This window comes from Sminthopsis crassicaudata, chromosome 3, assembly GCF_048593235.1.
Source record: "Sminthopsis crassicaudata isolate SCR6 chromosome 3, ASM4859323v1, whole genome shotgun sequence".
In the NCBI taxonomy this organism is placed as follows: Eukaryota; Metazoa; Chordata; class Mammalia; order Dasyuromorphia; family Dasyuridae; genus Sminthopsis; species Sminthopsis crassicaudata.
The window spans coordinates 63,748,979-63,800,463 of NC_133619.1; the positions used below are offsets into that span (position 1 = coordinate 63,748,979).

At 41.2% G+C, this 51,485-nt stretch overlaps 2 protein-coding genes and 1 non-coding gene across 4 annotated transcripts; 1 reads left to right on the top strand and 2 right to left on the bottom strand.

Moving 5' to 3' along the window:
- The first annotated feature begins 217 nt into the window (after positions 1-217).
- Positions 218-290, top strand: TRNAK-UUU (transfer RNA lysine (anticodon UUU)). The gene has a single exon. It is a non-coding gene; the product is annotated as a tRNA-Lys (tRNA).
- Positions 291-1,966: 1,676 nt separating this feature from the next.
- On the bottom strand, positions 1,967-17,207 carry SLC11A1 (solute carrier family 11 member 1). 2 transcript variants are annotated; one of them, XM_074298728.1, is made up of 16 exons: positions 17,050-17,205; positions 15,312-15,445; positions 13,166-13,288; positions 12,657-12,776; positions 11,669-11,775; positions 7,955-8,025; positions 7,463-7,530; positions 6,973-7,128; positions 6,548-6,706; positions 6,142-6,228; positions 5,742-5,861; positions 5,291-5,440; positions 5,034-5,107; positions 4,395-4,548; positions 3,765-3,926; positions 1,967-3,676 (listed from the first exon to the last, which is right to left on the bottom strand). In XM_074298728.1, the coding sequence occupies exons 1-15, from the start codon at positions 17,057-17,059 to the stop codon at positions 3,819-3,821; spliced, it is 1,641 nt and encodes a 546-aa protein (XP_074154829.1). In that variant the 5' UTR covers positions 17,060-17,205; the 3' UTR covers positions 1,967-3,676; positions 3,765-3,818. The 2 variants fall into 2 exon arrangements, with proteins under 2 accessions (XP_074154829.1, XP_074154828.1); XM_074298727.1 differs by lacking the exon at positions 5,034-5,107 and having other exon boundaries at positions 1,967-3,926; positions 17,050-17,207.
- Positions 17,208-37,426: 20,219 nt separating this feature from the next.
- CATIP (ciliogenesis associated TTC17 interacting protein) lies at positions 37,427-46,999 on the bottom strand. The gene is made up of 10 exons (XM_074298729.1): positions 46,902-46,999; positions 46,623-46,715; positions 45,255-45,455; positions 44,583-44,638; positions 43,826-43,912; positions 43,468-43,635; positions 42,931-43,055; positions 41,948-42,024; positions 38,588-38,676; positions 37,427-37,945 (listed from the first exon to the last, which is right to left on the bottom strand). Exons 1-10 carry the CDS (start codon positions 46,912-46,914, stop codon positions 37,634-37,636), a joined length of 1,221 nt encoding a protein of 406 aa, XP_074154830.1. The 5' UTR covers positions 46,915-46,999; the 3' UTR covers positions 37,427-37,633.
- Between the last annotated feature and the right edge of the window lie 4,486 nt (positions 47,000-51,485).

The window sequence follows — 51,485 nt, forward strand, 5'->3', positions numbered from 1 at the left end:
TCCTTCTAGCGAAGCAGTCTGGCATCTTCTCTGAAACATATAATCTCGGGGAGCAAGAGCCTTGCCAAGTATGCGTCAGAGTCTCTCCCTAGCTCCCTTTCTCTCCAGAACCTTAAGCGCTCTAAATGTGGAAGGGGGAGGGGAAAGGGCGGAGTTCTCTTAGAATCCCCAGGGGATCAAATGTAAAGAGAAACCGAGAGATCCCAGCACTCACAGAGCCCGGATAGCTCAGTCGGTAGAGCATCAGACTTTTAATCTGAGGGTCCAGGGTTCAAGTCCCTGTTCGGGCGCTTTCCTTTAAGTCTCCTTTACTTCAAATCCAATTCTATTAAATCTTTCCTCACTTTAAATCTAACCCTATTGAATAACAGGAGCTGTAGGAATCTTCCCTCTGCTGCTAAAAAAGTTACAGGTTGATTAAAGGAAGGAAATTGTGAGTAAGAAGTAATATAATAGATAAAACTTCCTCCTTACCTGAAAACTGTTTAGTGCTGATTTGGTGAGGGCTGTCTTTTTTTAATTTTCTGTTTTGATTATTTTATTTTTATTTAGATTTAAACAAATTTAAAAATTGATTCCATCTGGTCTCCAGTGACTGGAATGGATTTGGGGCTGGGGAGGGGGCCGGTGTGAAGGAAGGAAACTGAGGGAAGCTTCCAAGTCAAGCCAGCTGGTGGCCTTCCTTGCTTTGGGGAGGCCCTCCGTCATTCTGGCCCAGTGGCTAGACTGCTGGCCTTGGCATCTGGAAGAACAGAGCTGGAATCCTTCCATAGTTACTATCAGTGTAACCAACCCTACACAAGTCACCACCATTTTAAGCCTGTTTTCTCCTTTGCAAAATTGGGAGGAGGAGGGAAATAAAAATAGCATCTGCCTTACAGAATTTTGTGAGAATTGAATTTTTAAATGCATGTTTAAAAACCTTTACGGGCCTTCCAAATATGAGCTACCTCTTTTACTGCAGAGTAAAATTCTGGTAACCTTGGCAAAAAGATCAATCCCCAAGTGGACAGTTCCAGAGAACTCTTTCCTTCCACCACCTCCCCCACTCCCTCCCCTTCCCCCACGTAGCATCCTACAGATTAGATCTTTAGCTAGGAGCCCCCAAGTGGAGTGAATATCAGGCTTCTTGGCTCCCCCCTCTGACCCCCCAGCTAAATCTGCCGTCAAGTGCCTCAGTTTCCCTGTTTTAATTCATTTCCTTGTTGAAAAAATAAATTTTTGCTTGTCCTAATTTATTGCCTCTGCACCAGACCCACTCTGCTAGATCGTTGAGACTGTGAAGGCAAAATAAAATTGGTCTTTGCCTTGAAAAAGGAATTTGCATCGTTTTGGGAGGCAAATATATAAACTTGAGAAGAAAGGACAATTAACAATTCAGCATCAGGGAAGACTTCTTAAAGGAACTGGCAAGAGTTTTGCCTCAAAGTTAAGGACTCAGATCGAGGTGAGGAGGGAGGGCAATCTGGGCAAGGGGTGGGGTGACAGACTGTGCAGAGTGAAGCTGGAATGCTGAATTACAAGAAGAACCAGGCCGCCAGTTTGCCTGGAATTTAAATGTGTGAAGGGGAGAAATAGGAGATAAATTTGGGCAGCGTCGGAGGCGGATTTACAGGATTTACACAGCAAACGGAAAAGCTTGGATCCTGTGCTGCTGGCAGTAGGGAGCCACAGAAGCTTCGGGAGTTTAGGAGGAGGGATGCGGCCACGCCGAGGATGCATAGGGGGATGAGGTGACGATTGCAGTGATGTGGACCGAGGCGCTTACATTTTAATTAAGGTGGTCATCAGCCAAGCAAAACCAAAAAAATGAAAAATTAGAAAGAAACGGTAAATGTCTACTTGGAAAAACAACAGACATGGAAAATAAATCTAGGAGAAATAATCTGAGGATTATCGGACTTCCGGAAAAACATGATGAAAAAAAGGGCCTAATACTATTTTACAGGAAATCATCACAGAACTGTCAGATGGAACGAGCATTTATTTAGCGCCTACGAGGTGCTTTCTCTTTGCACATCGTACCGCATTTGGTTCTCACCATTTTAAGAGACATGCTGTTATCCCCATTTTATACTTGGGGCAACTGAGGCAGGCAGAGATTGAGTGACTTGCCAAGTAGTTAGGAAATGGGCCGAATTTGAACTCGGGTCCTTCCTGGCTCGCGCTTTCTCGGCACAGCTCGGAGAGAGGCGCTTGGGGTTTGGGGCCCTGATCTTTCCCTTAAGCGCGCTCGTGGCTTCTCCAGGGGAGGCCTGGGAGATAACTAGGTGTCCGACGGCTGGCGTAAAAGTTCTCCCGGACTGAAGGTGTGGTGGCGATTTATTGGGGGAAGGAACTCTCAGAGTGTAGGGGGGAAGGGGTGTCAATCATCCGGCCTTAGGGCTGGGTCCCCGCCCCGCCCCTCCCTACGCCACGCCCCGTCTCTCCTAACTGCGGGCCCCACCTGAGCGCTCGCCCTTTTAAGAAAGAGGAAATTCTTCTCAAAAACAAGCGCCCCAGCCCCGGAGCGGGTCCGGACAGCCGGACTAGGGAATTCTTGGGAGCGGGGCCGTCCGGGCGCCCCATCCCTTATGCACCCCAGTCTCCAGCGAGCCCCGGGCCCGGGAATGCAGCCACCCCAGCCCACGTTTCCCCTCCCCACCCCTGGCCCGTTTTCCCGACTTCTGCGAGTGGAGGCGGGAGGCAGAGAGGGAGGAGGGAGCTGGGGGAGCCTTGAAACCGCTCAGGGAGCGTCGGGAAAGAGCCACTCGGGCTCTGGGCGTAGCGAAGGGAGGGGGAGCCCTCCCAGTCCCTGGGGCTTCCCCGGACCTCCCACGTTCGGTAGAAGGAGCGGTGAGGCGCCCCCTCTCCCAGGCCTGCGCTCGGAGCGCCCCGAGACCTCGCTGACCTCGCGGTGGCTCCTGGGAGAACGCCCCAAGTTGGGGACTTTCCTGCCCCGGAGGGAGCCGCCGTGAGGGACTTGTGGGTCGCCTCTAATGAGCGAGGCGTGGGAGTTGCGGACGTCTGGCCTTCCCCGGGGAGATGACAAATGAGCCGGGCCCGGAAGGCACGGGCTCGCGAGCGGCGGGAGCAGGAACTGTTCCCGCCCGGAAAATGGGCACGGGGCGGAGGGGAGGGGCGCCCGGGGCCCGCCCCCTCCGAAGTGCGGGCAGAAGCCAAGCCCGGGGATGGGAGAGTTTGGGGGAGTCCTCCCTTCCTCGTCCAGACTTCACTCTCGCTGCCCATCCTCTCACTCGGTTCTGAAGTTCAAAGGCGAAGGTCCCAGGACCCTGGAGCCGTCCCGTCCCCTCTTAAGGCTCGACCCCCGGGCTAACCCGAGCTCGTGTGAGGGAGCAGCATCTGGGCGGAAGGGACTCCCCAGGCCCCTGGGTCTCAGCCGGCGGGACTCCCCCTCCCCAGGCCCCAGGCCCCAGGGTCTCAGCCGGCGGGACTCCCCCTCCCCCACCCCAGGCCCCAGGGTCTCAGCTGGCGGGACTCCCCCTCCCCAGGCCCCAGGCCCCAGAGTCTCAGCCGGCGGGACTCCCCCTCCCCAGGCCCCAGGCCCCAGGGTCTCAGCCAGCGGGACTCCCCCTCCCCCACCCCAGGCCCCAGGGTCTCAGCCGGCCGAACCCTCCCTCCCCCACCCCACGCCCCAGGGTCTCAGCCGGCGGGACTCCCCCTCCCCAGGCCCCAGGCCCCAGGGTCTCGGCTGGCGGAACCCTCCCTCCCCCACCCCAGGTCCCAGGGTCTCAGCCGGCGGAACCCTCCCTCCCCCACCCCAGGCCCCAGGGTCTCAGCCGGCGGAACCCTCCTCCCCCACCCCAGGCCCCAGGGTCTCAGCTGGCGGGACTCCCCTCCTCCTCTTGTGGGAGTCCGTAGAGAAAATGCCGGTGAGAAGGATGCAGTAGGACAGCAGCCCCATGGGCGATACAGCAGGTCCACGTCTAGGTTTGGGAAGAAGTGCGAGGAAATCAGAATTTCGAGGCGGGCCCCTCCCCCTCACTGCTCTGATACTTCTCGTGTCCTCCTCCCGGACTCTAGTCCCTTCCCTCGAGATTATTTTGTGTATGATTTATTTGTTCCGAGAGGGAAAGGGTTGCTTTGGCATTTCTTTGTAAAGCACTCCCCTGGCACAATATTATTATTATTATTATTTATTTTGTATAAATAATATAATCAATAATTTAAATTAACAATTATACACCATTTCTATTATTAATATTATAAGAATTAATTAAATAATATTTATACTTTGTTCAACACGGTAGTGGGTGTTTAATAAATGCTTGTTGACTGACTGGGACCACCGTGGGCCGCTTACCCGAATCAGGGAGCCCCCTCTAAATCCTTGCCCCGGGAGCTCATCCCTCCTTCCCCCCTCCCCGCCTCCCAGGCCGCCCCTTCCACGTCACCAGGTAGAAGAAGAGAGCCCAGTAGAGCGCGGCCAGCGCGGCCACCAGCCCGTAGTAGGCGGGATCGGGAAGCCCCTGCAGATAAGTGATCCCGAAGTAGGCGTTGATGCTGCACACCAGCCCCACGAGGAGGAACGTGATGATTTTGCATATCCTGGGAGAAACCCGAGAGATCCCCCGCATGCAGTTAGTGCTCCTCACCTCTCCTCCCCAGGCCCGGAGCCTCACCCTGACTAGGGCTTGGGCTGGCCGGAACATTCTTCTCCCGGCCCCAGTCACCCGAGGGCCTGTTTAATTAGGCGGAGAATGGCCTCTGGCTAGGTGATTTTGTCTGGTATTTCCTGTATCCGGGAGATGTGTGGGGTCTCTGAGCCCGGGGTGGGGCAGGAGCCGGGCCATCTGGTCAGAGCGAGCAGATGGAGCGTCAGGAAGCCATCTTACCCATTTAGGAGCTTTGTGACCCTGAGTGACCCCCCAGTTTTAGTTTCCTCTTCTGTAAAATGGGGATAATATTCTCACTTCCCTCTCTGAGATGTTGTAAAGACCAAGAGAAATGATATGAAAAGTGCTTGGTAAACCTCACTGTGCTGCTGAGATGGTAGTTATTATACTTATTACTGGAGTCCCGATAGCACTTACAAGCCGTTGGTGAACTCCCGCATGACGGCGGGCATACTGGTGAAGGTGAGGATGGGAAGCACGGCGAAGGGGAGCTGAGGGAGAGAGGGGGAAGGGTGAGCAGGGAGGGAGGGCAGGAGGTGAAGAGCGGGGCTGAGGACTCTGGGAATGAGCCTTTTTCTGCTTTTGCCTGTCCACTGAGGGAGGGAGTCAGGGGAGGGCAGAGGGGGGCAAGAAGGGGATGGCCCCCTCCCCTTCCATGAGCAAGCATCTCTTACCAGCAGGCTCTGTAGCACATTCAGCAAGTCATTCAAACCAGACAGGTCTTGAACATCCCTGAAGATGGCCACCAGGATGGTGGGGAGGATGGCACAGGAACGGGTGAAAAGAACTCGGGCAAAACGGGACCAGCGGAGCTTCAGGAAGCCCTGGGAGGTTTAGATTAGAATCTACGTGGTCTCTAAGGGTCTTCCCAGCTCTGACATTCTCTGGCCGACTATACGATGGAGCCTCAGCCCAGAGGTAGAGAAGTGGTAAGGGGACTCTAGGAGGGACCAGCCTGCCTCCAGGTGAGAATATTGCCCACTCTTCTTGATGAGGGATGCAGGTATCTACTCCTTCCAGACTCCCAGCAGTCGAGATCCAACCCCCCATCCTCCTACAAAACCTCTCCCCTCTGGCCACGCCCACCCCTAGTGGCCCCCATTTCCTCTTTGGGAGCTCACACACCTCCATCACAAACTGCCCCGCATAGGTGCCCGTCATGGTGGAGCTCTGGCCGGCTGCCAGGATGCCCACAGCCCAGATGTAGAGCACAGCGGGACCGAAGAAGCAGCCAAGAATCACGCCCTAAAGGAGAAGGGCTGCTGGGGAAGCCGGTCTGTCCAGACTCAGTGATCCCTTCCTCAGGGCCAGGAGGTAGGTGGGTAACTAGGGACCCTACTCTCAAGCAGAATATCACCCAGTTTTATGCACTGGTCCAGGGAGAAATCAAATAAATCTTCCCAGCCCCCCTCAAAGTCTAAGTAACTGAACTCTGGAATGGACCCATTCAAGTCAGGAGTTCCTGCCTAGCCCTGGGAGAACTCAGGCTGAGGGAATGGGAAGGGAGGGTCCTTCCTCAGCTTACCCCCTGGTAAATGTCTGCAGTCACTGGCTGGTCGTCCTTGAGAAATGAGGTATAAAAAGGGAGACTCCCGTTGGCGCACACGTCATGCTGTGGGCATGGAGACAAAGACATATAAAGAGTCTACCCCGTATCCTCAGAGGTAGGGACCGCCCGACCCAACTCCCGTATTCTAAACTGGAGAAAAGGCTTGTCTGGCTCAGCCCGGGTGCGTGCCCTCCTATGTGCTGTGCAGACTCAGCAGGCTCCAGGACAAATCCGGTATTATTTGTGGAATGAGACTTGGTGGAGAAACCGATACCCGAGCCCAACCAAAGAGCGAAAGGCTTTGAGTGCAGGGGGGTAGTGAAACCTAGTGAGCCCGCAAGCCCAGAACGTGGCTGTGGGATGGGTTCCCAGGATTGCTCACCACAGTCTGGTTGGTTTGTTGGTAGAAGGCCTGGCCGAAGACGGCCATGACAAACAGATTGATGAGGAAGGAGATGAACAGAGCGATGGAAGCCTCTATCAGGAAGTACATGTTGGCTTCTTGGACTTCCTGCCTTTGGGAACGCCGAATCCCTCTGGACTGGGAATAGGACAGGGAAGGCTTTCAGTGAGGAAGGAAGGGAGGGAGGACTCTGCTCCTCAGAGAACCCCTGAGCTGCATCCTCCTAGCTCCTTAACTCTGTCTCCATCTAGGAGTCCAAAGGTATCAGTCGGTTCTTAGGTACTGAAGGCACAGGAAGCGAGAGATGAAGGCATAGGACAAGGCGAAGGATGGGGCCCAGTTCCTCCCAGAGTCCCACCCTCACCTTCCACCCTTTCCTTCCCTCCTTCCCTCATGGCTCTCACCTTGACCAGAGCAGAGTGTAAGTAAATGTTGTGGGGCATGATGATGGCTCCCACAATGCCCACTGCTTGCAGGAGCTCAGACTGACCGCAGCCTGAGCAGGAGGGCAGAAAGAGTCCCTTGAGCAGTGCCCCTTGGTCTGGCTTCGCTACCACGTACTGGGGGGGATAAGGAAGAAGGGCCACATCACCAGGAGTCCTCCCCTCAGCTCTGGGGTGGTACCTGCCCCTCCCCACCAGCTTGTAGACTGAGATTTAGAAGTGGAAGGGCCCTCATCTGGCTCAACTCTGTCCTTTTATAGAGGAAGAAAGGAAGCTTAAAGGGAAAACTGATTTATATTTGAGTCATAAAGTTTTTTAGTTCCAGACCCAGAATTTGAACATGGATAGCCTTTCTAGTACCCTCTCGTGCCCTTCCACGTATGGGGAGGTGGAGAATCACAGTCTCGGAGTTCAGGGGCATTGAGGAGGCTGGCATCTGCCTGTATCTTACCTCGAAGCCAAAGGTCAGAGCCATGATGGTGATGAGGAAGCCAAAGAAGGCTTCCAACTTCCTCAGACCTTGGGGAAAGAAGGGGAGAAGAGAAAGAGACATTGAAGACGTCACCCTGTGCTGGGGCATCTCCATTCCCAGACAACAGTCTCTTCCATTTAGAAGTCTCTAGGCCATTAAACTCTACAACTTTCTGGTCTTGTGTCCCCTACCCTTCCTATGGAGAAGTTTCAGGTAGGGTTTTTTCATAGAAATTGTAGTTTAAGTCATAAACTCATAGCATCATGAATATTATTAGAGGGGATCTAGAACATCTCACACAGAGAGCATCTAGAACATTAAAAAAAAGCCTCAGCAATGGCAAATAAATCCAAGATCTGTGTAACCTGGGAAAATTGTGTGGCTTTCCCCCCTCCCCTATTACTACTTGGACAGGGAAGCTTTTGTCTGGCTCTGATAGTCTTAGCTGTCCTCCAGTATCCAAGAACTCACCGTAATTATCCAGGAAGAGGAAGAACAGGGTATCAACGATGGTGATGAGCACACCACCCCAGAGGGGAATCCTGCAACCAGATGGGTGTCAGTTGCAGGACTGAGTCCTGACCAGATATGGGACCCAGTCTCCCTTAGAACTGGAGAATGTGGGCCCCTGGGCTTCTTAAGGGTACATGATGGAGAACAAGAGAAATGCCACAAAGAAATACAGTCAGACACATTTGACAGAGGTAAAAGGTAAAAGGCTGGAACAGAATTTATTATGCTTTAGCTGAAGTTTTTTTAAAAAATGGGGTGGGAAAAGGGGAGCAGCTTGGTAGTGCAGTGAATAGAGCACTAGCTCTGAAGTCAGGAGGACTTGAGTTCAAGTCTGGTCTCAGACACTTAATACTTCCTAGCTGTGTGACCCTGGGCAAGTCATTTAACCCCAAATGCCTCAGGGGGGAAAAAAAAGCAAGGGTAGCAATTCTGATCTCAAATAAAGCAAAAGTAAAAATAGATCTTATTAAAAGAGATAAGGCAGGAAAATACATCTGGATAAAGGGTATTATGAACAATGAAGTAGTAACAATACTAAATGTATACGCAACAAGTGGTAGAGCAGGCAGATTCCTAAAGAAGATTTTAAGCCAGTTACAGGAAGAAATAGCAAAATTATATCAGGGGGAACCTCAATCTTTCCCTCTCAAAATCAGAAAATCTAACCACAAAATAAACAAGAAAGAAACTGGGGAGGTTAACAGAATCCTCAAAAACTTAGATATGTTAGATTTCTGGAGAAAATTGAAAAGGTACGGAAAGGACTACACCCTTTTCTCAGAAGTATATGGCACCTGTATGTGTATTGGGGGTTAAAAATCTCAAATCAAGACAGAAAGGCAGAAATAGTAACTGCTTCCTTTTCGGATCACAATACAATGAAAATTACACTCAATAAAGGGGCAGGGAAAGATAAACTAAAAACCAATTGGAAATTAAATAATCTAATTCTAAAAAAAAATGAGTGGGTCAAACAACAAATCATAGGAACAATCCACAATTTCATTCAAGAGAATGACAATAATGAGACAACATACCAAAACCTATGGGATGCAGCCAAAACAGTTTTTAGGGGAAATTTTATATCTCTAAATAGTGACATGAATAAAATAGAGGAAGAAGAGATCAATGAATTGGACATACAACTAAAAAAAGCCAGAAAAAGAACAAATTAAAAACTTCCAATTAAATACCAAATTAGACATTCTGAAATTCAAAGGAGAGATTAATAAAATTGAAACTAAGAAAACTATTGAACTAATAAATAAAACTAAGGGTTAGTTTTATGAAAAAAAAATAGTTAATTTGATTAGAAATAGAGTCAAAAGAGAGGAGGACATAGCCTGCAGTTTCATCTCCATTACTATTTAGCTGTGAAGCTTGGCTCACTCACTCATTTAACAAGCATTTATTAAGCATTTATTAAATAAATTTATTACTTAATAAGTGTAAAAGAAATAAGAAGAGAAAAAAATATATAATCTCTGCTCTTAAGGAACACCCATGTTTGTAAGTAGCAGGAAAGGGACCAAGAGATAAAGATTAAAGATTAAAGAAGGGGTGGGGAGTGAATAATGCAGGCAATCTGTTGGAGATGGGAGAAGGTGAGATCCACAGAACATACATGCAGACAGGCTTGCCATGACACATTTTTGTGTGTGTGTCAGAAATTGGAGTCAAGAAGGAGAAGTCAGGGAGCGATGTCAGTTTGAACTTTCCAGAAGGGAAGCTTAAAAAATAGTCTCCATTTTTCAATAAAATAGGGATGAAGTTCTCAGCTGAAAGGGCTGTGATTGGGGGAAGAAAGGAGAGGTTAGGAATAGTCTCTGAAGAGTAGATTACAGACTCGGAGGAGTAGAACAACTTTGCTGTCTCCCTACCATATTGGTCTCCTGGCTATCATTCTCTCACTGGGACCTCCAACTCTGCCCTGGGATGCTGGACTTTGATGGGTGAGTTTTACCTTATCTTACTCCTAACCACGCTTCCCTAATTCCCTTAACCCTACCCTATTTCCACACCATGAGCATCCCTACCTGCCCTTTCCAACTCCCCTTCCTTTCTGTGTCATTTTCTCTCAGAAGAAGGCAACTTCCTTGAGGGCAGGTACTGTTTTGTATTTCTATCCCCAGCACTCAGCACAATACCTTTCCTGCAGCAAGCACTTTTTAAAATGCTCTATCCATCTAAAGGCTATAAAAGTCCCTCCTCTCCTTAAGATTGTTGATCCTTCTGTTGTTTTCCATTAGAATAGGAGCTCTTTGAAGGCAGGAACTGTGTTTTTGCTTTTCTTTCTTTGTCCTGATACAGTCCCCAGTTTTAACTGCTTAGGAAAAGCTAAAACATTTCTGTTAGATCTGGGTTAGAACCCAGTTGAAATTAGAGACATTAACTTGTAGGGCATCCAGTCAATCTGGTTGAGCCATTCAGCAATACATCAACAAGAGCAAACATGTTGGATGAGGAATAAGGCTTGAATGGCACCAGAACCTGGTGGGATTTAAGAAAGAAGAGCTGAGCTGGTGAGCCTTAAAGCTGAGATGGGAAAATGAGGAAAATGAAATCTGAGCAGGGGTGAGAATCCAGAAAAATGGAGGGATTCAAGGTCCTAATGAGAGCTACGAGTAGGGTTAGAAGGGAACAGGAAGGAAATGGATGATAGGACACAATGATCAGACTGAGGAATTTCCTGGACTTTGATGGTAGAAATGGAAGCTGTGATTGACGGGAGGATTCCGTACATGGCCTCCTTGCATCACTGTGGTGGAATGCAGGTCATAGGAATTAAGGCTGAGGAGTTGGGGACTGAGGGTGTCAACTCACTTAATCTTCCTGTGCCTGTTTCCTCATTTGTCAAATTAAGATAATAACTCCTACCCACTCTCACCAAGTTGTTAGAAAGATCAAATGAGATAAGGAAGCTTAGAGAAATAATTAAAGCCTTATGTGATGAACTGCAGTGGGATAAACCTTGAGTCAAAGAATCTGGATTTGAATCTTTGGGCAAGTCATTTAATTAACCTTCAGGCCTCAGTTTTCTGATCTGTAAAGATAAGGCCCATTCTGGTTTTCAATCCTATCATTCTATAGTTATAAACTTGTAATTACCAAGGCTTTCATTTCCCTTTCTAGTGAATATATATATACACACGCTGGATAGATGGTTGGGTAGCTCATAGATGAATAGAGAGATGGTAGATGGATGGATGGATAGTAGATGAAGGATGAATAAATAGATGATGGGTGGATAGATGGATAGGTAAATGATGGGTGGATGGATAAATAGAAGATATTGGGTGGATGGATAAATGGTTAGGTAGAGAGATGCTAGATAGATAGGTGGTGGATGGATAGAGGTAGATAGGTAGATAAATACGTACATCACTCATTTAGCACTTACTCTGCCCCTTACCATGCTAAACTGGGGATCAAATGAATTCAAGACACTGCCTGCCCTCAAGGAGCTTGCTCACATGCTTTATGGGCTAGGCAATGCAGTGACCTCCTTACCCCCATTTAACTGAGAAGAGAATGAAAGTGATTTGTCCAATATTGCCCACTGAATGACTATCAGAGGACAGAGGGAAACCCAAGTCTTTTCTGGTTCTGAGAGCCTGGTTCTTTCCACCGAATGGAACCCTGATATTTCACAAGACACGCTGGGGTCACTACCTCCTAGCAGAGAGCAGGCTGAAGGCGATGGCTGTGCCAATGACCTCCTGCATGTCCGAACCAATGATTGCCATTTCCATGACCAGCCAGAGCAGGATCCGGGGCACCTGGAGGGAAAGAGGACTCAGAGGGGGCTCTTCCACCAGACAGGGTGCCCTCCATTGCCCCTGTCCGTCTTCTAGCTCTGGGGAGCTCTGTTTCTCCGTTTGTCCCCCCATGTCTATAAGCGTCCTCTTACAGAGAAAAAATGATGTAAGTAGGGATTTGGAAAGAATGTGCTTAAGCAGCTCTTTCCTCTGTTATTCCTTGAGGGGTCTGGCTTAAGGGAAATTCAGGCTGTATCTTTGGCTCAGGCTTACTCTTGAAAAGATAGAATCCAGTAAGTCTTTAACAGTCTAGTGTGAATTAGCATATTTGCTCATTCCTAGGAGAAATAAAGTGACACAAGGTCAAGACATATAGGGGGTATGGAAGAAGAGAGGCAATGGGGCTGGGGGAGTAGAGAAGCAGAACGATGAAAAAGGGGGACAAATAGTCTAGAAAATATCTTAGGGGGTGCAGGATATGGGCCCCAAGCAAAGCTCTGTCATAGAACAGTTATCTTCCTGGACAAAACAGTTACGTTCCTGTTTGTTTGTTTTCTACTTTCACATCCCTCTACCAACAGGGTCCGATCCCTTTCTATTCTGGGATAGTCCCTTTCAGTCCTTGAAATTCAGGTTCCTCATTTAATAATAACTGACATTTTTGTAGTACTTAACTCTGTCAGATAAGAGCTACTATTATCCCCATTTCGCAGATAAGGAAACTTAAGTCTAGGTGAAGTGATTTTACCAGGATTGAATTCAGATTCAGGTCTTCCTGATTCTAACACACTTCAGGGCTGACAGCAAAACCCAGCTGTCCATGTCTTTAACTTCAAGATGGCCTTGTTGGGGGCTAAAATTGGAGGCTCCTTCAATTCTCTGCCTCCCCATTCTCTCCTCACCTTGGGGTAATAGAGATGGCAGATCTCTGCCAGGTCCTTGCCGGTCACCACCCCAAGCCGGGCAGCCAGGCGCTGACACAGTAAGCCCAGAGCGGTGGCCCAGAATAGAACCCACAGCAGCTGAGGAGAACACAACAAGAGAGGAGTCTCAGCTAACAAGGAAACCACTCCCTTCCCCCCACCACCGTGGCACACGGCCCCACCCGGACAAGTTAGCTGGCCCCAGGCTGAGAACGTGTCCCCCTTCCGGCTGTACTGGGGGTTCGGGAAGTGGAGGGGAGAGATGCCTTTTCTAACTCAGTCCACGTGACTTCTGCACTGGATACCTGCATTTTATAGCCACTGGATTGCTGGGGAAAAGTAGGAAACTACCTCAGAGGACTCTCCTGGAGGGTACATGCTATCCCCGGAGCAGGGGATGGGAGCGGGAGTGTCAGCCATGGTTGAGATTGGGAGGAAGCTTTAACCCGCTCCGAGTGACCCCTATTCCTTCTCTTCCCCTCATTCACTTTGAATCCGGCTGCGGCTCCAGCTTGTAGGTCGGATTCGATATTGCCAGGATCCAGGAACGCTATGCTCATGAGGAATCCTGGTCCTGTGAAGGCCCACAGCTTTCGGAAGCTGAATCTTCCCTAAGGGATGGAAAAGAGTGAGAGAATAGCTTCTTCTTCCTCCCACCCTCAGCCAGTCTGCTTGTCTACCCCTGCTCTCCCAACCAAGATGGGGTCGAGTCCCCAGAAGAGTTCTCTTACTTACATCTGGCCTGCCCTCTCTACACGGCAGGCCTCCATCACCCCACTCTCCAGAAAGAACAAGAGGTTTCAAAGAGAGAGCTTAGAGATTACCTATCAAAGCCACCCCCTTATTCCACTTCTCTCATTTTACAGATGACAAAGCTAATGTCAAGAGAAAATCAATAATGAAAAGTCAAGTTATATTAATAACCAGATGTTCTACAGACATTAGAATGCATTCACTAGACTCCCAGATCCTCGAAGGCAAGGGACTGGGCAGATTTTGCCTTTCTTTGCATCCTCTGGGCCATGTAGCAAGTAGTTAATAAATACTTGTTGACTGAGTGAGTGCAAACCATCACTTTTCCCCCTACAGCAAGTCTGATAGTGGGACTCCTTTCCACAGTGTCCTTGCCTCTCCAAGTAGACTATTAGTCCTATGAGAACGAGGGCTCCCCAATGCCTAAGATGTTCTGTGGGTGTTTCTTAAGTGTTTGTGGATGGGAACGGAATCACCTATTCCTGTATCTCCCACGTGCCCCAATTAGCGGGTCCTTCCTGACTTTATCCATTAATCCAGCTGCATCCTGGAGAGAGCGTTAGGGTGACTGTGCATGTGGTTGGCAAGGGGAGAATAAGGGAGCCAGAGGATTAACATGGATAGGTGTAAGATTTGCTGAATCACTGGTGGACCGTATCACATGCTTCCTGCCCTGACCATCACTTCTGAGTAACTCGGACAAAACCCATCTGTTCTGACAAGGCAGATTTTCTTGGACTCTTAGTACTATTAGTACTACACAAAAGGAAGTGGGCATCTTTTGGGTTTCCCATTTTTTCCTTTCCATCTTGTCTTGCTAAACTACTGCTATTAATAGCAGCTCACACTTGTCTGTTGCTTTACAGTTTATGTTTTACTTCGCTTACAAGTGAGGCATTTTCATGCAATGGAAAGCACATGCTGGATCATGTCCGACACCAACTGTGTGATCCTGCTTATTTTCCCCCTCCACAGATGGTGCTTTAATTTCTCTGAGCCTCAATCTGCCCGGCTCTAAAATGGAACTGATAATGTTTGCCCTCAGGGGTATTGTTTTGTTATGCTCTGCCCCCTTACATCCCTACTCTATTTCCTATAATCTACTTCCCTTACACTCTCTGGACTTTTCATCATGAGATTCATCTTCCCAGCATCTAACAGTAGGGGAAACCGAGGCATGAAAATTATTCCTCTTCAACCTCTTCTGCCATCTGCAAAACCCAGGTTTAACTGATCCCTGAGGAGAGCTAGCACTGAAGATACTGAACAAGTGGGAGATAATGGGAGTAGTCACCCTCTGGGCAGCCTTGAGTCACCCAACCTCAGTGAAGTTTTGTGTGGGAAGAACAAGGGTTTTGGAGTAGCTACAACTCCCACTGTGACCTTTGACCAACTTTCACTCTCAGAAGCTTAGTTCTCACACTGACAAGGATGGAAGAATAGGATTACTTCAAAGGTTCTTAACCTAGAGTCCTTGAACTTGTATTTTCAAAATAATATATTTTATAAAGGTATTTTGCTATACTTGGTTTTCCTTGTAATTCTATGCATTTTATTTCATGCATTAAAAACTTGAGAAGGGATAGTAGACTTTATGAGACTGTCAGAGAGGTCTAAGGCACTGAAAAATATTAAGAATCCTCGACTTAAAGATTTTTATCCCAAAGAAGAAACTACAAGGAGGAAAGATTTGCTCTGTCCATTTGGGGACTTAGATGACAGGATATCATAATAGTTATAGTCAATAAGCATTTATTAAGTAGCTACTATGTGCCAGGTCAGAAGATTGCAAAAGTGCCTAAGTGATTTCATTTAATTACATAATACATGGTACTATCCCCTCATCTCCATCACAATGCCCAATGGCTCCCAGAAACCTACTATTTTCGCGTCAGGAATTGGGATCTTCTCATTTAAGTAAGTTGACCTTGGAATTTCTTGGTACATTCCTGGTGGGTATGGAGAGTTGATGGAGCCATAGATTCTTCGACTTGAATGCCTAGAGTTTTTGTGATCTGGGAGGGATCATGAAACAATTATCATGATTGAGGAAAGTAGTTCAACGTCAGCCTTTCTACCTTCTTCCCTACCTCCTCTTATTTCCTAAACATCCTAAGTGTGATGTTCCCCACTACACACCTATCTGTCCAGATACTAAAGTGATCTTCCTCCAACACAAATATAAGCTTACCTCTTAATAAAAAAGGGGAAAGGACCCCTGTGTTCAAAAATGTTTGTGGCAGCCCTTTTTGTAGTGGCAAGGAACTAGAAACTGAGTGGATGCCCATCTGTTGGGGAATGGCTGAATAAGTTATGGAATATCATTGTTCTGTAAGAAATGATGCTGTTCAGAAAAGCCTGGAAAGACCTACATGAACTGATGCTAAGTGAAGTAAGAAGAACCAGGAGATCATTATAACTAATAACAAGAAGATTATGTGATGATCAACTGGGATGGAATTGACTCTTTTTAACAATGAGGTGATTCAAGGCAATTCCAATAGACTCAGGATGGAAAGAGCCATCTGTATCCAGAGAAAGAATTATGGAGAATATGGATCAAAGCATAATATTTTCACTTTTCGGTTTTTTTTTTCTTTTTCTTTTTCATGTTTTTCTTCCTTTTGGTCTGATTTTTCTTGCACTATATAACAAATATGGAAATATGTTTAAAAAGATTGTACAGTTTGCCTATATCAGATTGCTTGCTTCTTGGGGAGGGGGGAGATAATGGAGAGAGGGAAAAATTTTAGAACACAATTATCAAAATGAATGCTGAAAATTCTCTTTATATGTATTTGGAAAAAAAAAACAATAAAAAATCTTACCTCTTCTGATCCTCTTTACCTAAAAGAATGGAGAAACTGAGGCATAGAACTGCTCTTCTAGTTATGTGGTCACATTTACAATAGGTTAGACCAGGGGTTCTCAAACTACAGCCCCAGAGCCAGATGCGGCCCCCTGGGTTATGGCAAATGGGCTGAGGGGCGGAGACAGAGTGTGAAGTTTTGTTTTTACTATAGTCCGGCCTCCAACAGTCTGAGGGACAGTGAACTGACCCCCTATTTAAAAAAATATATATATATACACACACACACACACACACACACATTATATTCAAGGAGACATTTTATATATATGATGAAAGCATGAGGAATCAAGGTCTTCCCAATGCTCTGGACTCTCAAAGTTTGTCCCCTTAATCTTTGTGCCTGTCACCCCACAACTCACATACCCTATTCAACACCGAGAGGAGTCTCCTCAACAAGGACAGAGCATTAGGAAGGATCTATAACTATAAGGGGAGAGATGAGACCTCAGAATGATTTGAGACCAAAGACTAGTGTGTCCCTACCCCATCCTGACAGTTAAAATAAAATTCTTGCCCTGTTCCTTTTAGGACTTATTAGTTTATATATGAAAATAGATCAAAATAGGGGGGAAGAAAGTGAATTTTCTTGAGTTCCAAAGAAATAGTCCTTAGTCTTGTTTGCAGAGATTGATCTTGGACCAGCAGATGTGGAGACTAGAAGGGCTTGGTGTGCAAGTAAGATTCACAAGAGGAATCCTTTGCTCCTAATCTTCCCCAACCTCATCCCTCCCCCTCCAGGATACTCACCACTGGCCATTGGGACTTTCCTCTCTAGGTTAGATGGCTTCTGGATCCCAGGAATATTTCACCAATTCCTTGGCTCTACAAGCAACTGTGCGGTGTGTGCCTGTGTCCCCATCTCCTTTTTGTACCCACCCAGATCAAGAGTTGGTTGCCTCTCACTAATTCTTTTACATCATCACCCTGAACACACATACACATATTGTGAAATTACAAAAAGGCAGAAGTGACTTCCCTTGGAGCGGAAGCCAGAGTGGTCACTCGTATTTGGTTTTCCAGCCCACTTACCATTATGACTTTTGTCCCAGAGCTGAGACTAGCTATTTCTGTAAGAATATACAATTGCATACACATATAACCCATATAAGATTGCTTGCAAGTGTGGGGAGGGAAGCGGTATGGGACAGAGAGATAAAAAAAAATTGGAGCTACAAAATCTTACAAAAATCAAAGTTGAAAACCATCTTTACATGTAATTGGAAAAATAATATACTATTAAAATAAATGTTTTAAAAATGCAAAAAGAAAGAAAGAAAGAAAATAGCTTGTGTACTTCTTTGTGATGGCAAAGGTGAATATTTTTTCCAGGGCCCTCAGCTTGGTACCAGAGGCTAGCTTGTTTCACCTTTATAAATTTCTATTCTCTTTCTTTCTTCCTCCCTCCCTTCCTTCCTTCCTTCCTTTCTTTCTTCCTTTCTTCCTTCCTTCCTTCCTTCCTTCCTTCCTTCCTTTCTTTCTTTCTTTCTTCCTCTCCCTCCCTCCCTCCCTTCCTCTTCTTTCTTTCTTTCTTTCTTTCTTTCTTTCTTTCTTTCTTTCTTTCTTTCTTTCTTTCTTTCTTTCTTTCTTTCTTTCTTTCTTTCTTTCTTTCTTTCTTTCTTTCTTTCTTTCTTTCTTTCTTTCTTTCTTTCTTTCTTTCTTTCTTTCTTTTTCTTTCTTTCTTTCTTTCTCTTTCTTTTTCTCTCTCCTTTCCTTCCTTCCTTCTTTCTTTCCTTCCTTCTTTCTTTCCTTCCTTCTTTCTTCTCCTTCCTTCCTTCCTTCCTTCCTTCCTTCCTTCCTTCCTTCCTTCCTTCCTTCCTTCCTTTCTTCCTTCCTTCCTTCCTTCTCTCCTTTTTCCCTCCTTTCCTTCCTTCTTTTCCTTCCTTCCTTTTCTTTCTTTCTTCCTTAAGTTTCTCTCTTTCTTTTTCTTTTTCTTTTTAAACTGATTTAATTTTGTTAATGAACAAAACTTTTTTTTTTTTTTTTTTTTTTCCCTCTTTCACTAGTTTTCCTTGGGGGTGGATGGGGGAAACATTTGTAACATTTGTATTTGTATGCATAATTAAGCTAAACAAATTCTCATTTTGATCATGTTCAAAAAAGTGTCTCAATATGCACCCCAGATTCATAACCTTTGTCAAGAGCTTCATCACTGGTCCTTTGGGATCATCAGAATTCTTGTCTTTTTCAAAGTTATTTGTCTTACATTGTTATTGTATAAATTATTCAAATTCTATTCACTGAAGTCTGCATCAATTCATACACGTATTTCCAGGTTTCTCTGAAACTGTCTCCTTTATCATTTCTGATGGCACAATAGTATTCTATCCCTCTCTCTGTCTCCCCCTTCTTTTTTCCCAATCTCTCCCTCTCTCTCTCTCTCTCTCACTCTTCCTTCCTCCTCTTTTAAAAATGTATTACTCTTTTGTTTCCACATTATCTTCATTTCTGAATATGCTCCTTTTCTTCACCTGTCCACCAAACTATCCCTTATAACAAATAACTTAATTTTTTTATTTTAAAAAATTATATCAATGTCTTTTAAAAAGCCAGTCCTTTATGGTTATAATTTCATTTCTTTCCCCCTACACCTGCACATCATCATCCCTCTAATAAAAGCAATTAAGCAAACCCAGCCCCCAGCAGTGTCAGTCCTCATGACACATTTGTAATATCACTGCCTCCCCCCCCCCCCCATCTCCACAAAGAGAAAAGGGAATATGGTTCAAACATTTGTTCTCTAGGACCAAAATGCTTTGCTCCCTTTTAACACCTTTCCCTCCATTTCCCAAGTTAGTTCTGGTTTAAGATAGACTTCCTTTATTTGGCAACCACTTAAGATCATGGGACTTACCCACTTTCTTCCATTTGGGCAGAAGAAAACTGAAACCTTAAAAGGGAAGGAAGTAGAGTCCCTGTCTTGAAGCAAGTTAGTGAAAGAGTCAGGGAGGGAATGCTGGATTCCTGATTCCCCACCCAATGAACCCCAGACCCTATTTCCTATTCTATCACTAACTTGTTATGTGACAACCACTCTGGTTCAGACTCTTTGCTAGTAAAAGGGACTAGAGAAGGTGATTTCTTCCAGTGTTAATATCCAGTGAGTTTATAAATCAAGGAGAGGAGGAAAGGAAAGATACAGGTCCAGGAGACAGGGTACTAGTTCATTTTCTGTCCCTTTTCTCCCTCACTTGGAGTTTTTATTAGAAAAAAAAAATCTATGGAGGCAGAAATATTGGTGAGAGAAAAGGGGGATTTCTCAAAATAAATTTTTAAAATGAGGCAGTATTTATAAGAAAATAGGAAGATTCTTTCTAGTCATTTCATCTCCAGCTTCCACTTCCTATCTCTAGCTCTGAGAAAAGTAAATAATCCACACTATCATTACTGAAAAAGACATGTCAATCATTTACAACTCCTGCTTTCCCACTCCAGAACACCTCTCCCTATCCACCATTCCCCTAATAATCTCATCTTCCCCTAAATCCAGAACCAAGAGAAATAATTTATACAGTAGCAATTCGATAAAAGGAAACAGCTTTCAAAGGCAAAAACTCTTAACCAAAGTACAGAGGACCAATGATGGCTCAAGTATACTACCTACCTCCAGATAGAAAAGTGATGGATTCAAGGTGCAGAAAGAGATATTTTTGGATATGGCCAATGGACAATTTTTTTTTTTTTTGCTTTACCAGGTATATTTTTCCCTCAATTGGGAGAGAAAGAAAAAATACACTTTTCATATTGAAAAAATAAAATGATTTTTAAAAATGCTTCTTGGAGAAAAAGATTCTTGTTTATATTTGTACCCCCAGCACTTATTACACTGTTTGGCATATGGTAAGTGCTCAATAAGTCTTTTTTTTATACATTCATTAAAGCTGCCTAAGACCTTACAGATTATTTTTAAAGATCCCACCTGACACATTAGACACAAGAAGCAGCTTCTTCCTAAAAATGGTCTTTGGTTTTTGGTTTAAGGCCCTCCTACTCTCTGTCCCTCCCTTCCCAAACTCCTTCTGTCCTTCCTCCCCTTTAAAAAATATATGCCCTTGGGTCTCTCTATAATATAATATAATAGCTTTGATTTCTTCATTTGAAAACTGTTTATATCTTTTGGAGAATGACTTATATTCTTATTAATTTGACTCCATTCTTTATATATTTGAGAAATGAGGCCTTTATCAGAGAGTTGCTGTAAAAATGGTTTCCCAGGTCTGCTTTCTTTCCTTAATTTTGGTTATATTTGGCTTTCTTTGGGCAAAAACCTTTTAATTTAATATCAAAATTATTCATTTTATATATTGTATTGTTCTCTATCTCTTTTTGGTCATAAATCCTTCTCTTGTCCATATATCTGATAGGTAAACTATTCCATGCTTCCCTAATTTGTTTATGGTATCAACCTTTATGTATATAACATGTATCCATTTTGGCCTTATATTGGTGTACATTAAGTGTTGCCATACAGTTTTCCAGTTTTTTTGTCAAATAGTGAGTTCTTGCCCCCAAAGCTTGGGTCTTTATAAAATAGTACATTACTGAGATCATTTATTAGTGTGTATTGTTTACTTAATCTATTCCACTAATCTACCACTCTATTTATTAGCCTGTACAATTGCTTTTACTAATGTTGTCCTGTTGTGACCAGATTTGTTTTTATTTTAGTCTTTCATAATCCTACCCAACAATAATGATGACAATAATGGTTAACATTTCTATAACGTTTTAAGATTTGAAAAGGGCTCAAACTGGGTACATGATTTGGGTGTAAATCATGATACTATAAGCAAATTAGGAGAGCAAAGAATACTTTATATTAGATCTTTGGAGAAGGGAGGAATTGATGACCAAAGAACTAGAGAAGATTATGAAATACAAAATGGACAACTTTGATTACATTAAATTAATTTTTTTTTGCACAAACAAAACCAACACAAAGATTAAAAGGGAAGTACAAAACTGGGGGGAAATTTTTTTTTAACAGTCAATGTAATATATTGTGTCATTCCCAATTGATAAATGATCAAAGGATATGGACAATTTCCAAATGATCAAATTAAAGCATCACACAGACATATGAAAAAATGCTCTAAATCATTAAGGAAATGCAAATTAAAACAACTTTGAGGTACCATCTCATACCTCTCACATTAGCTAAGTGACAGGAAAAGATAATTATAAATGTTGGAGGGGATGTAGGAAAACTGGGGCACTAATGCATTGTTGGTAAAGTCGTGAAATTGTCCGAGAACTCTAGAGAACAATTTAGAACTATGTCCAAAGGGCTACAAAACTGTGTGTACTCTTTGATCCAGCAGTGCTACTACTGGATCTGTAGCCCAAAGAAATCATAAAGGAAGAAAAAGGACTCCCATGTGCAAAAACGTTAGTTCTTTTTGTTGTGGCAAAGAATTGAAAAATGAGTTTTCGATTGGGGAATGCCTTAATAATTATGGTATATGAAAGAAATGGAATATTATTGTTCTATAAAAAATAAAGAACAAGCTGATTTTAGAAAGGCTGGAAAGATTCACACAAATTGATGCTGAGCAAAACAAAAGAACTAGGAATACATTGTACACAGTAACAGCAAGATTATGCAATGATCAATTACGAAAGATTTGGTTCTTTTCAGCAATTCAGTAATCCACAGCACAATAAACTTTGTATAGAAAACACAGTCTGCATCCAGAGAAAGAAATATGGAGATTGAATGTAAATTAGCCCAGGCTATTTCAATTTTTTTCTTCTGTTTTTTTTTTTTTCTCTCATCATTTTCCCTTTTGTTCTGATTTTTCTTTCCCAACATGATTAATAAAAATTTTCCAAAAATTTATTGTCCATGAATAATCAGAAAATAATCAGAAAGGGATTTATAAATGTTATCTTTTAATTCTCAAAACAACTCACCAGGGAAGTCCTATTAGCCTCATTTTGCATGTAAGAAAACTGAAGCAGATATTAATCTACTTGCACTGGGGCACAGAGTTAATAAGTGTCTAGACTGAATTTGAACTCAGGTCTTCCAGACATCAGATCTTGAACTCTATCCTTTCCTCACTTACCTACCACTCTGGTAGGGATGGGGTTATTGGAGAAATTGTTATGGAATCCTTTTCCCCATGTGGTGAGAGTGGAAGATGTGCAGGGCAAAGGGTTACAAATGCATCCAGGTCTATCTACCTATCTTCCTTTCTCTGCTCTGGGCCATAGGAATGCTCTGCCCCCTGTATTGTCTCCCTCCATAATTCTTACTCCTCTCATTTAGATGAATTGTGTCTTTTCATTCTGAGGATGAAAAAATGAAACTGGAGAGTTTTTTTTTCTTTTTTCTTTTTTTTTTTTTTAAACAATATCTTTTTATTTTTCACAATACATGCAAAGATGGTTTTCAACAATCACCTTTGTAAAACCTTGTGTTTCATGTTTTTCTCCCTCTCTCTTCCTCTCCCCTCTTCCCTAGACAACAAGTAATCCAATATAGGTTAAACATATGTAATTTTAAACATTTTTCCATATTTATCATACCGCAAAGAGAAATCAGATTAAAAGGGGAAAAAAGGAAAAGCAAATAAACAAACAATTTTAAACAGGTGAAAATATGATGCTATTATCCATATTCAGTCTCCATAGCCCTTTCTTTCTCTGGCTGCAGAGGGTTCTCTCCATCACAGGTCTATTGGAATTGCTTTGAATCATCTCACTGTTGAAAATGATCATCACATAATCTTGTTATACTGTGTAAATGTTCTCTTGGTTCTACTCATTTCACTTAGCATTGGTTCATGGAAGTCTTTCCAGGCCTTTCAGAAATCATTCTGCTGATCGTTAGTTATAGACAATAATATTCCATAACATTCATATACCGTAACTTATTCAGCCATTCCCAAACTGATGAGCATCCACTCAGTCTCCAGTTCCTTGCCACTACACAGAGGGCTGCCACAAACATTTTTGCACATGTGGGTCCTTTTCCCAGTTTTTTATGATCTCTTTGGGATATAGACCAAGTACTAAGTGCTGGGTATACAAAGACAGGTAAAAGTCACTGTCCTTGGGGAGCTCGCAATTGGATTAGGGAGACAACAAAAATATGTACACAGTGTCTTTATACAGGATAAAAAGGAAATAATTAACAGAGGGAAGGCACTAGAAGTAAGAGGGATTGAGAAAAGCTTCCTATAAAAGGTAAGATTTTAGTTGGGATTTGAAGAAAGCCAGAAAAAGTATTCCAGATATGGGTGATAGCCAAAGACAATGGCCATAGTTAAGAAATAGGGTGTCTTGTTTGAAAAATACAAGGATGCCAGATGGAAGAGTAAGTGTCAGAGAGTGTAAGACTGGAAAGGTGGGAGTTCTGGATCAGGTTATAAAGGACCTTGATGTGAAACAGGATTTCATAGTTGGTCCTGGAAGCAAAAGGGAGTTGATAGAATTTATTTGATAGAATTTATTGAGTATGAGTGACATGCTCAGATCCGAGCTTTAGGAAAGTCACTTTGGTTACAAAATGGAGGATAGATTGGAATGGGGAGAGACTTGAGGCAGGCTATTGTAAGAATCAAGACATGAGTTGATAAGGTTCTATAGTACAGTGATGGCAGTGTCATAGGACAAAAGATTCAAGAAATGTTGCAAAAGTGAAATCATCTTTTCAAAGGTAAAATCAATTAATCATGTTCATTGTTTTCCTAATTTCAAACCATTTTTGCCTTTCTAGTATAAATTAAACTTGTTAATAATAAATGATATTTTAGATAAATTGTTATAATGTGGCAGGATTTTATTTTTAAATTTTGAATAGATGTTTATAAATGATACTGGTCTACAGTTTACCCTCTTTTATTCTTCTCTAGTTTAAATGTTAGGATATATTTTTCTCATAAAAGAAGTTTGGCAAGGTGTTTTTTTCTTGTGGACAGTAATTTGTATAGTATGGTTATTAGCTATTCTTTTATTTTTGGCTTTAGAGGTAATTGGGATTAAATGACTTGCCCTGGTCTGGGCTAGTGTCTGGGACCACATTTGAACTCTGGTCCTCCTGACTCCAGGGCCCATACTTTATTAATTTCACTACCTGTTCTTCTACAGTTTGATAAAAGCAGCTTGTGAATCAAGATCAGGAAACTTTTGATAATTCTTTTATACCCAGTTCTCTTCTAAAATGGATTATCTAAGATCTCAACTGGGTATTCTGTTAGTTTGGGTATTTTTGAAATTAATCTTTTAATTTTTTGTGATCTTCATTTTGTTGACAAATAATTGTGCACGGTAAATTCTGATCATTTTTATTTCTTCTGGTTTTGACGTGATTTCTCCTTGCTCATTTGCCATTTTGCTGACTTGAATTTTTGCTCGTTCTTTTTAAAAATTTGCTATTTTAAAAATCAGGTTGGCTTAATTTTTATATCCTTGTTAGTCTTTTCAAAGAACCAGCTTTCTTTTAAACCTTTTAAAAAAAATCTTTAAAAACTGTCTAGATACCATCCCTTCTTCCTCCCCTCTTGGGTTAATTCATTCCCCTTACTTTTAGATTTAATGTCTAAACTCCTGGACACCTTCCCAATCTCCCCAGATTCTAGGAATCAGCACACTAATCTGGGATTTTTCAGCTCTAGGGAAGAGCTGCAGGAGGTGAGGGGGAAGAGGGAGATTTGGCTTTTCTCCATCTTTATTCAGAAGACTCAGAAGCAAAGGAGAGATTGGAGCTGAGTTTCTGGGAAGAACTAGTACTCTTAGGTTCCCCCTGGAAGGAGGGAGGGAGGTGCCTTTTTAAGAGAGGCACAGGGGCTGAGATTGATGGGAAGAAGCAACTTGGAGACCGAGCAGGAGAACAGGAAGCATCTCTGGACATCTCTGTGCAATGGGGTTACTCAAGAGACTGTCTGTCATTGTCTTCTTCCTGTGGGTTTTGCACACAATTTCCCCACTAATGTCTTAGTCTCTTGGGAAAGATTGGAGACATGGGAGAGAGAAGAAATGTTTTCTAATTCTTAGCATTCTCCCCACAAGCCCTAAAGTCACAGTTCTTTCCACATAGAAATGGATCAATGTATGGTGATTGATATATTGCACAGGTTGTATCCAGCTTACCTGTGTTCCAAAAGTGTTTCTATAAGTCACCTGTTTGTCTCCCAGAATGAATTTTCCCATGGAAACAGATATCATACTCAGCTTCTCAGGCTTTCCCTATTTAATCTTTAATATATTTCCTAGAATTTAAGAGTTGGAGGACCTTAGCAATCATCTAGCTCATAAGATTAGATTTAGACCTGAAAGGTGTCTTAGAGCTCACTAACCCCCTCTTTTCTCAGAAGGAACTGAGGTCCAGAAAGATTTAATTTGCTCAATTATACAGGTGGGAAGTAGCCGTCAGGATATGAATCCATTTCCCAGGATGTAAATATAGGTGAACAACATCAACAACATACAGTGGTCCCAATGCTCATAAATAACACATAAAAATGAGTGAAAAATAATGTCTGTAGGCTCATTAACCTCTCCTCAAATCAGCTAAGATGAGGGCCCTTTCAGACCAGCAAATTTATAGGTATAAGAGGGCGAATTACAGAGACACTGAGATAGGTAGACCAGTAGAAAACATTTGTACCTAGAAAATGAGCCCTTTTCAAGGAACTGGAAACTGAGTGGCTGCCCATCAGTTGGGGAATGGCTGAATAAGTTATGGTATATGAAGGTAATGGAATATTATTGTTCTGTAAAAAAATGATCAGCAGGATGATTTCAGAAAGGACTGGAGAGACTTACAGGAACTGATGCTGAGTGAAATAAAGTGGAGTAAAACCAAAAAAAACATTGTACGTAGCAACAATAAGATTATAAGATGATCTAATGGGATGAACATAGCTCTTTTCAACAATAAAGTGATTCAGGACAATTCCAATAGACTTGTGATGGAGAGAGCCAATCTGCACTCAGAGAGAGAACTATGGGGACTAAATGTGGATCACAACATAGTATTTTCACCATTTTTGTTGTTGTTGCCAGCTTGCTTTTTTCTTTCTCATTTTTTTTTTTCTTTTGATCTGATTTTTCTTGTGTAACATGATAAATGTGGAAATATGTTTAGAAGAATTGCACATGTTTAACCTATTACTTGCTGTCTAGGGAAGGAGGAGGAGAGAGGAAAAGGAAGGGAGAAAAATTTGGACCACAAAATTTTGCAAGTGTAAATGTTGAAAACTATCTTCGCATGTATTTTGAAAAATAAAAAGCTATTTAAAAAAAAGAAAAGAAAATGAGTCCTCTTTTAGATCACTGGATCATCCATTTACATATGAAAAGACTAGGAAGCCTTCTGAAAAGATCACAAAGAAAATGGGTACTTCCAGTTCTCTTCTGCACCCTTTTCCCTATTATTATTATTTATATCAACATTAATAATAATAGCTAACATTGATTTAAGGCTTACTGAATGCAAGACACTTTGCAAAGCTCTTTATAATTGTTATCTCATTTTGATCCTCACAATAACCTTGGGAGGTAGGTGTTATTATCTTACAGGGATATACATCCCTACAAGAGATGAAGATTTGGGAAATGTACTGAATAGTGACCATAAATTAAGATGAGTTATCTCACTAAGGGCCCCTTTCTATGTAACAGGAAGTTGTTAGGAAAAAATGGCTCCATGTTAAGATAAATCCTTTTGTGGAGGGCAAACCTCCATGCTAAGAACTTGCAGGAGAAGAACAAGGGAGGCTGCTTCAAGTTCTAGTATATGGGTCTCGATTCTAAAAGAATATAGTAATTTCCTACTGAGCCTGAAGTTGGAGATAGTATTGATTATATATTTGTCCATCAAATGAATGATGTGGGATAGCTTGCCCAGTAGAAATATCTTCTTGTGAGGAAGAGGGGAATTTACCCCAACGAAAAGAATGTTTGATGTGAAGGCCTGAAGATCTGAATTCAAATGTGATCAAAAGATCTGTCAAATCAGATACTTTTTAGCTGTGGGAATCTAGGCAAGTCACTTAATCTCTCTGTGCCTTAACTTTTTCATTTGTAAACTGAAGGGACAAGGACCTGATAACCTCTAAAATTCCTTTCAGATCAAAATCTATGATCCTATAAGAGAAAAAGGACCTTAATCAGGCTCTAGAATTGTAGGTTGTCTTAGTTTCGTTTGTTAACCTTATTACCATTGTTCTCTTAAGTTTCTACCATTCTTCCCACAGACATTATGTGTATTTGTGGGAGGGAGCACATCAGATTTTAAGTGAGTATGGGAGCATTTTGTAACTACTGCTGTCAATATGTCATTATCAATGAATGCCTTTGGTAAAAATTAATTTTGTTTGCTAATGGAAAGCACCCTAATGGGGGCTTGTGAGCTATAATTTTAGAAGGGTGATATCACAGTGTACAACCTTGAACCCCAGATAGCAGTCACCTTTTGGAGTGCAAATTAGGGAGTAGACAACAAGGACTATTACATTTGTACTTATATATGTGTGTAGAATTTATATTCATTGAAAGTAGGGACTGTTTAATTTCTATATTTGCATTCCCAGTACCTGGACTGTTTGCTGTGCTGGAACTAAATTTGAGCATTTACACCTTGCAAATCAGCCAATGGCTGTGATTAAAATCCCAGCTTAATCTATTGTTTTGTTGAATATCTAGACTTAATAAAATGGAGAAAATGTTATTTTTTTTTCCTTTTTTTGCAGAGAGCCAGTTGTTAAACATTTACCACTGCACTCTTCTCCTTCCCTTTCCAGTACCTAGCATGCAGGGAGCACTGAATAATTGTTTATCCTTTTCATCATATGCTCCTCACTCTGAATGCCTCTTCCCTTGAGAGGCTCATTTTGATTTAATTCCCAGAAAAGTTCATGTCCCTATTTCTGGAGTGAGAGCCAAGGTGAGACAAAATGAGACTTGAGCGTGAGACTTGATGTGAATGAGAGAAAGGAAATTCGTTAGAGAACTTTCCACTGAAGAAAGAACAAGCATTTCTACTTACTCTTTTTTTCTCTACTTGGACCTTTATCCTTAAGTTTTCCTCTACCTCCCCTTCTACCAGGACTTGAAATAACTACTCCCCCATAATTTTAGTCTCTATTTCCAAAATGTTAATTGCAAGGTGGGGCAAAATGGAAAAAGAAATCTCTATTCAATATTGACTGACTCCCTCCTCTTAGGGGTGAGATGGGCGAGTTGATGACAACATTGGATGTTGATGTTTGCTTATCTTATTTGTGAGAAGGAAGCATTCAATGGGAGACACCCAAACAGTATTTCAGAAATGATAGGAGTGTGAAAAAAAACAAATAGTATCAATAAAATTAAAAAAAATTAATTTAAATGTAAATAAATTAGTACCATGTTTAAAAAGAAATTAAAAGTAGGTTTTTCCAGAGAAAAAAGGACCTGGCCGCTTTAAAGTGATAGAACAATTTCTAGCCATTATAAATGTAAAAACTTCAGGGCTAGCAGAAAGGAATTCAATATTAATTGAGCATTTTTCTTTTTTTAAATTAATTTTATAATTATAATTTTTCCACAGTATATATGCATGAGTAATTTTTTTTATAACATTATTCCTTGTATTCACTTTTCTAAATTTTCCCCTCCCCCCCCTACTCACTCCCCTAGATGACAGGCAATCCCATACATTTTACATGTGTTACAATATAACCTAGATACAATATATGTGTGTAAATACCATTTTCTTGTTGCACATTAATTATTAGCTTCCGAAGGTATAAGTAACCTGGGTAGATAGAGAGTAGTGCTAACAATTTACATTCACTTCCCAGTGTTCCTTCTCTGGGTGTAGTTGTTTCTGTCCATCATTGATCAGCTGGAAGTGAGTTGGATCTTCTTTATGTTGAAGATTTCCACTTCCATCAGAATACATCCTCATACAGTATTGTTGTTGAAGTGTATAGTGATCTTCTGGTTCTGCTCGTTTCACTCAGCATCAGTTGATATAAGTCTCTCCAAGCCTCTCTGTATTCCTCCTGCTGGTCATTTCTTACAGAGCAATAATATTCCATAACCTTCATATACCATAATTTACCCAACCATTCTCCAACTGATGGACATCCATTCATCTTCCAGTTTCTAGCCACTACGAAAAGGGATGCCACAAACATTTTGGCACATACAGGTCCCTTTCCCCTCTTTAGTATTTCTTTGGGATATAAGCCCAGTAGTAGCACTGCTGGGTCAAAGGGTATGCACAGTTTGATAACTTTTTGGGCATAGTTCCAAATTGAATTGAGCATTTTTCAACAACATACATTTCCATTAACAAAATAACTTTCCATTGATCTCTTTTGTTTTTATGGCACCTGCCCCTCCTAATGTACTACTCCCTCTCTACCTCCCCTTTCCAGGGAACCATCCCTTAATGTTACTTGATTATTGATAAAAGAGAAGAAGAGTTCTGAGTACCCTTTTTGCTGTTGTTATTGAGTTCTTGTAGTTGAGTCCAGGTCTTTATGACCCCATTTAGGGTTTTCTTGGCAAAGTTACTTTCCATTTCTTGAGTACCTACAGAATAGTTTCTAAGAATAATCTTTTTCTGGTTAGGAGAAGGACAATCATAAGAGACCCATCATGATCCCTGACCCCAAGTTCTTTGGAGTTTCAATCACCAAATGAGAATAAAACAGGAGCTTTTCATGTTGACCCAGAAGGAACTATTCCCCAGAGCTAAATATAAAACACTAAGGAGCCAACTTCAGAATTACCTTTGACTGTTTTCTCCCCCTAGCCTCTCATCCCTGCTCAGTTACTTTGACCTAGCTATTAAACTTCAAAACATTCCTGCTTCGTTCCCCTTTCCTCCTTTTGTTCCCACCACTGTAGGACAAATCTCCATTCCCACCTGTTGTTCTTATTAAGTGACTGGGTACCACAGTATACTTGACATCTAAAAGATCCTCAGTTCAAACTCCATCAGACTTAAGCTATGTTAGGGCTTCTTAAACTTTTTCCATCTGGAACCTCTTTTTGCCTAAGAAATCTTTACCAGACCCTCGGTATATAGGTATATAAAATAGATATGAAAACCAAACATGTTCTGACAACAAATTGTAAAATTGCAACCTCTACATTTAGTTGGGATCATGACCCACAGTTTAGGAAACTTTGAGCTAAGTATTTTGGGAAAAGCCAAAACCTCTCCAGTTTAGTTTTTCCATCAGTACAATGAGGACAATAGCCCTTCCTTCAGAGTGTCACTGTGAGGATCAAATAAGATAACATTTATACAGTGTTATATAAATGTTATTTTAAATATCTTCTGTAGACATCTCATTTGCCTCCAATTCATCCTTCATATCCTGGTGCCAGCCTCTACTAAAAATATCCAGAGATTCACTGGGACAGTAGAGATGAAATTCCTTTACCTCCCAATCAAGATCCTCTAATCTGATGCTTCCCTATCTTCATCATCTAATCTTATCTCCATCTATCTCCACAATTTTGCAAATACATTTGCTTTTACTTCAATTTGCTCTTGTTCCTACTATTCCCTCCTCTTTACCAGATTTCTTATCATCCTATACAACCCAACTCCAATGCCAGTTCCTTCAGGAACTGACCTTCCTCCTCAGACCTTATTCAGGACTCTCTAATATGCTTGTTGGGAGACCAATGTTGTTTTGTTTTTTCTTTTTCTTTTTTTTTTTTTCTGGTCTGAACACAAAACAAAAACAAGGAAACAGACCAAAGGTCACCAGTGCTGTTGCATGCAAGCCAACCCTAATGATTTGCATGGGACAAGTCATGGGTCACCCATTGCACCGTCAGGAAGAGTCTCTTCATCACTGTTTTATCAGCTTCTTCGAAATTGAGATAAATAGAGCCAGAAATGATTTACCTGAGCCAAGGGGCATGCAAGGAATTTAAAAGACTTTATTATTTTTTTTAATCCCAATTCTGGTAAGGGTTGATTTGAGTCAGTTGAATCTAGATCTTTCAAAAGTGGTGGGAGTGGAGCCAATGATTGACAAACTCTAGCTAAAAATAGGAAATGACAAGAAAAAAAAGAAAAAAGGCAGAGTTGGGTAATTCCAGAAGCTCCAAGTTGTTCACTTGGAAGACAGCCCTCTTTACATTCATCCTGCACAGTTCTGGACAACTATACCAGTAAGAGCACTTTTAATGGAATACAATGCTTTACAGCTCCCTCTATTGGTATCATTCTCCATAGGATTATAAACTTTAACGATTATCTGCATTATATATTTCCCAGCACCTAGGAGAGTGATATGTGTGCATAGAATATATTTATGGTATTATTTTATAAGAGGCAAATTGAGGACCTGTCTTGATAGGTACTGAGATATTACCTTGTCAGCCAAGGTCTATATAGTAAAAGCTATGGTTTTTCCAATAGTCATATATGGTATTGAGAGTTGGATTGACAAGGAAAGTGTCATAGAATTGAGATGCCAGTCTTTTTGTGGTGGCAAAGAATTGGAAATTAAGGGGATGCACCTCAATTGGGGAATGATTAGACAAGTTGTGGTTTATGAATGTAATTAAATACTATTGTGCAAGTGATGAGCAAGCACATTTCAGAAAAACCTGGGAAGACTTACATGAACTGATGCTGAGTGAAATGAGCAGAACCAAGAGATCACTGTATACAGTCATGGCAAGATTATGTGATGATTAACTATGATAGACTTAGCTCTTCTCAATAATACAGTGATCCAAGACAAATCCAAAAGACTTGTGATATAAAATGCCATCCATCCCTGAGAAAGAATATGGAGTCTGAACAGAGATTGACGCAGACTATTTTCACTTAATTTTTTTTCTTTCTTGTGGTTTTTCCCTTTTGTTCTGATTCTTTATTCACAACATGACTAATATGGAAATATGGTTAGCATGATTGTATGGGGATAGCTTATATTAGATTGCTTACTGGATTGGGGAGGGGGGAGGAAAGGTAGTGAGAAGAAAAAATTTCTACTCAAAAATTTCCACAAAAATGAATGTTGAAAACTATCTTTACATATAATTGGGGGAAATAAAATACTGTTAAAAATGGGGAGGGTTTATCTTATAAATGGATCCACTTCGGTTATTGACTATTTGGTTATTGATAAAGGGTAGTATACTACCCTTTGATCTGACTTGGGGATTGTATGCTTTTTGAATTGAGCAGAGTTCGGGTTTTCTTTAAAAATATATTAATCTAGATTGAGCTTTTGCTTCATGATTTAAGAATTCATGATTAAATTAATGTATCACAAGATTGCAAAAAATAAAATAATTGTAGTGTCAGAGAAGACTTTTGAGAGTCCCACGGACAGCAAGGAGATCAAATCAGTCAATACTTAATCAACTCAGAGTATTCACTGAAAGGTCAAATACTGAAGCTGAAGGTTAAATATTTTGGTCACTTTTTTTTCCCCTGAGGCAATTGGGGTTAAGTGACTTGTCCAGGGTCACACAGCTAGGAGGTGTTAAGTGTCTGAGGTCATATTTGAACTCTGGTCCTCCTGCTTCAGGGCTGGTGCTCTATCCACTGCACCAACTAACTGCCCTAATTTTGGTCACATATTGAGAAGATGGGACTCATTGGAAAAGACCCTCTCAATGGGAAAGATTGAAAATAAAAGGAGAAAGGGACAGTAGAGGATGAGATGGGTAGATAGCATCATGGAAGTGACATACATGAGCTTGATCAGATTTCAGGAGATAGTGGAGGATAGAAAGGCTTGGTGTGGTATGGTCCATGGGATTAAGAAGAGCTAAACATGACTGAACAACAACCCAATAAGAAATAGGCTTTTTATTAATCCAGAGTGAGTATAATCTGGAAGATTTTTATCTCAGAGAGTCAAGATAGTTTAGCACAATAGAGTGAAACTGAATTCAAGGCAAAGTGCCTATGTGTATCTCTTAAAGATTTAAGAACATTAATAGCTTTTTTTTATTTTCAAAATATATTCAAAGATGGCTTTCAGCATTCACCCTTTCAAAACCTTGTGTTCTAAATTTTTCTCCCTCCTTTCTCCCCACCTCCCTCTCCTAGACAGCAAGTAATCCAATATAGGTTAAACATGTGCAATTCTAAACATATTTCTACATTTATCATGCTGCACAAGAAAAATCAGATCAAAAAGGAAAAAAAAATGAGAAAGAAAAAAAATGCAAGCAAATAACAAAAAGTGAAAATTCTGTTGTGGTTCACATTCAGTCCTCTCTCTGGATGTAGATTGCTCTCTTCATCACATTGACCTGAATCATCTCATTGTTGAAGAGAGCCATGCTCATCAGAAATGATCATCCTATAGTATTGTTGTTGAAGTGCATAATGATCTCCTGGTTCTACTTACCTCACTCAGCATTAGTTCATGCAAGTCTCTCCAGGCCTCTTTGAAATCTTCCTGCTGATCATTTCTTATAGAACAATAATATTGGGGAATGGCTGATCAAATTGTGATATATGAATGTAACGGCATGCTATTCTTCTATAAGAAATGACAAGCGTTGATTAAAAAAAAAAACTTACATGAACTGAGCAGAACCAGGAGAACATTGTACACAGAAGCAGCAACATTGTGTGGATGATCAACTTTGATAGACTTTGTTCTTCTCAGCAATATAATGATTTAAGACAATTTTAAAAGGCTCATGATGGGAAATACCATCTACATTCAGAGAAAGGAGTATGGAATCTGAATGCATATTGAGGCATACTATTTTCACTTTTGTTGTTTTTTTCTTTCTTGTGTTATTTTCCCCCTTTTGTTCCAATTCTATTTTTACTACATGACTAATGTGGAAATGTTTTTTGTTTGTTTGTTGTTGTTTTTAAACTGCTTCCTTTAGACTATAAGTTTCTTGAGGGGAGGATTGTATTTTGCCTCTGTATATCCCTAGGGCTTAGCACAGTGTCTGGTATATAATAAAGGCTTAATGGTTAATTTTATCTAGGACAAAAAAAGCAATAGTGAAATTGTTCTGTTCCAAGGGCACTCTGGGACATGAAAATCACCTGGTAAGAAGAAGGAATTTGATTTTTCAATGTCAAGCCAGAATTGGCTTCCTTTCCTTTCTTTTTCTGTCCTTGTATAGACTTATCAAATAATATTAACATATGTGCAACACTTTGCAAACCTTCAAGTTCTCTATAACTCCTTGTTGTTAATCATTGAATAAACATTTACTATTTGCCTATGTGCCAAGCACTGTTAATTCTACTTATCATTATTATTCCTTTTGGGCTTCCACAAGGGAGAGAGGGCAGTGGTTGAAGCTGAGGAAGCCAGAGCTATGAGTGACTTTGATCCTGGAATAAGGCTAGAGTTAAGAGCCTTAAAGAAAAAGAATCCTAAATTACAATTATTGTTTTTTTCTCAGTCCAATTGGACAGATGAGCAGAAAAGGGGAGATTGATGACAATTATCTTTGCATGCATTTTTAAAAATAAAATATAAAAAAGTGGTTTATTCAATAAACTATGTTATGAGAATAATAATAATAGCTAGCATTTATATATTGTTTTGAGGTTTGCATAGCATTTATGTATTTACATTTGATCCTCAAACAACCCTTTGAGGTAGATATTTTACAAATAAACTGAGATTGAGAGTGAGTGATTTGCTTGGAGGTTGGATTCGAACTCTGCTCTTCCTAAGCCCAAGTGCCTTCTTGCTAGTTGAATTTGTGAATGGAACCAAAAAAATATGAATAGCTTGGTTGTAGAGGGAGTAGCATAAATACCTTCATGATCAGTGCCCTCTAGTGTCTGGTGGGGCTATTTCAGCCTTTTGGGAAGGCTGTCTCAGCGCAGTCTCCCACTCAATAGGATAGGTGATCAGACACTGAATTCCCTTGCTGGATAACTAATATAGTGACATGCTGTCTTACTGCAGGCTTACGGAGTGCATCTGTGGGTCCATATAAGTGGGCTGTTTACCTGTCAGGCATTGACAGAATTTTGCACATTGTCGGGCCTGAACAAATGACTATTGAACAAACAAGTCCTATTTACCCCAAGCTTCACATTTCTCCTGCTGGCAGGCTATTATTTAGAATAATAACTAAGGGGAAACCACATTTTTTCCCTGGGATATATTTTAAGGTTTTAGTTTCAGATGCATGATCTCAAAATTAGAGCTTTTTAAAAAATTAATCACTTAGGTCTTGGTTACATGAAGAATAAAATTCTTAAATAGAATAAAGTTTCCACTTATCTCAAAAATTTTCTATAATGACTTAAAAATATTTTATATAAGCATCCTTATTAACCTGATGGGATTTTTAAAAAGTTGCATCTCAAGGCATCTGCTTGAACACAATAAATATGTTAAATGTTCTAATTTTTCCACTTGAAGTTCACATTAAATTTCAAGGTGGGCACCTTCCTTTACTCTCTGTTGTGAAAAATTTGGAAATCACTTTTCTCCATACCTAAATCTTTCATTTCTAGACAGATTGATCACATACCCGGATGTAATCACATACACATAACTCTAATCCTAAATAGATAGCCAGGGCTTAAGGGAAACAGACATTAAACCTAAAAGTTGTTTCCCTGAATCTGTGCATTTGTTCTCCTCCTTCCCTAGCACTTTGTGTTGAGAAGCTAGTAGTTTTTCCCAGAGAGTTGACTAATGCAGCAGCTATACCTTTCTTTGAGTGACCTCTGTGATGTTAAAGTGATGGGAGACTCAGAGTTCATAGGATCATAATTGCAGAGAGACCTGAGATATCATTTACTCAAATGTTTTCATTTTACAGAGGGAAAATTGAGGTCCAAAGTAGGCAGTGATTTGTCTGAGGTATTAAGTGACAGGATTTAAACATCATTTAGACACTCCAAAACCAGTACTTTTTTTTTTTTTTGAAAGAAATTTGCCTCAAAAATTGTCATAATTGTTAACTGCTTTTCCTATCATCTCTCTTATTTCTCTCTTCTTTCACCCTGCCCCTCCTCAAAAGTATTTTATTTCTGATTTCCCTGCCCCCCCCCAATCTGCCCTACTTTTTATCATCACTTCCCCTAATCCCTTTCCCTCCTACTTTCCTGGAAAGTAGACCCAATTGATCCAGTATGTTATTCTCTCTTTGAGTTAATTCTGCTGAGAGTAAAAAGTTCATTCACTTCCCTTTCCTTCCCTACTTACCCACTTCCTCTTCTCTTCCACTGTAAAAACTTTTTTTTGCCTCTTTTATGGCAGATAATTTGCCCCAGTCTACCTCTTCCATTCTCTCAATACACTTCTCTCTCACCCCTTAATTTTTTTTTAAGATATCATCTCTTGGAAAGGGATCCACATTTGTAAAAATGTTTGTGGCAGCCCTCTTTGTAGTGGCAAAAAACTGGAAACCGAGTGGATGCCCATCAACTGGGGAATGGCTGAATATAGAATATGAATGTTATGGAATATTATTGCTCTGTAAGAAATGACCAGCAGGATGAATACACAGAGGCTTGGAGAGACTTTCATGAACTGATGCTGAGTGAAATGAGCAGAACCAGGAGATCATTGTACATGGCAACAAGATGATTATACGATGATCCATCTTCTGGATGTAGTTCTTGTCAACAATGAGATGATTTAGACCAGTCTTGTAATGAAGAAAGTCATCTGCACCCAGAGAGAGTACAATGGGGACTGAATGTGGGCTACAACATAGTATTTTCACTCTTTTTGTTGTTTGTTTGCATTTTGTTTTCTTTCTCATTTTTTCCTTTTTGATCTGATTTTTCTTGTGCAGCATGATATTTGCAGAAATATGTATAAAGGAATTGCACATGTTTAACATATATTGGATCACTTGCTGACTGGGGGTGGGAATGGGGGAAGAAAGGGAAAAAATTAGAACACAGGGTTTTTTTTGGGATGAATGTCAAAAATTGTCCATGTATATATTTTTAAAATAAAAAGCTTTAATTTAAAAAAAGATATCTGATTTCCTATTCAGCTCTGTCTTTTCATCAAGAAAAGCTCGAAAGCCCTCTATTTCACTTAATATCCTTTTTTTCCCCCAGAAGGAGAATACACAGTTTCGCTGAGTAAGTGATTTTTGAAAACCAGTTTTTTTTCCACTTCACCACATCCCTCCCACTGGCTTCCCTCACCAAAGACATGAAAAACTCAGTATTAAAAGAGCATTAAAAATCAAGGAGAGGCCTACAGAGTCTCTTGTTTATTCTTATTTCTGGCTTCCTAATGAGACCTGATAGAGAAAATTCTGCCCTTTCTCTTGTCCACCCTTCTGCCCTTCCCTTTCTTGCGTTTCCAGAGTCTCTGGCCCCTTTAGTCCTTCAGGTCCCAGGGTCTTCTGCTTGGAGGTACCTGTTTACCTCCTCTGTGACAGACGTTTAGGTGTCAGAATTCTGCCTGTGGCAGGAAATCTCTTCAGCTTTATCCTCTGATGACTGCTCCAACATCTCCTCCAGCACAATGTGTGCGACACAGAGGCCTTGAGTGCTTCGGAAAGGGCTGGGCCTGCATGAGGACCTGAACGGGGGCAGTGGCGGCCTGCCCCGGGCAAAGGGACCAAAGTACTCGGCAGCAAAGGTTACCACGTTAGAAGGCTGGCGGAGCAACAGAAAGAGTAAGAAGTCCGAGATGAGGGTCTGGGCCTCTGGGTGATGGCGCATGAAAGTGGTATGGCTGGCCTGGAGCTCCTCCTGGGCAGAGAACATACATAAAAACAGAAGATCGTCTGGTACAATCTCATTTTAGAGATGAGGAAATGACCCTCACCAGAAAAGAACAGAGAATCTTTTGGTACAATCTCATTTTAGAGATAAGGAAGTGACCTTCAGTCAAATAGTTAAAGCTTCAATTTGAACCTAAACTCAAATTCAGAGCCAAAGTGAAAAGTCTTCATAGTTTGACTCAGTCTCTTTCTAGGCTAAAGGAAAAATTGGGCCCCTTTCCCCCATTTTGTGTCTTGGGCTGTTAGCAGTCTTAATTGTCTTCTCCTTGTTTTGCTTCCTCTTTGACCGACTATTTTATTTGTTTGTTTATTTTTTGAGAGGCACTTGGGGTTACATGCCCAAGGTCACACAGGATTATTCAGTGTTGAGGGCATATTTAAACTCAAGTTCTCCTGACTCCAAAGCTGCTGCTTTATCCACTTCTCCACCTAATTGCTTTCCACCCCATAATAAAAACACTCTTGGGATGAGGATAAAATGTTTTCATAGACTCCCTGAGAATGGAGGGGTGCGCTAGAAATCTTAGCTCCTAGATCCCTTCCAATGCCTTTTAGGATCCTCTCTGGGGATCCACCAGGATCTTGTCTCTTGACCATCAGATTCTTTTACCTTTCGATCTCGGTAAATGGCAGAGAGCTGAAGATCCTCTTCCCAATCCAGGTGTTTCTTTTCAAACACTGGTTTGGATTCAGTCTCATCTGGGCAGGAGGAAGAAAGAGGTAGAGGAGGAGAAAGATTAGAAAGTTGGAAACATCCTTCTGGCCTTCCACATCCCTTCCGGGCTGGCCCAATGGGGCTCAGGAAGAAACAGGAAGAGGGGATGTAGGAGACTCATTACAAAGCAAGTTCTGACCTCAATTTTAGGGTATATATGTATACAGTATATATGCTGTGTGCCGAACTCATTGCCAGACCTAACGCAAGACTGAACCTTAGAGATTATCCAATAAAAATTCCTTATTTACAAATGATAGGATCAGAGATAACAATAATAATGATGATGATTAAGAGAATACTTAATACCTTTGAGTGTAAGGTTTGTTAATGTTAACTCATTTGATCTTCACAGCTCTGTGAATTAAATGCTATTTTTTGGGGGGAGGATTGTTTTTTAATACAAATCATTTCCAATTGATACTTAAATGCTATTATTATTCCTATTTTACAGGTGAGGAAAACTGAGAAACAAACACACAGGGCAAAAAAATTGTCCAGAATCACAAAGCTAGAAAATGTCTGAGGCCATATTTGAATACATTTTTGAAGTGAGTCTTCCTGACTCCTGGCCCATGCTCTATATATTCTGTCACCCACCTGGCTTATTAATAGGGATAATACTAAGGGGTAGCAAAGGCAACTAGAAAGCATAGTCAGGAGGACCTGAGTTCAAATCTGACCTCAGACACTTAATACTTACTAACTGGACAAGTCACTTAACTCCAACTGCCTCCCCCAAATAATAATTATAGACAGCTGGGTACTACCATAGTGCATGGAGTGCACTGAAGTCAAGAAAACCTGAGTTCAAATATGACCTGTGTGACTCTGGGCAAATCACTTAACCCAGTTTCCCTCAGTTTCCTAATTTGTAAAATGAGATGGAGAAGGAATAGTAAACCACTCCAGTATCTTTGCTAAGAAAACCCCAAATAGGGATATGAAGAGTTGGAAATGAGTGAACAATAGGTGGTTAATGTGAAAGCCAAAGGGGATACTATGTAAAACACCCTTTAAACCTTGTAATGCTATATAAATGCCAGATGATATTATTGTTACTAGATTAAGAAACTGAGGTCCTTGAGGTCTATGCAAGGATATAGCCACGCCTAAGATGGTCTTATGGGTAGTAAGATTTCAAACCTAGACCTGGTTCAAAATTCATTCTTCTTTTCCACAATATCCTGATGCCTCAGATCCTAGTCATTTGCAGAATTAATGGAAATGCTGCCCCTTTCTGGAAGGCCCTTTCCTACTTTAACTAGCTCCTCTGTTACCAGTTGTCACACCATAAAGGTGGACACTATCTAGGGTCTAGGAAGGATGCTTTTAGCATGACTTTAATAATAAAGCCTTTAGGGGAATTAATGAAAAAAAAAACTCAGAGGAAGGTGGTCTAAGTGTACCTGATCTAAAGCTATATTATATAGCAGCAGTCACCAAAACCATTTGGTACTGGCTAAGAAATAGACTGGTCGATCAGTGGAACAGATTAGATACAAAGGTCAAAAAAGGGTACAACTATAGCAATCTAGTGTTTGATAAACCCAAAGATACCAACATTTGGGATAAAAATTCATTATTTGAAAAAAACTGTTGGGAAAACTGGAAATTAGTATGGCAGAAATTAGATATGGATCCACACTTAACACCATATACCAAGATAAGATCAAAATGGGTCCATGATTTAGGCATAAAGAATGAGATCATAAATAGATTAGAGGAACAGAGGATAGTCTACCTCTCAGACCTGTGGAGGAGGAAGGAATTTATGACCAGAGGAGAACTAGAGATCATTATTGGTCACAAAATAGAAGATTTTGATTACATCAAACTAAAAATTTCTATACAAACAATACTAATGCAAACAAGATTAGAAGGGAAGTAACAAATTGGGAAAAAAATTTTAAAAGGAAAGGTTCTGACAAAGGTCTCATTTCCAAAATATATAGAGAACTGACCCTAATTTATAAGAAATCAAACCATTCTCCAATTGATAAATGGTCAAAGGATATGAACAGACAATTCTCAGATGATGAAATTGAAATTATATCCACTCATATGAAAGAGTGTTCCAAATCACTACTGATTAGAGAAATGCAAATTAAGACAACTCTGAGATACCACTACACACCTGTCAGATTGGCTAAGATGACAGTTACAAATAATGATGAATGTTGGAGGGGATGTGGGAAAACTGGGACACTGATACATTGTTGGTGGAGTTGTGAAAGAATCCAGCCATTCTGGAGAGCAATTTGGAATTATGCCCCAAAAGTTATCAAACTGTGCATACCCTTTGACCCAGCATTGCTGTTATTGGGATTATATCCCAAAGAAATACTAAAGAGCGGAAAGAGACATATATGTGCCAAAATGTTTGTGGCAGCTCTTTTTGTAGTAGCTAGAAACTGGAAGTTGAATGGATGCCCATCAATTGGAGAATGGTTGGGTAAATTATGGTATATGAAGGTTATGGAATATTATTGCTCTGTAAGAAATGACCAGCAGGAGGAATACAGAGAGGCTTGGAGAGACTTAAATCAACTGATGCTGAGTGAAACGAGCAGAACCAGAAGATTGCTGTACACTTCAACAACAATACTATATGAGGATGTATTCTGATGGAAGTGGAAATCTTCAACATAAAGAAGATCCAACTCACTTCCAGCTGATCAATGATGGACAGAAATAACTACACCCAGAGAAGGAACACTGGGAAGTGAATGTAAACTGTTAGCACTACTGTCTATCTACCCAGGTTACTTATACCTTCGGAATCCAATACTTACCATGCAACACACGGATATATTGTATCTAGGTTCTACTGTAACACATTTAACATGTATGAGATTGCCTGTCATCTAGGGGAGGGAGTAGAGGGAAGGAGGGGAAAATTTGGAAAAATGAATACAAGGGATAATGTTATAAAAAATTACTCATGCATATATACTGTCCAAAAATTTTATAATCATAAAATTAATAAAAAAAATAATAAAGCCTTTAGGTGGCAGCTAGGTGGCGCAGTGGATAGAGCACCAGCCTTGAATTCAGGAGGACCCGAGTCCAAATCTCGTCTCAGACACTTAACACTTCCTAGCTGTGTGACCCTGGGCAAGTCACTTAACCCCAGCCTCAGGGGGAAAAAAAAAATAATAATAAAGCCTTTATCAAGCCAAGCTTATGTCCTGATTTTTAGCCTAGAAAAACTCCAGGGTATGATTTCCCTGCTTGACTTGGCTCCCTACTTACCCGCCTGTCTTATTATGGGCATCTTGTTGATGATGCAGCAGAAGGGGGAACCCACCTGGATTCTCTTGGCCAGGTGCCTAAAGGAAGAAAAGGAGGGTTTTTAATGAGGATGACAAAAGTGGGGTGTGAGGAGGTTTGGAGGGAAAAATTCAATTCTCCCCTCTCTTCTCCTAGTCTGATCATTAGAAATATCTATTCATTCCCCACCCTGATGCAGACTACTCAAACAGACTCAGGACCATTCGAGCCTCCCACTGACTCTCAAATTCATTTATCGCCATCTATAATCCACTATCATCTATACCATTTACTTCCATAGAAACTCAGTAACAGTTCATGCGAAAAAGACCTTGGGGTCTCAGTGGAATACATGATCAACGTTAATAATCAGCATGAGAAATAATTGATAGCATATGATGCAGGTTGAGCCATACTTCTTATGTATACCAAAAACCATACTGTTGATAACAATATAGATATAGTTTACATCAGATTGCTTGCCTTCTCAAGGAGGGGACAAGGAAGAACTTTGGAACTCAAAATTTTTAAAAATGTGTCTTAAAATTTTTTTGCTTATATGTAATTGAGAAAAAATAAAAATTAAACGAAAAAAATTTGTATGACGAAACAGCCAATCAGCTAATGAGAATCTTGCATGCATCAAGAAAGGAATAATGTCCTGCCTAAGGCAGATACTTCTCTATTTTGCCTTGTACAAGACACTATTCTTCTATTCTTCCTCTAGTCCGACTACATGTGAAGTATCATATTCAGTTTTAAGCATCATGTTTTAGTAAATCCCAGAAGGCAATAGGTATGGTGAGGGGCCGGGAGATAGACCATCAAATGAAGATCTATTATGGATGTTTAAGCCTGAAAAAGAGAAGACCTTCATTCATTCATCACCTCTACTTCCTCACATCCATCCAGACCCTCACACCTATTACGCCATCAGCCACCTTCCACTCAGTAAACTTGCTCACCCATCAGGTAACAGGTAGTACTGCCATGTCATGGGGATGTCTTCGTTGGAATGCATTGTCTGTTCTACCACCATTGCTTCAGCCTTCTCGGAGCCCAGTTGAATGGTTTGAAAGCCCAGGGCTTCCTAAGGGAGGTGGGGATGGAGAGACAAGTGGCCATGGATCAGGTACTCCCCTCCCTTCCTCAAGTTTGACCCTCTCCTTCTCCTACCTACCCCTGAATACCTTTCTTTGTAATTGTCTCAATACTCCTCAAACAAGCTGAACCTCTTTTTTTTTCCTGCCACAAAGGTGGAATGAAGATATGGTGACTATATTTTCTCCCATCTCTTCAGTTCTTTCCTCCTGCCTGCTATTTTTTTCTTGAATGGTACCCAGCTCCAACCTCCTGGTTTTTAACTCAATGATCTCTGTCCCTTAGCAACTCTCCTTCAGGACCATGGATAATTTCCCAACTCATCCCTCTCTTCCTAAGTCCACAGAACCCCTTTTCTCTGCCCTCCCCCCAGCTCACTCCCAGCTCCACAGCCCCCTCACATAGGTGGAATTGCAGAGCTTTCCTTCTTCATCAAGGGTCAGGAATTTGGCATTGTGGGGAACCTTCCGTCGCCACCCCATCACTCTGAGCAGGACCAGGTTGGCAGACTCTGAGATGAACCCATCCATCATACTCAGATTGAACGATAACTTTTCCGTCTTTATATCCTGCTCGAGACATTTTATGGGTTAGAATTCCTAGTGGCAAGGAGAGGGAATGGGAGTAGCTAAAACCTTAGGGCAGTAGGGCTCAAAGATGAGTCTTTAGTCCAGCACCTCCTGCCTACTACATACCCAGACTAATCATTCAAAAAGGTGCTCAATGATGCCTTCCCTCCAGTTGAGGGTTCCTACTCACCTCACCTTCCTTGAGGACCCTAGTCATCAGCATGTCTTCCTTGTCCATCAGTAACGTAGTCTTCCTGTCGATCGGCAGGGGTAGGAACTGCCAAATTTAAGACCAATGGAGGATATAGGAACAAGTTGATGAAGGAGCCAAAGGCATAGTCTCTCAAAAAAACAGCTGGGGTCTTGGGGTGCCTGAGCTTGGGTGCATTCCACCATTGTGGTAGATTTCTAGGCTTAGGGTGGGGATATGTGAAGGCTAAATTGACCCCTATGGGTTGCAGTGTGGTGTAATCTGATCTTTTGAATTCTTTATCTATGTTATCACTTATATTCTTTATCTATGTTTATCAGTTCTATGCTTTTCAGGGGATGTAGCTTAAATTGGGGAGAAGGGGAGATTTAAGAAATTAAAGAATTCTGGGGTACCTGAGAATATACAACTCATATTTACATGGTTAAGTTTGACAATATGACTTTCTCACACCATCCTGGGGAGGTAGGAACTATAAAATTAACATTTCTATTTTATTGATTAAGAAATTTAGGATAAGAATCAGAGTGACAAAGTCCCTTGCCTATGATCATAGCCAGGAAGTACCTGGGAGCTCACTTTACATCCATGTCCCTCAGCCAGTCCCAGGTCTACCCACCTTACCCCAAATTTCCACATTTTCCTACAGTGGGCAGTCTCTGTCATTAAGCCAAAGCTAAGGATCTATGGTGCTGAGGGAGGGGAAAGACATGAGGAGAAATGTAGGTCCTGACACCTTCATGAATTCATGATGGTGTTGCTCATATGTTGCCAAATTCCAGGAGACATAGCCTGAAAGGAAAGCAAGAGAGAGACCTGATGTACAGGAGATAAGGTAGAACTTAGTTGTGTGAGAGATGGAGGAGCAGGGTGGGGAGGGTGTTTAAAGGAGCTTTGAGACTAGGAGATTTGGGCCCCAGACTAGAAGAACCAGATTGATTCTAGTCTCCAAGAGACTTCTGGAGTGCTGACGGTTGTTACCAATGTGAGTATTTGGAGACCCCCTAACACTGTCAGGAGAAACCCTTGCCCAGTGCAGCTTTGACATGTTTCACCTGCCTCACCTCCACACCATTGCTAATAAAACAATGGGGAAGAGAGGTAGTTAGATGACCCACTGGATGGTCAATGAAATCAGGGGGACCTGAGTTTACTCCCGGGCTCAAAACTTAACTATCTGGGTAATCATGACCAAGTCACTTACCCCCATCACCTCAAAAACTAACAATAAAGCAATGGGGAATGTGATCCTGACCAAGTCACTAACCCTCCCCCAATTTCCTCAAAAACAAACAGTAAAGCAATGGGGAAGAGATTCTGAGCCAAGAATTGAGGTGCTGCAAGGATATCTCAGGTAAGACTTCTGAGGAGAGGGTATAAGGGAGAGGTCCAGAATCAGAAGTCTTACCTGAGATAGAAGTCCCACAGGGGATTTCCTCCAGCTGACCCCGGCTGGTGGCGTGTACTAGGGCACTGAGTGTCAGGTCCCCCTCAGAATTCTGGTAATAGGCTTGTTGTATGTTCAGGGAATATTCCCCCAGAGTCTGGTTAGTCTCAGATATCATGTTCAGAGTCTCGGAAAAATAGAGCAACTGAATTTCTTCTTTACCTATGGGCAAGAGAGGCAAGGCAGATGGGAACCATAAAAGGCTCCAGACTTCAGCACCTCTGTTCCGCACCCCTCTCCCAACTTAAACCCATTCCTCCAAAGGCCCCATAACTTTTCAAGAGCTTCTGTCAGTGTCCACCATTCAAACTAGAGATATTTGTCCCCTTTGGTTCAGAAAAGTTAACTGAGGCTGGGTGAGAGGAAGGAACAGGATTACCTGGTTTCCCAGATAACACTTTGGAAATCATCTAATAAAAAATGGCATGTTTAACCCATATCGGATAGCTTGACATCCATGGGAGAGAGGAGAGGAGAGGGAAGGAGAAAAATTTGGAACACAAGGTTTGCAAATCTTTGCACGTATTTGGAAAAATAAAAAGCTATTTTTCAAAAAATCATCTAATAGGGGCAAGTCGATCCTCTAGTGGATATAGCACTGGCTCTGGAGTCAGGAGGACCTGAGCTCAAATGTGACCTCAGACATTCAACACTAGCTGTGTGAACCTGGGCAAGTCAATTCACCCAAATTACCTCATTAAAAAAAAAAAAAAAAAAAAAAAAAGAAATCATCTAAGAGAAAGGAGTTCTTGAGAAAGGGGTTAATGGTTCCTGGATAAATTTCTGGCCTATCAAATTGAGTGGGACTGGAGGGGGTTACATCTTTTTTTTTTTTTTTTTTTTTTTTTTTTACTATCCTTTAATTAAAATTAAATATTTATTCAATGATTTTATTTTATTTATTTATTTTTGCTGAGGCAATTGGGGTTAAGTGACTTGCCCAGGGACAAACAGTTAGGAAGTATTAAGTGTCTGAGCACATTTGAACTCAGGTCCTCCTGACTTCAGGGCTGGTGCAATATCCACTGCAGCACCTAGCTGCCCCCTATTCAATTATTTTAAAAGGATTAATCTGAGAAGCCAAAGGGGTGTGTAACACACACACAAGTGTGAGAACCTCTGTTCTTCCAGAACCCCAGCTGGAAAGGATCTGGGAGGATAAGGTCTTCAGGTGCCCACGGTCCCCGCCGGGTAGTCCCTGAGCCCGGCCGGCTGCTTTTCCGGAGGGGTCTCACTTAAACACCGCCCGGCGGGAGAAGCAGCTCCTCTCTCCTCCTCAGCTCCGGGTCCCCGGCGCTCCCCCTCCCCGGGCCCGGGATGCACGCTCACTGATCGAAGCTAGAAATTTCAAGGCTGCAGAATTGGCTTCGGGCGCGGGCTGCTGGGGTTCCTCCGGCACCTCCGGCTCCGGACTTTTGGCGCCTGGGGGCAGAGTTTAGTCAGACAGGTGGGAAGGAGGGGGACGGTACAGGTGACGCAGGTCCAGAAAGGGGAGGGGGCTGGGGACCATTCCTAGTGCCCGCCCCGTTCGAACCCCCGGGATTCTCGAGGTGGGCTCAGGATGAGGAGGAGGCTGATGCACTAACCCCCGAAACGCAGACCCCTTACCTCTGCCCTTCATGCTGCTGGTCCTCCAGAATGTGTCTACTGGTCCCCATGGCAACCGGCAGCCAGCTGCCTCTTAAAGGAGCCATCACCATTTTCACCTTACTTTATCTTCCTTTCTAGCCCAACCCCCAAATTCACCTCGGAGGGGAGCTGTGTGGGCTGGGCTATTAACGCCTCCAGTGTCCAAGCTGATTCATCCTGAAGGTTGACCTTCCGTGTCTGCAGTGAGTGTGTGAGAATGGAGGGGATTTAAACCAACCCAACCCAAAACTCATCATTAAGTACTAAAATGTGCAAGGAACTGTCTTGGGTGCCTGAGATTCGAAGAGAAACATAAACCCAATCCTAGTCCTCAGAGAGCTTACTGAGAAGCACTGAACAACAGAAACAATTCCAGGAGAGAGGGGTCTCCAAAACAAAGGGGACTCACTCAGTAAACAAGCATTCAAGTGCCTACTTTGGGCCAGGAACTGTGCGAGATACCGGAGTTACAAATCCAGAAGAGATAACATGTTTATACCCATACAGGTAGGTACAAGGTAGATAGTTGTAAGGTAATTCTAAAAGGAAGGCACTGGGAGCTAGAGAGATCAGAAAAGATTCCCTATTGGATCCTTGAAGGGAGGCTGAGAATCTTTTTAAAATCGATTTTTATTGATACCTTTGTTTTTATACTGCCTAAATGTCTTTGGTTCCTCTGATCACCCTTCCCGGAGAATATTCCCGTATAATAATTTTTTTTTTTTTTAAAGAAGAGAAAAAAAAATTCAGTAAAACTAATACATTGAAATAATTTGATTTTACGTGCCTTGTTCCATATTCACAAATCTTATCTCCGCATAGGAGTCCCTCTCCCAGAATATTTCTTTTTTGGTCTCTTTAATGTACTTTTTTGGGGTTAAGTGACTCGAGCAGGGTCACACAGATATAGGAAGTGTGACTGAGATCAGATTTGAACTCCGGATTTCAGGGTTGGTGCTCTGTCCACTGCTGCCACCTAGCTGCCTCTCTTTATCGTGCTTTTACAAATTCCATTTCTGCTATCCGCGGCACTGTTCTTGCAAGTTCTTGTAACTGTGTATATTGTTTTCCTGGTTCTGCATGTATTTTGCATGACTTCATGTGAACGTTTGGTTCCATTGCACATGTTTAACATATGGATTACTTGCCATCTGGGAAGGGGGTAGGGAGAAGAGAGGAAGAAAAAAATTGGAACGTAATTTTGCAAGGGTGAATGTGGAAAACTATGCATATGTTTTGAAAAGAAAAAAACTATTTAAAAAAAAAAAAAACAACCTTTTGGTTCCAAAAGGTTGAAGGAAGCAGAGAATGTCGAAAGGAAGAATGAGGTGTCAAAATCAGGGAACAACCAAGTAGGTTGGTTTAATTGAAATACAAAGGGCATTATTTTTTTTAAACTAATTTTATAATTATAATTTTTTTGACAGTACATATGCATGGGCAATTTTTTTTTTACAACATTATCCCTTGTATTCATTTTTCCAAATTTTCCCCTCCCTCTCTCTATTCCCTCCCCTAGATGACAGGCAATCCCATACATATTAAATGTGTTACAGTATAACCTAGATAAAATATATGTGTGTAAAACCAAATTTCTTGTTGCATGGTAAGAACTGGATTCCGAAGGTATAGGTAACCTGGGTAGAAAGACAATAGTGCAAACATTTTACACTCAATTCCCAGTGTTCCCTCTCTGGGTACAGCTGTTTCTGTCCTTCATTGATCAACTGGAACTAAATTAGATCTTCTTTATGTTGAAGATTTCCACTTCCATCAGAATACATGTTCATACAGTATTGTTGTTGAAGTGTACAGCGATCTTCTGGTTCTATTCATTTCACTCAGCATCAGTTGATGTAAGTCTCTCCAGGCCTTTCTGAAATCATCCTGCTGGTCATTTCTTACAGAGCAATAATATTCCATAACCTTCATATACCATAATTTACCCAACCATTCTCCAATTGATGGACACCCATTCATCTTCCAGTTTCTGGCCACTACAAAGAGGACTGCCACAAACATTTTTGCACATACAGATACCTCTCCCTTCTTTAAGATCTCTTTGGGATATCAGTAGCACTGCTGGATCAAAGGGTATACCCAGTTTGATAACTTTTTGGGCATAGTTCCATACAAAGGGCATTATCAATTGGAAAATGGCAGAACAAGTTGTGGCGTATGATTGTGAGTAACTCTACTATTGTGTTATAAGAAGGATGGTTTCAAAAAAACCTGGGAAGATCTATATGTCCTGATGCAAATCAAGTGAGCAGAATCAGAATATTGTATGCAATAACAATGCTGTAACAATGATCAACTCTGAAAGACTTACTCTGATTAATGCAGATTCAAGACAATTCCAAAGGAACCAGGATGAAAAATGTTCTTCACTGTCAGAGAGAAATCTGACAAAATATGAGTGCAGATTGAAGCATATTTTTTCACTTCATGCTTCTTGCTTTTTATTGTTGTAGCTTGCAATATGTTTAATACAGAAAATTTTTTTGCATGCCTTCATAAGTATAATTGATATATTGCTTACTTTCTCAATGTGTGGGGGAGGTGGCAGGAGGAGGGAGAAAGTTTGGAACTCAAAAAAAATTTAAGAATATTAAAAATAAATAATTTTAAAAACACAAAGGGCATGGGAAAAAAAAAACATGTATAACAAAACTGGAAAAGTAGGCTGGAGCCAGAGTCTAAAGAGTTTTAAATGTCAATCTGAAGAGTTTGTTTGTGATCTTAGAGGCAAGAAGGTGATTAAGCAAGGGAGTGATGAGATCAGACTTGTACTTTAGGAAGAGTATTTTGGCAGCTATATGGAACATGCATTGAAAAGAATAAAAACTGGAAACTGGGAGGCATAATAAAGAGTTTAGTATTTTTTTTATTATTAAAAGTGATATATGGGCTTGAATTAAGGGGGTGGTTGGGGAAGAGAAGGGAAGAGAAGTTTCAGGTCTCTACCACCTCTGAAAGTTTTATAATACTGTAAAAATCATAATTAGGGTGCTCACTTCTAGCTAGCTGTGCCATTGAATGTCTCTGGGTCTGTTTCTCTATTCACCAAATAAATTCTTCATATTCTGTCATTTTATTTATAAGACCAGGCCTTCTTTCACTTGCTGATGTCTGAAGATGACTGCCCACTAGAGGTCACTGCCCTACTAACTTCCCCCAGCCCCAACTTTGGCTGTAACCTACCACATAGAAGCATCAGGTGACATTCCTCTCCTCCCCCAAAATCATCCATCCTAAGACACACAAATCACATTTCATCTGGCTACTTTCCCTTATTTCTCCCATCCACTAGCCTAATCCCATTTACTCCTCACCCAGTCTAAATACCATTACAATACACGACCAATAAAATGAAACTAGTAGTGACTGGTTCAGTCAATATTCAACAAGATCAGGGGTCACTAACCTTTCAGGGGGAAAATATTGTTCTCCCCTTAACATCCTTATAACTTAAATATACATGTACATATATTTATATATATACATACACATATGTCTCTATCTATATTTAATTTAAAACATTGATCCAAGACAATTCCAAAAGACTCATGATAGAAAGAAAAAGAACTTTGGAGTTTAAATTCTATTTTCATTTTTTGTTTATTTTTGGGACTTTTCCCTTTTCCTCCTTCTTTCACAGCATGACTAACAAGGAAGAAAAAAAAAAACAGTAAAAATCACTACAACTAACCACACTTGCAAAGTATTTACTTTAAATTCATGAATTCAAGTGATAAAATATCATGATAATTTTTTAGTCACGAAAATTATTTTTTACCTACTTTTTGTTCATATTTAATACTTATATAGCTTCAGCCCCCTCACATACACAAACTTTTTTTTTTTTTTTTGCTTTGCTTTGTCAATTTTAAAAGTAGTGTTCTATTACATTAATACACTACAATTTTTTTTAGTGGTTCCCTTGTTGGGCATTTAGGTTGTTTCCAGGACTGGTGTGTGTGTGTGTGTGTGTGTGTGTGTGTGTGTGTGTGTGTGTGTGTGTGTTTTTATTCATAAGATGTTTTGAAATTGTTTGGTCACACAGATCTCTTTTGGATTTGATGACACTTCCAGGGTACATTCTTGACAAAGGAATTTTTAAGGCAAGACTAAAATGAGTTTTGGGGTAACTTTAAAAGTTTACTCCCACATCTCTAAAAAGTTTCAACAAGTTTGTAACTCCACTAATACTGAATGAGTATGATATTGCCTTCAAGTCCCCCCAACACTGAATTGTGTTTCTGTTAATAATCAAATTGAAGAATATCCTAATTCTAATTCTGACTCTAAATCTACTTCTATATACATTTGGATGGAAAATGTCATCTGCATCCAGAAAGAACTATGGAGACTGAATGCAGATCAATACATGAGACATTTATGTATTTAGCAGATGACTAAGTTTTGGGGGGTTTTTCCCCACAAACTTTTTATTTTTAATTTTCTTAAAAGCATTATACAGGTACACTTTTTTTTTATTACATATATCTATATAAGACATGTTGACAGAATTATCAGAAAAAAAGGGGAAAACCACCAGGA

What these genes read in the sequence shown, in the direction of transcription:
- SLC11A1 (XM_074298727.1), bottom strand. An exon ending in AGCCTGCTCTCTGCTAGGAG is followed by an intron (nt 8,026 to 11,668) that starts GTAGTGACCCCA and finishes ATCTGGTTGCAG; the next exon opens with GATTCCCCTCTGGGGTGGTG. An exon ending in TACACTCTGCTCTGGTCAAG is followed by an intron (nt 6,707 to 6,972) that starts GTGAGAGCCATG and finishes TCCTATTCCCAG; the next exon opens with TCCAGAGGGATTCGGCGTTC.
- CATIP (XM_074298729.1), bottom strand. An exon ending in AGCTCTGCAATTCCACCTAT is followed by an intron (nt 43,056 to 43,467) that starts GTGAGGGGGCTG and finishes CACCTCCCTTAG; the next exon opens with GAAGCCCTGGGCTTTCAAAC. An exon ending in TACTACCTGTTACCTGATGG is followed by an intron (nt 42,025 to 42,930) that starts GTGAGCAAGTTT and finishes TTCTTCCTTTAG; the next exon opens with GCACCTGGCCAAGAGAATCC.